A 72,089-nucleotide genomic window follows, 5' to 3' on the forward strand; every position below is an offset into this window, starting at 1 on the left:
ATGGTCAGGGCCCCAAATAATTTAGTTGAGCTCAGAAAGGAGTCAGGAATGTGTCCCCAAGAAGCTGCCTAGAATCTACCAGGAAGCACTTTTTTTTTTTCTTTTTCTTAAGCAGCCCAGAGCACTTGGAAGATCTTCCAACAGCCTGGCCCGTTGTTCTAAGGAACTGGTAAGAATGTGAGCCGATTTCAGAGGGAAATACCAGGGAGATTAAGTACGATCCTGAGAACTATTGGATGAGTTTTAGGATGACCCAGTTCATGAGGGTGGGGGTGTAAGTGCCGCCTGTTCCCGATACATGCCTGAGAGATTTACGGAGTTAGGGTTTGGGAAGCACAGGGAGATAAGGCACATTACAAACAAAGCTGTCACCTATATAGTATTTCTGCCAAAAGGGTTTAATTTGTGGCTAAACATGAGTAAACCAATAGATAAGCAACCAAAATCAATTTTTAAAAGTCAAAAACAGCCCGAAAAACCTGCGAGATTAAAAGAGACTGAAAAGACATGACGATTAAATGCAAAACATGAACCTTGATTGGACCCTGGATTAACACAACAAATAAACAAACCCAAAAAAGCTAACAGTTCCAGAGAACAGTATTGGGACATGCGGAGAACACTGGGTATGATGTATGCTAGTTAATAACATAAAATTAATATTAGATGTTCTCATGTGGTCATCCTAGAATGGATATTCAGAAATTTCTTTTTTCTAAAGGATAGATACTGAAGTATTTAGGTATAAAGTATCATTATGCCTGCAGATAACTTTCAAATGTGTGATCAAAAACAACAGAAATGGAGTTCCTGTTGTGGCTCAGGGTGTTAAGAACCTGCCATAGTATCCAGGAGGATTTGGGTTTGGTCCGGCGTTGCTGTGAGCTGTGGTGTAGGTCCCATACGCAGCTTGGATCTGATGTTGCTGTCTGTGGTGTAGGCCGGCAGCTGCAGCTCTGATTCAACCCCTAGCCTCAGGTGTGGCCCTAAAAAGAAAAAAAAAAAAAGCTAGAAAGCCCCCTCAAACATACATATAGAAAGAAAAAACTTAATATAGCCAAATGCTCACAGATATATGGGTGTTCACTGTATCATTCCTGCAGTATTTTGCAGTTTCAAATTTACCAATATTAAATAGTACAAAAAGTGTATCAGTGGGTTTGAAGAATTAATTACTTGTTCTTTTATTTCACAAAAAATAAAGCTTAAGGAAAAACAGAAATAAAGTCAATGTTCACACCAGGGTAGGAGATGATCTAATGTGAGAATAACTTCAGGGTCCAGTTTTCCCACTCGTAAAGGGAAGGTAGAAAAAGTTGGTGTGAACCATGGATGCCTTTAGCAGGCCCAGAATGTCCCAGTTTTCTACATTGTTATTATGGGCGACACCTAGGCATGTGTTAACAAAAGAAAGTTCTGGGCCAGAAAGCAAAGAAAAGATGGTAACGAAATTTGTAACTCACATTCAGCTCAGCTCTAAGAGGTTCTGAAGGCGAAGGGCAAATGAGAAAGCATGAGCATAGCTGATCCTTTCTTAAAAGACGGGAGAAAGATTGGAAGGTGCTCGATGCTGAGGCCAGCGCTGCACGAAGTGGTGGGTGCAGACGTGGGTCTTTAGAGTTCGGGCTGGTTTACTAGGCCTTGAGGGTCACAACTTGTGGAAAACTCGACAGCAGCTTCAGTTCTTGAATCTAAGGTGGGTGAGTCTTCGATTCAAAGAACATGAGTGTAGGATGATTGTGGGGGACACAAGTGTCCTGGGGCTAGGAGGCAATGACAGAGGCTGACAGGCTGTAGGACTGAAAAGCCACCTTCCAGGAGGGAGTAGAGGCTACTTAGCTACTTGTTTCTGATGAGGATTGAGCCAAATAAGAAATGTAGGACAGACTGTAAATCAACTGTACTTTAATTAAAAAAAAAATGTATGAAGTGGGTCAGAATTATATGCTGTATAATCAATTCCAAGGTCAGTCTTTAACCAGAGTTGAAAATTCACTTTCTGCTCTATTTTTCTATGTTGGCTGCTCTTATTGTTCAGTGGAGCATGTCATAAATTCATCAATCAGATTAACAACAGTAAGATACTCCAATGGTAAAATGTTCAAAGAGGGTAGGATAGAATAACACTAAGAACAGAAATGTTCCCAATTTGAATTTACACTCTACCTCATTAAAAACAATTTTGAAAAGAAGTGAAACTATAAATGTAACAGTGCTTTGTAAGTTAAAGTCAAAGACCAAAAACAAACAAACAAAAAAGAAATTTAAGACAGATGATGTTTAATTTTTATTTTCTTTGGACTTCAAAGGTGGGATATTAAACTTGCCTTGAAATTTAACTTATAAGGGTATTAGGAATTAATTTGGGGACCTAAAATTTCTCCTTTAGAATTTGCTGAAAGTAGAGCTTTATTTTTAATTTGAGATATCTCTCTGTTAAATGGGTTGATCTTTCATTATCATTTTGCCTTACCTGGTGAAATATATGGGGCAAATAGATTAGAACAGAAACCAGAATTGAGAGAAAATCTTCAACGTTTGAGTAAGTTAGGGCCCAGAGTTCATTCATGCCCTGCTCTGACCAGTTTCAGGGCTGCATGAGCAAACGGTAATGGGCCACTGCTCGTTCCAGCAGCGTACCCTCGTGGGAGCTTGTTGGAATTGGGGGAACAGTTCTCTTTTCCTACACAAAGTCTTGAATATTTAAAAGAAGGAATTGCATGGCTTCATTTCAGCCACTGCCTCAGTGGTGGCACACACCACTCAGGCACGTGAAAGGTGATCGCACAGCTTTTTAACTGGTTAGTCAAAGCAAGGTGGGCACTTTTCCCAAACCTGACTCTGTGTTGGTCCCCAGGGAAGAGGCTTACCTGTGTGAGCACTGCAGCTAAACCCTGCCTCAAGTTCAGGAAAACAAAGTTAGCTGGATTCTTGTGGCCACTTTCACTTCAGAAGGTCCTGTTAATTAACTTGGAGATTTCTGAATGGGCAGGCTGAGGTACCATGCCCTCAGTAAAGCAAAATGACTCTGTGGCACTCTAGATTGACAGTGGGCCATCAGCAGTAAAATAAGTGTCAGTAGCCCCTTCTTACCTGATTATACAGAGGCTCTGGTTCAAAGGTTTTTCCACCTGCTACATTCCTAAAATTGTTTGCTATTGCTTTTCTCTCTCTCTCTCTCTTTTTTTTTTTGGTTGCTGCTTGGTGGTTTTGATATATTTGCTGGGATGCTGTGAGCCAGGGGGGGTCAAGTACATCTTACATGACCTTTGGCTGGATCATGCTTCAGCAGTCTTGAAGTGAGATCCCAGGCCGCCTCTGGTCACGTTTTCCATAATATTTTGTAGAAACCCATAAGCAACATAAACTTTCTGACCATCATTAAATTGGCTTCAGAACTTTCCCTGCATCTGTATATATTTTTGTTTTGTTATTGCTTGCAGTTTGCAAAATTTCACCACATGACCTCTAGTGCTATGAAAATAGCTGCGTGGTAGTGGAAATGAAAACAGCACAAACCCTTAAAAATCAGCATGGTAGAGAAAATGCCACACCATCCTGGGGAGAGGTTTTGTTTTTTTTTTTTTAATGAGAAGTCCTTTTTTTCTCAGTTTTTTTTCCTTCAAAAATAAAATTTTGATACACTCATATCACAGTTAGATAATAAATTTTCATTCTGTCTGGAGGGAGAAAGTAGAGGCAATGGAAAAAACAACAGGGTTCAGATTAATAGGAGATGACAAGGTGACCAAACAGGAGGTGGCAGCCCTGCCAGGTCCATGGCTGCATGGCTGTGACAGGCAATTAGCGATCGCGGCGGGCCAGATGTAGTGGGAGACAGCAGTGATGCACTGAGGACTTCCTGGCTCCTCCGCTGCCTCTATCATTCATAGTGTTTGCAGAGACAAATAAACACTAATACATTTTTCTTAATGAAGTTATATTAGGAAGAAAGAGAGAGACAGAATCAGGAGATCAGAAAAACCCTGGATGCAGCAGAGACAGTCTCCCCAACTCATGCTGCAGTAGAGGAAACGAGCATGGTCAAACTCTTTAATAGCAGGTTTTGATTTTTTTACGTGACCTCACAGAATTTGCAGCAATTTTTAGAAGTCACCTGGCACATGAACCTCGACTCTTTACTAGTTAATGTAAAAAAATGTGATGCTCTTTCTCTGTAGGTAGATGAGCTGGCATTGAAGTTAACACTGTAACCTCCTGCATAGATGTAACTGTACACTGAGTTAATGTTATTTCTGCGTATCACAGTTTGGTCTTCAGTTTCTATGATGCAGTATCTTCAGAGGTACAATTACTCCTCAAAAAATGGGGAATAAAATTAATAATACAGTTAGCAGCCCATCCCCCAGAAAATTTAGTTTTACCCCTACACACATGATGCATCTTTTCCACACACCACATAACACTCTCAAATGCAAACCTTAAGCAACCTTTTTATTCTTTTTTTTTCCCCACTTCCAGGGCAGCGGAAGTTCCTGGGCCAGGGATTGAACCCATGCCACAGCAGCAACCTGAGCTGCTGTAGTGACAATACCAGACCTTTACCCTACTGGACTGCAAGGGAACTCCTAAATAAGATTTTTCAGATTAAATATTGAATGCTTGAATAACCTTCATATATTTAAATATTATGGACATATTAAAATTGGAATATAGCAATGGAAAATACAAGCTGTCAGAGCAGTAGCTGGCATTATCGATGTATCACATGATCACCTGGACTGAAGTATAAGAAAACAAATCTCAATCGTGTTTGCCATTTATGCAACATGGAAGCAGGAAAAATGAAGATGCTAACGTGTTGGAGGTATGACTTCAGAACTGATCCACTAGCTTGCGTTATCATTCCAAGTTTCCGTAACTTTGAAGCAGATGTTTCTGAATTCTCATTTATCTAGACACCATGTATAATGAGATGAAAATATGGAAACATTTGCTTGAATGCACCAATCTGCAAAAATGCACCTTTATGGTAAAGAGACATTTAAATAAATCTACCCCAATCCATTTTACTATTCTCATGAAATTATGAAATTTGGAATTTCAGTCAAAATCAATTTAGGAATGATGCCTTTAAAAAGTCTATTTTACTACTCCACAGTCACACCTATTTTTTAATTAAAGTTCATTTATTTATCACTTTGCTCACTCCTGTCCTTATCAAAATAAGTTCCAAATTATTTTCAAGTATTTCTAACAAATAGAATTTACTTTCAAAGAATGCATATTAAACACTTTTGAAGATATTGAAATGAGTATAGCGTAGTCTTTCAATACTATTTTAAAAGTGAAAATAAAAAAATATTTTTAATCATAACAGTAACATTGGCGTAATGAGCTTTTGAATGTCTTAACACGTTGAGATGTACACATTTCCAAATAAGAGGAGTTCAAGTTTCTTTTTTGTTCTAGAGATGATTCTCCTGAAACAAGACACAAAATATTTTTTTGGGTTTTATCTTTACAACCGCTTCTTTGGTTGACAAGGTAGAGTTGCCTTAGGTTATATGGCGGGTAAGTTAGTCAACCGTTCTCAAACTCATTTTTCTAAACCTTAAAATCAACCTCATAAACATCTTTGAGAGAGGATGGTGTGAATTTAAATACTGTGTATTTACATGTTAGATCCAGCACAATGCCTAAGACAGAGAATGTGCTCTACACGTTTCATGTTATTGTTGTTCATGATTCCTTCATCTGCAGCACATCAGCATCTTCTAAACTCGATGGCCTGCACGTGTGCCTGCGTGTGTAAAGGATACTTGAATTTTGATCATTTATTTTATGGTGTAAGGAGAGTTTGAGTTCCTTGCCATGAAGACTTCCCAGATCCTTGGTGCAGCAAGGCTGCCACACCTGATAATGACTTGCATTGTGTTCTGTCGTTTCCTCATGAGGTGAACATTTCCTTTAGTGAAGAGGGAGGCGTGTGTCGAATTCTTCCCTACCACTCTGTGGACACAGATATCAGGAGGTTTACAGTGGCGCTTTGGTCCCTGAGTCAAACGGATGCGTTTCAGCTCTCCTTGTACATGTATTTATCCATCGTATTGGTGGCTGTGGGTCACCTCTTCTTCCTTCTCCTGTTTTCTTTCTGCCCTCTCTGAGAATTGGAGAGGCCATCTACCTCCTCAGATTTTGCAGTCTTCTTTGCTCTTGCCCATTTGCTGAGCATCTGACAAAACTAGTCTTGGTCAAGACTTTGTCCTAGGCCCCCCTTTCCTGTGATTTTACAAACCTCCTTGGACAATCCAGCTTCAAAAATTGTGTCAAATAACTAAAAATATATATATACCACCAGAACAATAGCCTTGGAGTGTTAAACCAGGATAATTCTTGTTCTTAAAATTCCTTGTTCACAGGTCCACTGCTTTTTCTGTGTCAAGAGCTACATCTTCCAGACTCATGTCATAAGGTGGCATGAATCGGTTCTCACCCCTGGTGCAATGGGTGCTCATCAGAAAGTCATACCTTGTGCATTAAGATGCACAATGTCAGCGTAGCTTCTTTGAAATCCATCATTTCTGGGAGTTCCTGTTGTGGCTCACCAGTAATGAACTGGACTAGTGTCCATGATGGCGCTGGTTCAATCCCTGGCCTTGCTCAATGGGTTAAGGATCCTGTGTTGCTGTGAGCTGTGGTGCAGGTCGAAGATGTGGCTTGGATACTGCATTGCTGAGGCTGTGGTGCAGGCTGGCAGCTGCATTTCCAATTTGACCCCTAGCCTGGGAACCTCACTATGCCACAGGTGTGGCCTTAAAAAATAAAATAAAATAAAAATCTGTCACTTGTTATCATCTCATAGCTGCAATTAATTATTTAAAATGTGTATTTTAGGTGGATATGGAGACGAGTTGAAAAATTTAAACTTGACTTACAGTTATCTTAGTCATTTTTGTTTTACATTTTCTTTCTTGGAGGTCTCAGTTTATTTTGGCAAATACTCTTGTTATTTTTTTCTTTGGATTTTTACTCTGCAAGGCATTTTGTGCATGGGCTTATTGAACTCTTGATTATGGGGAGTAAGGCAGCCTGAGATGCATTTACTGTCCTTAAGATCTATGCTGTTCTCTTTGGGGCAGTAGCCTTTCTGGTCTGCCCTTGTGATTATTGAGGTATGACTCGATATAAGAAGATCTGGGGCACTAAGCTGGCATCATACCTGGATTTCATGGCCTGAAATATCTGTAGGAGACCACACAGTCAGAAACAGGGCTTCTTTACCGTGTTTGGGGGCTTTTATGATCCTCTGGTTTTCCAGGCACCTCTGCAGTCCCTTAGAGAAGCATGTAAGGGACTTTACAGTTCAACTTTATCAAAATATAGTTGATTTACAGTGTTGTGTCAATTTTTGCTGTGCAGCATAGTGATCCAGTCATATCTCTAGGTATGATATGAGTGGATCTATGCAGATTATAGTTCCCTGTGCCGTACAGTAGGACATCCTTGCTTATCCATTCTAAATGTAATAGTTAGGATCTACCAACCCCAAACTCCCCATCCATCCCCTCCCTCCTCCCATCCCCCTTGGCAACCACAAGTCTGTTTTCTATGTCTATAAATCTGTTTCTGTTTTGTAGATAGGTTCATTTGTGCCATATTTTAGATTCCACATGTAAGTGATATCATATGGTATTTGTCTTTCTCTTTCTGACTTACTTCACTTAGTATGAGAATCTCTAGTTCCATCCATATTGCTGCAAGTGGCATTTTTCTGTTATGGCTGAGTAGTATTCCATTGCATGTATGTACCACATCTTCTTAATCCATTCATCTGTTGATGGACATTTAGGTTGTTTCCATGTCTTGGCTATTGTGAATAATACTTCAATGACTATACAGGTACATGCATCTTTTGGAATTATAGTTTTGTCTGGATATAGTGTTGTCTGTATACACTAGACGTGTATACAGTGCCCCGTCCAGCTTCCCAGGGGGGGTGTTTCTATTATGAGGATGCACAGGTCTTGCCTCAGCCCTGATTCTGTGTTTTTATTGTTCTCACTATGTCCTGGAGTGGGAAGGCAGATTTTTCACTCTTTCTCTTTGCTACAAACACCCTATCCCCTTCCTCCCTGAAACTGCATGTTGGGATTCTACTGGCAGAATGTCAGCTTTTTTCTCCTGGGGTTGAGTCTGTCCACTGTTACGCTAACTTGGGGTGCTGCAGCTGGGAATGTAAAAATTGCATTTGAGACTTTAGATTGCTTTAAGAGAGCAGTGGAGACTGGAACACAGGTGTAGAGAGGGAGAAGAAACTTCTTTCCTCTTTCTAGCTGTTCTGCTCAGTGTGGCCCCAGCAGCAGCATTTACCCCAAGCAGTTGTTTCTGGTCTCCAGCTTCTTTTGATTTTCCCAGAACAAGCCCCACTTCGCCTCTTCAGAAGCACCAACACCACCCAGGTAACGCACTTTGCTCACACAGACCTCAGCCCTTTGGATCCCTCTTCCAAAGTCATAAATTTCGGTACTTGAATATTTTTCTCGCCCCACCCCCAGCCAACTGCAAGCACTGAAGTCAGTGTCTCCTTGCTGTAGATCCTGTCTCCAGGTTCTTTCATGTCCCCTTTCTGCTCTCTAAGCTCCCCACTCCTGTGTAAATCCTTCCCATATGAACTTGCCCCTGTTGAAGTGTCCACTGTGGTTTCTCTTTTCCTGATTGGACTTCAACTGATTTTTTAAAAGCCACGTTATTGGTAGAATAATGCCTCTCCAAATGTCCGTGTCATAATCCCCAGAACCTGGGATTCTGTTAGGTTACATGCCAAAGGGGAGTTAAGATTCTAGATGGAAATAAGGTTGCTAATCATGCAATGTTAAAATAAGGAAAGGACCCTGGAATATCCAGGTGTGCCCACAGAAATCACGGAGATTATTTTTTTTTTACCTTGACAACAACCTCTTTATTCGTTTATTTTAATTAAAGTATAGTTGTTTTTCAAAATTGTGCCAATTTCTGCTGCACAGCAAATTTCCTGAGAAAACTAAAAGTAGAAATTCCAATCATAGGTCAGTGAGTTAAGAATGCAACTACTTTTTGTGAGGATGCAGATTTGATCTCTGGCCTCGCTCAGTGGGTTAAGGAGCTGGCATTGCCACAAGCTGTGGGGTGGGTTGCAGATACTGCTAGGATCTCATGTTGCTGTGGCTGTGGCGCAGGCCTACAGCTGCAGCTCCTATTTGACTCCTAGCTGGGAACTTCCATATGTCTTGGGTGTAGCCCTAAAAAGATAAACAAAATAAATTTAAAAAGTCTAAAGACATGCAGATTGCTGGCTACGAAGATTGAGGAAGGGGCCATGAGCCAAGAAATAAGGACAGCACCTAGAAGCTAGAAAAGGCCAGGAGAATCTCATATTGTATGCAGTTAAACTAACTCTTGACATGGAGAGGACAGCCTTTGTCATTGTATCAATAAGTAATGGTGCCTGCATGCCTATGCAAAGCTGAACAGTAAACTTGCCATTCAACCTGTGATGATTTAAAGACAGATGAGATCGTCCGTTGACACTTAATTGGCAGTCATTTCTAATGTTCATTAGCAGGGGTACAGGCTATATTTATAAATGAACATTATATTATCAATAAAATCAATTGCAATCCCAAATACTACTTAGATTCTACTCTAAAAAATCTACTCTAAAAAAAAAAAAAAAACGGCAATGAACTATGTCCTAGGATTGCACTAATGAAGGAAATAGAATTGCTAAGTAAGCAATTGAAAATGGCTCTACATTCTTAGCGCATGCAATTGTCCCAGTTTCTTTAGGGCTGCCATGACAAGGGACCACCAGGTGGGTGGCTTAAGAAAACATGTACTGACTCGCTAATAGCCGAGAAAGCCAGATGTCTGAAATTAAGGTGCTGGCGAGGTGGGTTTTTTCAGGAGTTTCTGAGGAGGAAACATCCCATTGCCATCTCCCAGCCTCCGCGGGTTACAGTTGCTTCTTGGCCATCCTTTGTTTATAGCTCTGTCACTTCAGTCTCTGCCTCCATCTTCGCATCTTCTTTTCTCTGTCTCTTGGTGCCCTTTCCTCTTCTCATAGGGACACCAGTCATTGGGGTTAGGGCCCTCTCTAAATCCAGAAGCCTTTCATTTATGGGTTTGTAATAGATTACATCTGCAAAGACTCTTTTTCCACGTAAGGTCACATTCTGATGTTCCAGGTGGGGTTGAATTTTGAGGAGAAAATATTAAGCTCTCTGTAGCAAAAACTTCCAATTGTCATAACTTCCCATTTCTTATATATGAAATTTCTGAAAATCCTCAAGTGCTCTCAAATTATATATATGTATATGCTTTAGTGGATATAAGAGTGAAAACATTTTTTTTTCTAAAATAAATTATTTTGTGGATTATCATTTCATATTTTTATTAACATTTTCATGCCATAGGAAAAATACCACATGCAAAGCCTGTAAGTACAAATAATGCAATTAAATAAAAAGTGTGGGGAGTTCCCATTGTGGTTCAGTGGTTAACGAATCCAACTAGGAACCATGGGGTTTCGGGTTCGATCCCTGGCCTTGCTCAGTGGGTTAAGGATCGGCATTGCCTTGAGCTGTGGTGTAGGTCACAGATGAGGCTCAGATCTGGCGTTGCTGTGGCTGTGGTGTGGGCTGGAGGCTACATCTCCGATTAAGACCGCTAGCCTGGAAACCTCCCCATGCCGCAGGTGTGGCCCTAGAAAAGACAAAAAAGACAAAAAAAAATTTTTTAAATAAATAAATAAAAAGTGTGGATTAGCAATTAGAGCAACAGTTTCACATTCAAGTTGAATGCAAGAGCCTTTTAAATATAACATCAGAATCATCACTGACATGAAAATTAACATCATTTATTCACATTTACTAATAACAGTCTTTTATGTTGACTTAGATGTTTAGTCATGTGTGAACTACACCTCTACTTTCAAAAGGGTAAATAGAAAAGCATCAATTTTTAAAACAATACCAGTACAGGAGTTTTCTTATAGCTCAGTGGGTAAAGGATCCAGTGTTGTCACTGCAGTGGCTCAGGTCACTGGCCTGGGAGCTTGTGCATGCCACAGATGTGGCCACAACAAACAAAAAACCAAAAACTGTACCAGTGTAGAGGGTATAAAATAATATATTTCCGAATACATGTTCGTCTGTGCAAGTTTGGATATAGTGGTAAACTCAGATGCTGCTTCTCACCATGAGTGGAAGATAACACAAATTTTAAGTGATTTCTTCTAGAAATTACAAATCTGAGAGATAATTTATTTCTGTCTTTGACTACATTACACTACTTCTGCTATTGATCTCACATCTCACATGTGTGTATTTGTAAAAACCATTGAGCATGTTTTCGTATTTATACTCTTTGGAATGAAGTGTTGGAAAGTGTTTTCTCCAATATTTTCAGCAGAGTCTTTTTCACATTACATCACTTAAGAAAACTGACTTAACTGACTTTTAGCACTAATAACAATAACAACAACAAATTGGGACAGCCAGAAAAAAAAGGAGGGAACAGTTTCTTTTGATTTATAGATGTCCTGCTATGTCTGTTCGAATATTACAAAATGTAACACTAATGTGATAAATAGTACCTGATATTCACAAGGTATTTAAATTAATTAAAATAATTTAAATTTAATTAACAAATTAAGTATTTTACATTTTCTTATTTTACTGCTAATGGAATATAATTCTTATGAATAGGATATGGTTTAATACTGAAAACAATGGTAAAATCAAATACAAATTTGGAAGTGAACTTGACTTTCTAGAACACATCTCCTGTGTCATTATCTTCTTGAACAACGTAGACACAAGGCTGGGATCCAATACAAGAAATGTCCCTTCAGTGGAGTTTATTTAATCATTTTCTAAGCAAGGCCACAAAAATAAGTACAGAATTTTTTCCTTTGGACATCGTGGTTTTGACCTTAATAAATTTGAAAGCATTGAGATCATACAAAGTATGTTCTCTAACTACAGTGAAATAAAATTAGAAATCAATAACAGGAGGAAATTTGAGAAATTCACAGGTAGGTGGAGTTTAAATAATACACTCCTAAGAAACCAAAGGGTCAGGAAGGAAAAATAAGAAACATTAGGAAGGACATTGAAATGAATGAAGCACATAATACAGTTTGTATTTGGACCAAGGATGAGTCCTTTCTGTAGATGGACCCAGTCACTTTAAAGTTGAAGCAACTATGCGATTGCTGTGGATTTCTCAGATCCTGGGGGGAAATTGTGAATTTGTGAGGATGGTCAACAACTCTGGAGACAAATAGCAAAGGAGAGAATGTGTCTGGCGTGGCAGGGGCGGGGGTGGATTACTAGAGCAAAGTGACGTTGTGTATTTCAACCAGCCCTGAGTTTTGGAACTAGACCTGTACTCTAAGACTGCTTGGTTGGTTTTCTTCACTTTTTTTGTTTGTCTGTTTGTTTTTTCACCCTTTCAGGCTCCTTGAACAACAAAGTCTTGTCTCATCCCAAAGGGACACAGTGCTCCTGCTGAGAAACCCTGCTGTAAGTAATAATAGTCCTATTCACCTGAACTACAACAATGTATCTTATAAATATGAACTGAAAGTGAAAACAAAAAAACCAGCAATATGAGAGAGAGGAAAAGATAGAGCTTTACCAAACCACAGACACAGAGGATCGTGTGTTCTTATGTTTAGCAGAATTGAAAGTCTGAAATTTTTATCCTAAGCTAATGTAGAGGGATCCAGGCAGAGAAGTAACCAGAATTGCAAAGAAAACAGAGACAAATATATGGCTAGAAAACATACCACGTTTGATCCTTCTTGTTCAGGAGAAAAAGATAAGCAGATATATGTAATAGATTTTGATAGTAAGTTTAAGTGATTATGGCTTCTGGGTACTGGTAATATAATATTTTTTTCTTCTTTCAGTCCTCTGTATCTTTTTTATTTTAACTTATTATGATTATTTTTTGTCTTTTTAGGGCCATACCCACAGCATATGGAGGTTTCCAGGCTAGGGATCGAATCGGCATACACCACAGCCTCAGCAACATGGGATCTGAGCCACGTCTGCAACCTACACTGCAGCTCATGGCAATGCCAGATGTTTAACTCTCTGAGCAAGGTCAGGGATTGAACCCACATCCTCATGGATACTAGTTGGGTTCATTAACTGCTGAGCCACAACAGGAACTCCTAGTCCTCTGTATCTTAATGTTTACAAAGATGAGATGTAGAAAGAGGTTTAAATAAATTTAAAAATAACGTGGAGTCAGAAGACAGAATAATTATGCCAATAAAAACTCATTTACAACTTCTAAGATAGGTTGTAAATGGAAATGGACAAAAAAAAATTGCTGGCATTTAACAATCAAGAGGCAGGACGTACATGATGGAAATTATGAAATTTAGTCAGGGACACAAAATCACAGTTCCTGAATGGAGAGAAATTCCACATTTCCAAATTAAAACTTGGAAACTGTCAATCCTCCCCAAATTTATTTTAAATTAAATGTAGGTGTTATTCAGAATCTCAATAGAATTTCAGAAAGTGTTAGACTTTAACGTTCCTATCTGCTCAGTCTTTCTTTGTTTGGATATTGTATTTACTGTGGCGTTGCTGTCACAAATGACCACAAACTTGGTGGTTTATAGCAACAGAAATGTATTCTCTCATCGTTCCAGAGGTCAGAAGTCCAAAATCAAAGTGACTTCGGGCCTGTGGTCCCTCTGAAGGCCCTAGGGGAGATTTTTCCTGGCCTCCCTTAGATTCCTGAGGCTCTAGGCATTCCTTGGCTTGCTTCTAGGAAACACCCATCTCTGTTGGGTTTCCACATGGCCTTCCCTGTACATCTGTGTCTCCTTCTCTTACTTGACATTGGACTTGGGATCCACACAGATCATTCATTCCAGCATGATGTCATCTTGTTGTCCTTAACTTAACTACACCTGTACAGATTCTTCGTCCACATGACATCATGCACAGATTCTGAGGCTCGGACATAGCTTTGGAAGTGCGATGCCATTCAACTCACTGCAGATAGCAGCTCTGCCTCCATCTTATAGTAACCATGTCCAGTCTGTTTGTTTACGTGCACCTGACGAGACCAACAGCGTTATGTAAGCCAGGAATGGGCCACCTATATGATTCTACCCTTCTGGCCACAGCGATTGGTTCCTTGGTTTAAATTGGTATATATTTAGGGCTGTATTTCTTTTTTTTTTTTTTTGTCTTTTTGTTGTTGTTGTTGTTGTTGTTGTTGCTATCTCTTGGGCCGCTCCCACGGCATATGGAGGTTCCCAGGCCAGGGGCTGAATTGGAGCTGTAGCCACTGGCCTACGCCAGAGCTACAGCAACGCAGGATCCGAGCCGCGTCTGCAACCTACACCACAGCTCACGGCAACGCTGGATCCTTAACCCACTGAGCAAGGGCAGGGACCAAACCCGCAACCTCATGGTTCCTAGTCAGATTCGTTAACCACTGCGCCACGACGGGAACTCCCTAGGGCTGTATTTCTATGTCATAAATAGCAAAAGAAGCTAATGTGTAAAAGGGTAAAAAAAAAAAAAAAAGCTCAAAAAATCAAAGTCAATCAACTATTCTCAGTGTACAGGCCTAGTTTCAAAACTCATTGTTGGTTTAAATGAACAACTTTGCTTTGCCAATACTTTTTCTTCTTTTTTTTAGGTTTTATAACACAGACATGATCAGTTTTACCTGTTATTATAACTAGCGTATGAAATATTCACATCTGTACTTTATATAGAAATTGGTATTATCATATTTGAAAATTTATAAATTGTTCCTTGCTTTAAGCACTATCCTTCGTTAAAATAAATACATTTAGTTATTTAAATATAGGAACAACTAGAAAAAAATAGCATTTGATTAAACAAAGGGGAAAATTAAACTAAAGCAATGTTGCTGCTGTAAAATGATCTGTGGTATCTGATTCAACTAAAACCGTGGCATTTAACTTCACATTAGTATTCATATAAGTACAATTAAAGATAGGGCAGAGCAGTAGATTATATAATAAGCAATAAAACAAAATAAGTCTATTTGCCTCGAAGGTTTACATGTAACTTATAGATTGAAACACATTGGATTTAGGGTCGGGGGGAAATCCCCATCTAGGTAGATGAAAAATTGTCTGAATGTTTAGTAGAATTAAAACATATCTGAAGCCTAAAGAAATGTCACTGAATGAAATACCAGTAGGTGCCTGGGGAAGAGAGCCTGTTTCACACTGGGTGGATTTTCCGGAAGCGTCCTCTCATCATTTCAAGAGGAGTTAGCAGGCAAGGGAAAGAATGGAAGACGCCGGGTATCATGCCCAGTTACATCACCGTTCCTTCCCGTCTCCCGTCAAGGAAAGTTAGCTGTCACTGCAGTGGGAGCGTGGATTAATGTCTGACTTACTGCAGCCTGACGTCCTCATCTATCTTCAGCCGTCCTCCTCGCACGAGGCATGCTGAATGGAAGATGGCTTAGAAATGATGCGACCCACTCAGGCCACAAAGAACTTCTTACCCACACAGCATTTGGCCAAAGCCCCGGGGCTCTTTTGGATTCAAGATGGGGGGAAAAAATTAAATAAACTGGAGGATGATGGAGTGGAAGGCATGAAAATTACAGCCTGTATTTGATTTTGTGAGCCTTCCTTGGCGTTTCCTTTTGGACATGAAGTAATGTTTCCTGGAGTCCTGTTGACATTTGCCACTGCACCCTTTGCCATGTCTTAAAGAGGAAAAGTAACTGACAAGAATAAAACTTAGATCTGGAAAGGAATTCATTTTTTAAAATCTTTTTTTTCCTTCTTCTTCTGTATTTATTTGTTGTTTTCCTTTCTAGCTGGGAAAGTATATGATTGATTTGCATTAGCACTGACTCCATGCCCTGGGAAGAGGGAACTGATGAACAGAAACTGCTCCATACAACTGTCTCTGCGTGAGCGGAGAGCTGTCATGTGTGGGGAAGACGAGACCCACCCCGAGCACCTCTAAGGTTCAGAAGCGGGACAGAAGCAGAAGTTACAGGAAGACAGAATTGACAGAATTTACTTTTGTGTGAGGACGTGCTCTGTAGCCCTGAGGCTACTCCAAGAAGGCCTTTCCTGGGTCTGGAGAGACTGGGTTCAGGAGAAGAATTCGAGCCGAGTCAGCCTGACCCTCTGCTCGGCTTTGGCAGAACAGACACTGCGGTCGGTAGGGGGTTATGGTGTTTACTTGTGCAGGGTGATTCTTCAGCCTAGGAGTCCATGGTTATCAGCAGTTTGGTTTCACCGTTGTTGCTTTTCTCAAAATCGAAACATCTCTCTTTGAGTCAATAGACAAGATCAAATTAAATGTTTGCTGTATTATTCTTGGAATGAGTATTAGTATTAAAATATACAAAGGGAGTTCCTGCTTCGCTGCAACAAGATTGGTAGCATCCCTGGAGCGCTGGGACATGGATTCAGCCCCCAGCTAGGCACAGTGGATTAAGGATTAAGGCGTAGGTTGCAGCTGCAGTGTATGTTGCAACTGTGGCTCGGAGCTGATCTATGGCCTTGGAACTCCATGTGCCGTGGGGCAACCAAAAAATAAAAAATAAAAATAAAATAAAACAAACAACAAATACTATCAATGTAAAAAGGCTGAGGTAGCCAAGACTCCAAAAAAAAAAAAAAAAGCAATATACTGAAGTCTTCTAGGAGTAACTTGAATTAATTGGAGAAGAATAAAGTATATTTTTCTTATGCTGTTGAAATGCCTAGTAGAATTCATTCAGTGTGTAGTGTAGAAAGATCATGAAACATTTCAGTCTGTATAAGTGCATGCACGAGTCAAATTTTAACTAGTCTAATAGTTAAAAAATTGTCACTGGGCAAATATCCAGACAAAGCTTTCATTGAAAAAGATACATGCACTCCTGTGTTCATTGCTACACTATTCATAATAGCTGGGGTTGAAAGATAGGCTGAAACCTTTTTTGTTCATATTTGATTCACAGTTTTTCATCTTTTCTTGAAGATACTAGAGGTTTTGGATTTTGTCTTGGAAATAGCAGGAGGCGGATGTCTACATCAGCATCTTGCAGCAGACACTTCTCATGGTAGATATGTATCTCTGGACGAGCTTTCTAACTTATATGGCACTGTCCAGCTGCGTAAGTGCCTTGGGCTTCTGATCTTTGGGTGTTTCAGAGTCCAAAGTGGCCATGGAGTTTCTGTGACACTAGGAAATTCAGCACACAACTGCACTAAGCACTCGTGTTGCTAGATGGATCATTCCCAGGAAAATTCTCAATGCAGTCAGGTTATTCCACAAGCATTTACTTAATTAAAACTGTGTTTATTATGTGTACCAGACATGGTGGGAACAACAAAAACTAAATAAACAAAAAGCAGCACATAATGGACCTGCTTTTGAGAAGCTCAGAACTGCTTGGCCTTATAGAATTTAGGGCACAGGCCAGAGACTTTGAGGTCGTCTCCTTCAACGTATTTATCTTATAGATGAGACAACTGAGTTTGGAAGATATCAAAGCAGGTGCCCAGAACCCCATTCTAGATGTGCGAAGAGGAGAAAAGTCAGTGCCTGCACCTCTTCAGGCCTCCTTACCCTGCTTCATGGACAGCAGAGGAGGAGCCAGAGCAGAAGTGAGGGGAGGAAAAGGCAAGGATCTAGAAGCATAAATTACACATATTCACCTTGGGGAGACGCTGGAGCTGACAGCCAGGTAGCAAGTGGATACTTAACTCACAGTATGAGATACTCATAGACTTTGTACAGGAATGGAGACAAAAACAATGTATTAGTGAAGAGATGTGTATGACTATAGCAAGAGTTTAACCTCAACACGTGAGAGGAGTTGATAATGGAGAGGAAGCAGTGCAGGCTGTACTCAAAAGCCCTTGGAAGTTAACTGGAGACATATATTAATAATACAGTTTGATACATTGAAATAAACATAAATACCAGGAAGAGCTCTTAAACTAATAAAATTCACTCTACTTTTTGGAAGCCAGTTAAATATAGGAATGCTTTTGGGTTAACATCATTACATGTAAGACATGGATAAATGGATGATGTCTTTTCGGTAAGTATGCTGCCATCACATACACAATGTTTGCTTTGTATTTTAAAACTGGGTAGTAAAGTTGCAGTCCAACGTTTTCTTGCATTTATGCCTATTCTCTCTGCCAATTTACTACTGGCTAAGGCGGGTTGGCGTGCTTCTGTGCCTGTCATGTAGCACCCACACAATTTAAACATCATTTAAAGGAAAACGTATAAAATGTTTTGACATTTAAAATTTTTCCAGCCGATTTCTATACAGTATTGGTATTTATTCCTATTGACAATTCTTGGAAGATTCAATATGGTCATAGGATGTTGGGCAAAATAGGCAATGATTATTCGTGGGTTTTGAAATTGCTTTGAATGAGGAGTGCTTATAGAGTAAAAATAACTTAGAATGACAACAGTGTATGTGCGGGTACTCATTAATTGAATGTTAAAATAAACAAAGACTAAAAGGTGTAGCATTTTAATACCTTACATTCAGGAGTGCACGGATTTTTAAACAAAGGATGTGTGGATTTGGAAAAAAACATTCTCTTATGTTAAAATTTCCAAATATAGATTGAATCATAGCACAATTCATCTTTTAGGTTATATAATAGTTAAACTGAAGAATGTGCTCATAAATTATTGGTAAAGATTCCATTTTGTTTCATTTCGCACAAATCTAACTTTACAACACAAAGCCATGGGTTTTTACTCACTGAAATTCTGGTAAAATAGAGAAATTTTTTTCTTTACTTCAGGTTTTACTGCAAATCCCCAAGTTAGTCTTTCCCCCTTTAAAAAGAATTGCAGTAAATTGCTAAAAGTGACCAAAATGTTTTCCCCCATATTTTTCTTTAAATAAGGAGATAATTTTTAAATCATAGCTTTTATATTGCCAGACCTAATGTAAAACCAGCGCTGGACATAAAATACAGGAGACTATTACATGAACACAGAAAAGCAGATCTATGCTTGAGATTGCCAAAAAAACAAAAAGCAAAAACAGTGATTCCCTTAAATGGTTTATACCTAGCATTGCCTAGAAAAAGAGAAATAGGCAAAATGCAGTTTGAAAGTCAGTTTAATCCTTTTCAATCTAAAATTGGGTATTTGTCTTTTAAATTTTCTTAGTAAGTGAAGGCATAATGACACTGGTGGTGGACAGAAAATCACACTTCCTTTGAGCACAGGAGTAATTTTTTAATATTTATTAAAGACCCAGATTTGAAAGAGTGTGGGCAAGCAGGGTGTAACAGTTGAGGTGTAAAACCTTTACATGAGTCTTACTGCTGTCTTTTATCATTTATATTACATTTGGCTACACAGAACACAATATTTGGTACTAATAGGCCAAGCCAACAAACATATTTGGTACTTTCATATTTGATACAATAGGCCAAGCCAGCAAACATCTTTGGTACTGCTTATTAAGCTAGCTGTTAACTGTAAAAAGGGGTGCATGGTCAAGTCAATGATTTTTATCTACAGCGATAAACTTTCCCCTCAGAAGGTTCTCTTTTCCTTCTTAACTACATAAATCCCCTTTCTGCTCTAGAACTCTGACTTTGCCATTAATTTCCTTGTCCAGAATATTCTACCATCGTCTCCCTTCTCCAGTCTTTAATCCTGTGTCATTTTTAAAAGTGGAGCCTTATTCATTCATTTGTAAAACCCTTCAGTCCTGACATGTGTAACCTCTTCTGGAAACCTATTCCCACTAACAGTTCTCCCCACAGCCTACAGTTGACACCGACACCCAGAACTCTGCGTTATTTTTGCTTCCGTATTTATAACATTAGTGGGAAAATCCTTTTTTATGACTTTCACTCTCATGATCTTTGAACGAATGTAAATTTTGTGCTTTTTTTCCGCCAGAGATATTTCCCCAGATGTTTATAGAGCTTTATCTGATATCACATATGAAATATGTAAAGCCATTTTTGCTTACATATCCCACAACTACTTTTCATGCTTATAGACCTTCATAAGTAGGTCATGTGAGGAAAAGGGCAATGCTTTTAATGTATATATAATACATACAAACATACGTTTATATAGACACTCACATACACACAGAAAGTGAGACTCATGTTTTAAAGAGTGGGAGCAAGCAGGATAGAGCATTTGAAATGAAACATCTTTACATAGTACTTATCGAGGGGGGCAGGCATGGAGAAAATTTGCTATATCTTCCCTTTAAATAGCACCTAAAGCAAAAGTGATTTTTTTTTTTTCCTCACAGTTGAAAATGTGGCATTCAGCAAAATGTTTGTTATTTTTGTTGCATTGTTCCAAGTGGGAGACTTATGGGAGCTTAAATACTAAGGAAGCCAGGAAATCAGAACTTCAATCCCCGATGAACTAGATGAGCATGGTGTCAGAACAAGCTTATTTTTGCCCATTAAAAAAAAAAAAAAAAAAATGGACCCTTTGGATTCAGGTTGTTGATGGAGCCACCTGCTGGTTCTCTACAGTATTCTCAGATAAAGTCTTGAGGCTTTATCAGAATTATTATGAGATGCTTTGCAAATATGGGTCTGGAATGAGCAAGTGGAATTCCTTAACTATGAAGATGGGTGTTGATGACAAATACAGTCTCCAGTCTAGCCCAGCGATTTCCCCTAGGTCCGTATTCCTCCTGAAGAAACTGAGAACTGTATGTGCAATTAAGGATAAAAGCCCAAGTAGGAGGCCTCAGTGATGTCCTTAGAGGGGCATACGCCTTTCATGTGGCACTTAAATCTTCATTTCATACACACGCCATTTGTTTATACAACACAACTTTGAGTAAATGGAATCAACAGTTGCTAAACAAAGACACTGTGCCCCCACATCAGATTCATGCATCCAAACGTACTTAGAAATGTCCTCCAAAAATGGAATTCAAGAGAGATTTTGTGTATAGATTTTGATTGGATGAGGGTGTTTCTTAAAAGATCACTGAGATATAATATGTAGAAGTAATGTGGCTAATGCTAGGTTAGGCAAATATTTTTGCAACATAGTAAAATCATTTATGACATGTTTTTGCTTTACCATGAAATTTCAATTTTGAAATTATCATGAGACATTGTATCCAGGTTGCTTTATTCTGCAGTTCTTCAACTTATTTAACTTGTGAGGGCCTTGATTGCCGCTATTCATTTATTCTCTCCAATATCCTATCAAAGAATGAATTGTGGCAGAAGAGGAGGATGTAATTGTATTCATGCTAATGGAGTAATGATGTCTGTTATTTTCAGAGACGTGGCACAAAGAGTCCCTACTGTGGACCGTAATTACTCTCATCTCTTGACCTATTCTAGTACAGAAGCAGAAATATAAAAGCAACATTTTCATATTTTATAGAACAGTATCCCTACCACCGGGGCACTCTGACTCCCTCCATTCTATCACTGGCATCGACTGCAGTGTTTCTAGGCTGAGCACAAAGGTAACTGTAACTTCATACCAGTACATCATACAAGCAGTACAGGGGCCCAGAGTCATTCTCCTGGTGACATGAATCTATAAAGAAGTACTTTCCTATGGGGACGGTGGGATCAATGCATTACATAAAAACAGAGTTTGAGTAGCATTATGGAGGAAAGAAACCTTTGTTAACTTTACTACCAGCATTCATATTTTTCTAGAGATCAAGATAGAAACCCATATACCATCCTTTACCTAGGAATTTGTTTTAGAGCCATCATTTTAAAAAAGTCACCATATATGTAAAATGGTAAAATTTTAATATTCCTTTTGTAGAATATACATTTAAAAATTTTATTGTATTAAATATATTGAGAAACTATCTCTCAGAAAGCATGTTTATTTACAAAATAAATTACTTAGCACAATAAATAACCACATTTTCAGATATTTGAAAATTTAACAACCAAGAAAATATAAGCCAAGTTATTGTGTCTAAAAATTAAACACTTTGTTGTTTACAAACTACTTTTGCCTTCTACTATTAGGAGCATTTCATTTCTGACCTAAGTGACTACTGGCTGCTAATTTTTATAGTTAAAATAATTGAGAATATAAAATTTTCCCAATTAATATTTTAAATTATGAAAATATATTAACTATTAATTTCCCCTTTGAAAGGAGCATGAGCCCCATACTTTCAGTCTTTAAATTTCTGTTTTTTTCTTTCTAATAAATGATAAAGTTCTGTTATATTATTAGGATTTTCATTGCTCAATATTTCTCTTTATCTACTGGTATATAAATTATTTCATAAAAATTAGGTAATCTTTTAACATTGATATGAATAACTTTTGTTATTCATGCTTTGGAGAAACTTGCTTCATTATTTTTCTCAGTGTTTCAAATATGTTATGAAAATTTTTCCAACTCTGGATGTTTTCATTAAGTAAGAAAATATTGCAAGAGTGGCTGATCTCATCAAATAGGGCTATTTCAATATAATCCCCAAGTGAATGTTCAGTGTAATATATATTAGATTCTTGGGCTTATGTGTTCACTGTCTTAAATTTTAGTAGTTATGATGAAAAATGTAACTAAGTATTTTTTATTAGATCATCAAAATTCAAATGACTCAGGATGTTTATAATGTATGATAGAGTTGTTAGTGTAGTAATTAAGAAAGATAATTTATCTATGTTAATACCTACTATGAAGCAAATTTATTATTTACAATTTTAGAGAAAGCGAATAGGTAAAGCAGAAATGCGTCAGATGTAGTTAGATGTACACTTAGGATTATAGTTCATACTTTGAATATTTAAATTTTTGCTGAATCTTTGAAAATTCTACTTGTCTCTAAATTTTATAAAAAATAAAAATGAGGAGTTCCCATCGTGGCTCAGTGGTTAACGAATCCGACTAGGAACCATGAGGTTGCAGGTTCGGTCCCTGGCCTTGCACAGTGGGTTAAAGATCCGGCGTAGGCCACAGCTCCAATTCAACCCCTAGCCTGGGAACCTCCATATGCCTTTGGAGTGGCCCTAGAAATGGCAAAAAGACCAAAAAAAAAAAAATTAGAAAAAAAAGAGTATCAATTAGGTATAGTAATATAATAATCATACTTTTAAAATCGCTTTCCTTGATATACTCTGCTGCAATCATTCTGTAACAACCTCTCTATTTGGATAAGTAGAATACTGTATCATAGAGTGAAAGATGGACCTACACTATATGGCAGTCACCCTCTTTTCTAGATATTTTGAACAACCATCCCCCTCTTTTCTAGACCTTAGGCATTTGAGTAAATTACCAATGACAGGAAACATGTTACAATGTAAGTTTTCCTGTGTGTAGGAAATCACTTTGGTGTGGTGATATTCTCCAAATACTCTACCAGCAAAATTACCCCAGAAATTTGAACAGAAACACTCTAAATGAATACGCTCAAATCACATGGCATTTTAAATCCATTTCAAATCAAGTCAAAAGTGACTTAAAAGAGAGAAGTTAAGATTTAGGAAGGGGCAGAAGCAGTTTGAGAGACCACACTACCGAATCTGAGTTACATCATTCTGAGTTTGATGAGTACATCGGCCTTTTCCCACACTAGTCATATCAGGAGGACTAGAGTTGATATTGGCCCAGGTAGGTGGAATGTGTCTTGGGCTCATGAAACATCTTGCTCTATAGGCAAGAGATGGGGACATGCCTGGCCAAAGAGGCACCTTTCTAATAAGCTACTGAAAAGCTGTAGGTTTTCTTTGTGTGTCTTGGGGAAGTACATGTAAAGCCAGAATAAATATGTGATGTTTCTCAAGAGCGTTGGACCTAAAGATGACCGAGCTGTGTCAGCCCAGAGGTTGCGTGACCATGACTTCATCTCTATCCTTCTTTTCAATCTTTAAGTCATGTTCTTACTTACTAGATCTTATTTTCTCTTGATTCTAACTAACTTTATCATGTGTAATTCATTATTATCTTACCATTAATATTTACTGCTGATTATGAATTATGTCAAGTAACAGGCTAACTCATTGCACATGCTTAACAGTCCCGGTGATTCTCACATTTATCTGAAGAACTTGTGATTTCTTTGTTGTTTAGGCTTAGTGTTTCTTATGAATTTTATCTATCCCATTCGTTTGCTCATCTTTTATAGCAAAATTGACTATTCTCAAATCAGTAAACTTTTGTTATTGGTTTTCGAATATATCTTTCACATATAAGGAATGGATATCTTGGGAGTTCCCTGATGGCCTAGTGGGTTAAGAATCCAGCTTTGTCACTGTTATAGCTCAGATTCTGGTGTGATACAGGTTCAATCCCTGGCCTGGTGGCTTCTGTGTGCTGCAGGTATGGCCAAAACATAAAATTAAATTAAAAAAATAAACAATGATATCTATCTAGCCGATTTCTCTCTCTCTCTCCTATTGAGTTTTCATGTTAACTGGGGAAATTTAAAAGCTGTTTGTAGAAAGTGAACAAGAGTAGGGCTGCAGGTGTTAATATAGAGCAGAGAGTGAGATAAGCCTTCAATCATCATTTGCTTATTCTTTTAGCTCAGTATCTGACACTTAATGTGCACTCAATAAATATTGGTTGAATAAGTAAGATTGAATTTGTGAAGCAAAGGTAATTATTAGATCGGAAGGGTTTTAATTTCATTATCTGAACAAATCTATTTTGTGGTTGGTAAATACTATCCCAAGTCCTGCAGAGATGTATAGATGTGATTATTGAGCTTTATTTCTTCTTGAGGGATCATGGAAAATGTAATATTCATGAAAGAAAATAAAAGCACATACATCATAATGGAGTATATTTGCTAATAATTTAATTTTTAAAATTCAGAGAATGGATTAAAGTAATTGTATTTGAGGGCTTAGAAACAAAAAGCAATCTTTTGGGGCCAGAACCTTTTTTTTTTTTTTTTTGTCTTTTGTCTTTGTTGTTGTTGTTGCTATTTCTTGGGCCGCTCCTGCAGCATATGGAGGTTCCCAGGCTGGGGGTCTAATCGGGAGCTGTAGCCACTGGCCTACGCCAGAGCCACAGCAATGCGGGATCCGAGCCGCGTCTGCAACCTATACCACAGCTCATGGCAACGCCGGATCCTTAACCCACTGAGCAAGGGCAGGGACCGAACCCGCAACCTCATGGTTCCTAGTCGGATTCGTTAACCACTGCGCCACGACGGGAACTCCTGTTTTTGTTTTTTTTTTTTTAACTTATTATTTTGCCTTTTTAGGGCCGCACCCTTGGCCTATGGAGGTTCCCAGGCTAGGGGTCTAGTTGGAGCTACAGCTGCCAGCCTACACCACAGCCACAGTAACACCAGATCCAAGCTGTGTATGGGACCTACACCAGAGCCACAGCAACACCAGATCCAAGCTGCGTATGGGACCTACACCACAGCTCACGGCAATGCCGGATCCTCAAACCACTGAACGAGGCCAGGGACCAAACCCACAACCTCATGGTTCCTCGTCGGATTCATTAACCACTGAGCCATGATTTGAACTCCCCAGAACTTTTTAACTAAAACCAATTTATGTCCCTTTCACAGCATTTCATAATTACTAGAATAATATGTCAAGAAGTGGGCAACAACAGTAATATAATCTGCTTAGATTTCAAGAAGTTATTTGATTAAATGTTCCCTGGTATTCTATGCACTAGAAGGAAAATTACATACAATATATGTCCTACAGATTATAGTATACTTTGGTTGGTTTGTGATATAGAATGGCCACTCACAAAAAATATTGATAGAAAGCAGTCTGGGGGCTGTCGAAATCCAGCAATTTTATTATATCACTTCAACAGTATAGAGAATATATATCATATTTGCAGAAAGCATAAGCTCAGTGAGTTAGTTGCCCAGGCCAAATGACAACACAATGTTCACAACTGGTCATTAGTTTAGAGGAAGGACTTTGAAATGTGTGAATCAATAGGATGAGAACCCAGAACAATTAACGTATCTGTCCTTCAAGTCGCTGAAGTGGGTAAGAGGGAAGAGCAAATACTGTGAGATTACCTTTAACCCTGGTCTTGGTTTTTTTTTTTTTTTTTTCTCACACTGTACGTTTCACACCCATGACATTTGGTTTGTGACTGGAAGGCTGTACCTCTTAATCTGATCTTGGTGTGCATCCTTTCTGCAATCTCAGTCTTGTAATCCAATATTTAGACCGTTGACATTGATAGTGATTATGGGTACAGTGGCATCAGTTGTCTTTGTTAACTGTTTTTAATTCATTGCATTTACTCAATGTTTCTTTATGTTCTCTTTTCTTTTCTCTTTTCCTTTTCCCCTTCCTTCTCTGCCTTTCTGGTTTTAATTGACCATTTAATATAATTTCCTTCTATCTTTTCACTTAGTACATAATTTATACTTCTGTTAAAGCATATTTAGTGTTGTCCCTAGAGTTTACAACATTTAAATAATTGTTGTATTTTAAAATAATCTAAGTTCACTTAGAAATAACATTATACTGCTTCACTTATAGTACATGCTCCTCATAATAGTATACCCCATTCCTACCTTCTGATATTTCTGTTATTCATTTCATTAATCATAAATGAATCTCCTGTAATCACCTGATACATTGCCACTATCTTTGTTTTACTTAAGGTGTTATCTTTTAAATCAATTAAAATAAGAAAAATACAGACTGTTATTTTACCTTCATTTATTCCTTTTCCTGTGTCCTTCTTTATGCAGATTCAAGTTTCTGATCTATAATATCGTATTCTACTTGAAGAACTATCTTTATCTGTTTGGCATAGTATGATTCCTAGCAATTAATCCCCTCAGTTTTGGTTTGTTCTCACTTTTCAAGGATACTTTCACTGGATATAGAATTCCAGACTGATGGAATTTTTCTTTCAATGCTTAAAAAAATTTTACTCTATTCACTACTTGGTTTCTAATGAGAAATTCACTGTAATTATTATGCTTGTTCCTTTTTAGATAATTTTTTTTCTCTCTCCATTTAACAGAAACTTAAATTTATTCAGTTTGAGTATGATAATATACCTAAGTGTAGGGTTTTTTAAATTTTTTTTTTTTTTTAATTTATACTGCTTGCTGTTCTCTGAGTTTCCTGGATTAGGGATTTTCTGTGTCATTACTTTTGGAAAGTTCTCAGCCATAATAACTTCAAGTGCTTCTTGCACTCCATTCTCCCTTCCTTCCTGTCGGATATTCCAGTTACACTTATGCAGTAAATTTATTGCCATTTGGCAGGTTTTATTAAACTTATTTTCAAGTTTATTGGTTCTTTCCTAAGCAATGCTGAGTCTACTGATGATTCCAATAAAGGCATTTATCATTTATGTTACTGTGCCTTTTTTATTTTTAGCATTTTACTTTGTGCATTCTTTCTTAGAGTTTCCATTTCTCTGCATAGTTAACCCATTTGTTCTTGCCTGTTGTCTACTTTTTTCATTAGAAGATTTAATATTAACCATCATTATTTTAAACTCCGTATTTGATACTTCTAAAATATGAATCTTTTCAGAGTTTCATTTTGATGATTGCTTTGCTTTTCCCAGGTTGGTATGTATGTATGAATGTATGTCTTTTGGCATGCCTTGACTTTTTTGTGTTGAAAGCCAGACGTGTTGTTTTGGATAATTGATATTGAAGGAAATAGGCATTTTGCATGAGCATTTTTGTTAATATGTCTAGCAGTTGGGCTGTATTCAATGTTTACTGTAACTCAGTATCAGAAGCTTCGTGTTTCTCTAGCATCCTTGATTTTGTCTGCCCTCAAGGCTTTGAGGCTTTCCTGTCTACCACTCCTCAAACAGACATGAGTCTCATAGCTCTTTCAGCTGTAATTCGTTGTTATTAATCTAGAGCCTTGTTGGATGTGGGAGTAGGATATGAGACAGGGAACATTCTGTGATATTCTCATTAAGTCTCAGTCTTCTAGCGGGCCTGGATCTGAGGACTGGCCTTTACAAGTATTTCTTTTTCTTTACCACTGAAATAGATTTTGCCCTCTTATGCTTTCCCTTGCTGTGTAGCCATTGCAGTTTATTCCTATGAGGTCCCATTCCCTTTTGACTGTGTAGTTTTAGGTCTTCACATTTTCCCTCTTGCTTGATAAAGGATGACTGAAAGGGAGAATGCAAGTCCTTTAGCTGAGGTAAGATTTCTCAGTTGTTTGCTGGTGAAGTCCTTACCCTGGAGAGTAGGCCTTTGTGATGCAAAGTCTCTGGCTTTACTGTGTTGATTTTACCCTTTCGCTGTTTCTTCCCCTTTGATATTCCAATTACAGATTTGCAACTTCTGGTCCTAAGAAAATCTTGGTTGCTGTATCTCTCAACAAGGAGCATTGATTATTTTGGAATGAAATCTTGAGAAATAAGTGACTCCCAAATTGCTCATTGCAGCCAAAATGTATTCAACTTAATTAAACACCCCTTAAATGCTGAACTTGCCCATTATTCATCTTTATATTGCCCAAAACACTTCATACTGAGTTTCGAACTTAGTAAACTTTCAATATATTTGATTGATTTGCTTGTTGAAATCAGTCATTGAAGACAACCAATATTCCTGTTTAAACGGGGCCTGTATGGTCACACAGACAAGTTTAAATAATAACTAGTATCATTTTTTCATGATGGTTTACTGCTTATAGAACTCTTTCACAACTCTTAAATCAGTTTATTTTTACAATCTCAGTACTAGGTGGGCAAGGATTATTAGTTTCAGTTAATTGATGAATTAGGCAGGAATTTGCACCTCAGTTTTTACTAAGGTGCAAATTAAATGTTATTAAATGTATTAAGAATGAATTGCCTGTTTTAACACATCTATCAATTAGGAAAACTTACGATAAAGAGACCAAAGTTATTTCAACTAAGCTCAACCCTGGACACACATACACAAGCATTCACAATAATGTCTGATTAATTACAAGTGGTTTATGTCATCTTATTTCTATAATTTTATTTCTGTGACTAACTGTTGCCTTATACATATTTGAAAATGAGAATACATCTAATGAACCAATTTTGTCTGCTTCTAATTTGATGACTTCTGAGGCAATCTCTTACAGTCACATTTAAAGCATATTTTTAAGAAAGAAACTTAGCTGAGTGCTTACAGAGGATAAACTGGAACAGGTAGTGGCTTCTTACTCTCTGTCAAGAAGCTTTTAACGGGTTACCCTAAAGAACAGGTTTTTAGAAGAGATTAGCAGCTGTTATTATAGGAAATATTACATAATTCATGGCATAGTCATGTGAACTCTAAGGCATTTTACACAAATTCTAAGATGTCACCCTATTTTATTTTATATTGTCAATAATAGTATTAAGTAATCTCCAATATATGCTGCAGTAAAATTTTAAATAGACTCCAAGCAAAAACACATTTTTTTTTTTACTTTTTCTGTTCTGTGAAATTATAAGTGGTTATCCTTAAGCAGTACTTTGGTGCTTTTTTTTGCAATTTATTTCAGCAATTTTTTCAATTTATATTAAAATATTAAATATCTTTAAAATATTTTAAATATTTGTAATTTAGTCATGGGAAAGAAAGGCAAGCATAAATATTAAAAATTCACTGGGGTTTGTTTAATTGAAGTTTTCTACCATTTTATTATATAACTGCCATTATAATGAGAGAAATCTACAGATTTATCATAATCCAGGTGTTTACTTACAAATTAATAATAGGAGTATATCATTACATTTTGATTTGTCTTCAATTTCTTTTTTCTTTTTTTTTTTTTTTTTTTTTGCCATTTCTTGGGCCGCTCCCGCGGCATATGGAGATTCCCAGGCTAGGGGTTGAATTGGAGCTGTAGCCACCGGCCTACACCAGAGCCACAGCAACGCGGGATGGGGATCCGAGCCGCGTCTCCAACCTCCACCACAGCTCACGGCAACACCGGATCGTTAACCCACTGAGCAAGGGCAGGGACTGAACCCGCAACCTCATGGTTCCTAGTCAGATGCGTTAACCACTGCGCCACGACGGGAACTCCTGTCTTCAATTTCTGTAGTTGAAATGGTGTTCATAATTCATTTGTTAAGGTTGTGTGTTAAAAAGGAACCAGAAATCTCACTTGTGGTATTTGCATTTTGAAAGACAAAATAAAAGCAAAAGAACATAGCCGTACCCAAATATTTTCCAGTTATAATTTGATTTTGCAGATGACATAAAGCATTGTATTCTATAGGCTAATTTAAGATGATTCAAATTTTATGTTGAACTTGAATTATTTTGATCATATACTCAAGTGCAAATGTGATGTCTAACCATCTCTACACCATTGAGGCATTCCAGTTACACAAATGATTTCTTTTTTATGTGATGAAGTATTGTGCTCAGGTTAATTAAATTTCATGTCAGTCGACCAAGTTTCCTTATATATTTATAATGTGATGTTAATTCATAGAGGTTGCTCCATAAATTGTTTTTCTTTCCCACTATTTACAGTTTCACAGGAATACATCACCAGGAATACAGTTTGGGTGTAAACCTAACTATTTCATCTGAATAAACAGTTTTATCTTTAAAGTGAAAACTTAATGTTGATAAGTAGGCCAAACAAATAAACTATGAGGAGGAAAGCATATCATGAAAGCAAAATAGTTTTAAAGGAATTCATACCCTGGGTTCATTTTGCCCTATTTGAAATGTTTCAAAATATTTAAATGAGGAAAAGTATAATATTTCTTACCTCAATTCATTGATAACAGTGTATTTTGGCAATGGATGCAAAGACCTTTTAACTTCTTCAACATAAGGAATTAAATAAGATGAAATATTATTGTTATCATTCTTCTTAGTGTTTCCTTTTACATTACATGTCACTTATAAAGTACAGAGCAGCAGGAATTAGGAATTGTCAGTGATATTTTTATAAAATTTTTTACTTTAAACCTCTCCCTGGAGGAGATCCTACATTGAATTTCAGATGAGCTGTTGTCATACATACACTGTCTTGAGAGAGGATTATGAGGAGATTAGAGTACATAAACTGTCGTGGTCCATGTGCAGGTTGCAAAAAGAATTTGCAGACTCAGAGTGGGGTGAAAGAAAGATAAGTTTATTGAGATAAGGAATGATGCTAGTGCAGTGGGCTGACTTCCTGGTAATCAGGGAGAGCCAACCTGAGCACGTGGTCACGTCTGTTTTGATAGCCAAGGAACAAAGGAGAGATGAGAGGTCTTATGATACACTTGGAGTTGGTTGGGGGCATATAATGCCCCATAGGGGCAGAATGAGAAGTGGGCTAAATACCTTTCCTAGTAGCAGCAGGAAGGAGTAGGCCAGGTTGCTCAGGAAGAGCTACAGGACTCTGTAACAACTATAATGGGATGGAAGAGTGATAAGGGTCTGGTAATTTTTATCCTGTCAACGCTGACATCCTGAGACTGAGTTTAACTCCTTGAAGAGGCCTTGGAGTTCCACAGTATCCACTAAACATAACTTGAAATTATTTCAAAACCTCTTAAAAAAAAACCCTGTTTGCACTCCCCAACTTCTGTTATGTTAAATTTACCCTTGAAAATGGAAAGAAAATAACATTGTAAAGATGACCTCAAAGCCTTTCCCAGAGTTTCCATTGTGACTCAATGGGTTAAGAACCAGACTAGTATCCAGGAGGATGTGGGTTTGATCCCTAATGTTGCTCAGTGGGTTAAGGAGCCAGCATGGCTGTGACCTGTGGTGCAGGTCACAGATGTGGCTTGGATCCTGCATTGCTGTGGGTGTGGCATAGGCTGGCAGCTGCAGCTCCAATTCAGCCCCTACCCTGGGAACTTCCATATGCCACAGGTGCAGCCCTAAAAAAAGCCTTTTTCATGTAGGGGCTGAGTTCAGGGCCCACTGAGTGTGAGATTCCACAGCTGCCATTGGAGGCATCAGTCACACTTCATCAGCACTGAGATCCATTCAACACACTTTCACATCTAGCATTGACACCAGTCTCAGAAAGGAAATAGAAAACCCAAATATTTGTGCAGTAAAGATTATATATTTTTGGAAATCAAAGTTGTCTAATATGTTATTTCAATAAATGGATTTTTAAATAATGATTCTTTATATACAGGATGAAAATAATTTAAGGAGAAATTGGGGGTATAACTTTTAAATAAAACTGAAAGCTATGAAGAATCCCAAAGGTAGAGTAGATTTATCTGCACATTTAAATATTATTTTAAAAATAGTTAACAAAAATCATTGAAATCTGCATGTTCCCCTTACACTTGCATGATGTCTGAGATTCCCATTTTAACAATCTTATGATAAAATCTCCCTAAATAATTAACAAAAATATTTATTTTTGTTTTTATTTGTGGGTACATTAATACCAAAAGTATACACAAGAATATCGATATTGTTATGGTGCATGAATAACTATATTATATATATTTTTAATCTAGTTTGTTTCTAATACATTATGTGTTAGGTATATATATTTTATGTATTACATGTGCACATAATACATAAATATAAATTTTTATTTTGTTATTCCTAATTCTTAATTTGGAGCATGCAAAGAGGAAATGTAATAAGTCTACCAGACTTAAAACATTTTAGTAAATTATGGATTTTCATATATGATCTAGGAAGTTATCAGCTTTGTAAGAAGTACTAGGTTCTGCAAAATACATAAGTAGCAATATAGTGGGAATTGTTTTTCAGGCTAAGGGACTAGCGTGGATAAGGGCACCAAGAAAAGTAACACCTCTGAGTATGTAAGGAAAATATGCAGTCTGTCTCCCTTTTCCATAAATTACTCTCTGCGTGGTGGCCTGAACTGAGGCTGAAGAAGATGACAGAGGCATTTGCGTGTTGTCCAAGTTCTATGTTACAAAAGATAGAAGTGATCTGGGGCTTTTGAAAAGGTGAGGATTAAAGTCTGGTTTACATTTGAAAGACGGGACCCCAACAGGAAAGAATGCTCAGAGTTGGGGAAGCCAGTTTTCAGGCTGGAGCAATTGTGCAGGTCAGAAATGATGAAGCCTTGCCTTCAAGCAGCAGTAGTGATAACAGGAGAAATGGGCAACTTTTGAGGATCAATGGGTAAAATCATTGAAACTGGTGATTAATGCATGTGGATGGATTCAGTAACTGGTGAACAGATCATAAATGAATTTGGGGACAGTGTAGAAGAGGAATAAATAATATGATGAATTGATATTCTGAGAGAAATATGATGAATTCAGTTTTTGGCATAAGTTTTAGATGTCCACTGGATAATCCAAGTGAAAGTGTTTGGAGAGCAGTTTTATTATACATGCACCTGAATCTTTGACATAGCTCAGAGATCATGGCTGGGAAATTTTAATGTAATAAAAATAAAAGAATGGCTACAACTGCCTAAATCAAAATACGTGTAGATTGGGAGTTGCCATTGTGATTAGTGGGTTATGAACCCAACTAGTATCCATGAGGATGGAGGTTCAGTCCCTAGCCTTGCTCAGTGGGTTAAGCATCCAGTTGTTGCAGTGAGCTGTGTGGTACGTCTAAGATGCAGCTGGGATCCTGCATTGCTGTGCATGTTGCTGTGGCCGGCAGCTGCAGCTCCAATTCAACCGTTACCCTGGGAGCTTCCATATGCCATAGGTGTATCCTTGAAAAGAAAAAAACAAACAATCAAAAACAAACAGACAAAAACCCCAAACAAAATACACATAAATAAAGAGAGCAGAGGGAAAATGAAATGCAACCAAAGAATTCCAGTGCTCATTGTGAGGAGAAGAAAGAATTTCGGAAAAGTGAACTGTAATGAAAGTCAAATGTTTTGAAATTTTCATTATGCAGAGAAGAATAAAACAAGTAATTTCACTAAAATAAAAATTTATAGATCCCGAGGACATGGATGATTTTGCTTCTGATGGTTTCAGTGGCTTAAAATGAGTAGATGTCATGAGGCAAACAAGGAAAGGTCTGGACAGTGGTTCAGACTTGAGGGAATTCTTAGAGTCAGTGGAGTCGATTCTGTCAAGAATCATAGCTGAGAAAAGAAAAGGAGATGGGATGGTATTGCTGGAGAGAGACTTAATCAAGGATTTCCCCCTCTTGTCTTCTTCTGTCATGGGGAAGACGTAAAGAGAGTAATGAGGAGTGCTCAGTAAGAAAAGAGATTTTAAGAACAGGAAGCAGGAATTCCCTGGTGACCTGATGGTTAAGAACTCGGTGTTGTCATGACTGTGGCTTGGGTTACTACTGTAGTCAGCTTCGATCCCTGGCCCAGGAACTTCTGCATACCGTGGGCATGGCCAAAAATAAATAATCGATAAAAAATAAAAACAGGAGGCAAACTCCGCCGAAGAGGAAGAAATGGCCACACGGGAAAGATGATACTAACTGGAATGAGAGCCACTGCAGCCTCTGGATGCGAAGAAACAGAGGGGGGATGTGGTTTCTGATGGGAAGTGGTGGGAAGTGGAGACAGTTCCTATCTTGAGTGCTTCAGTCTCTCTATAAAGGTGGAAGTGAGGTCCTCTAAGCAGATAAGAGATGCTAGTGAAACAGAGTAGTCACTGAGGATCCATGGAAATTTAACTGAAAAAAAAAAAAAAAGACAAATAAGGAGTTCCCATCATGGCTCAGCAGTTAACATACCCAACTAGTATCCACGAGGATGCAGGTTTGATCTCTGACCTTGATCAGTGGGTTAAGGATCCGGCGTTGCCATGAGCTGTGGCTCAGATCTTGTGTGACTGTGGCTGTGGTGTAGGCCAGCAGCTGTAGCTCTGATTCGACCCCTGGTCTGGGAACCTCCATATGCCGAGAGGGCCACTCTAAAAAAACAAACAAAAAAAGACAAGAGAATTGCTTGTGAGTTTGGGGATGAAACTAGTTACCTCACCAGGGACTGCATTGTGGGGACCACTTGGTAATTTAACTATTAGAAAGAGAGAAAGTAAACTACACAATGGGTTCCGGGAGGGGTTTTGTAAGAACGGATGTGTCAGGATTTGATTGAAATGCATGTAGCAGGAACCTCGAGTAACAGTGACAAAGCTTAAAATTTCCAGGACTGGGTGACCTGAAGTTTCTAACTGGAACTCGGATGCCAATACCGTCCCCAGAGACTCAGCTTCATGCATGTGGAAGAGGCTTTTCCCCAGCAGCTCCTTCTTCATTGGGGTTCTTGGAAATGTGGTGGGTAAAAATAATCCCCATCTTCCATGGACAAGACATTCAAAAATGTGAGGTCACTGCCAGAAAAATGCATGCTGTCTTAGCCTACACCTATTGGGATTGAGTCCATGAAAAAGAAAATGTCATCAATCTCGGACTTGGCAGGACCTTGTCAAAGAGTTTTGTACTCTTTCCTAGTTACCTCGTTTTGAAACGGGACATTGGCTGATCAGGATATATCCAAACAAGAATGGCTGTAATGAGAAAAGTTTTGGAAAGGAAATGCTAGGGCTGTTGAGTACATAAAAGAGGAAAATGATTAGTTACTTTTAGATGTGGAACTGATAACACATGCGCTTGATTAGATCTATTCTCTGTAGTTCCAAAGGTAGGATTCAGATCCACTGGATGGAAATTATGTTGATTCAGGCTTAAGCATAAAGGCAAAACTTCTAGCAGTAGTACAGCTCCCATATTGAATGGGTTCATTTATGAAATTGTGAGTTTATTAGCACAGGAATAGTGCAAACAGAGCCTTATAGATATCCATTAGTGATGTAGTGTGCAGTCAAAAAATTCCTGGTGTGGATAGAAAATTAAACTACAAGTCTTTTAAAAGTGTTTTATAACTCTCTCTGAGATCCTAAGAGATACCATCATTCTCAACAAAAAGCTCTTGAGAATTAGGTGTAGCTTTTAATGTCTCTACATATGTACTATTGAAATATTATAGACCGAAGAGCCAGAGATGTCAGTTTTAGTGCTGACTTGACTTAATAAACTAGATCTTTGAGTAAATTATTTAAACTTCTTGCCTCTCCTTTCTCTTTACTCTTGTACCTTGATATCCTTGGTAAAGAATACTAATATCCAAAATCTCTTCTATCCCTATGACTCTATATTAGTAAGTAAAAAGAATCATTCTAACAAATTGCTTCTTTATATGATACTGATGCAATTTAATATCAAAGCAAAATTATACGCATACTTGTGCACACACATATACACATGTATACATATAATTTATTTGTATGACTATTAGATCCGAAGGAATTGGGAAGGGACTTACTTATATTTTGTTTTAATAGTGTTTACCACAGTGTCTTACCAAGCTCACACATAACCACAATGGAAGATGTTTGCTAGCTACTCTGAGGTCAAAGAGTACATGGTGTTCCAAGTGCATGCCTGTCTTGTGCTTCACCCTGTACCCTGATTTCTGCACTAGAACACGAGAGGATGCTTTCTTCTTTTTCGTCATTCCCGGAGGACAGAGTCGAATGCTGGAAGGAGCATTGCGATTAGAATGAGATAATCTTAGATCCCATCCTGGATTCCTTATTTACCAACTATGTGATTAAACACACACACACACACACACACAGAGCTACTGAATTCTGTAGAACTCAGTTTCCTTGTCTATTTAAGCGATATGCCCTCCCTAGAATTTTCCCTAGAGTAAAACGAGACAGTGTATGTGAAACCATCAAGGTCCGTATCTGGCATATGGCATATACCCATGCCACTGAGCGACAGTGGAAGAAAGGATCAATTAACTCACATATTTTAAGATTCAAGTATGAGTCCCATGCCTCTGCCTTCAGAAGAACCCAGGATGCTGTGCAAACAGCTTAAAATATAGGTATATTTTGGAATATAAACCAGTATTTATTATTTCTTCCCTCTCTTCCTGTAATACATGTGAATGTTTTTCTAGTTTTATTTAACAGTTGGCTCTGATTTTTGCAATAGAGAGTACATTTTCCCTTGAGGTCTTCACTGCGAAAAGTGTTAAAAAATCATTATAGTCAGTTTATCCTTCACTTTTTAGTGTCTTAATGCATTTTTTGTATAGAGTTGGGTTATCTATTTTAGAAATTATTTAAACATTTTCTTGTACATAGTTTTTTTTCAAATCTACTTTAATTCTCAATGGCAAGTTTACTTAGAATATTTTCATTTCAAATATATGTTTAAAATAAAGTCTTTTGAGAAATTTCGCCTTTTCTTTGTCTTTTTTTCTTTTAATGCTTCTTTTTAATGCTTCTTTTTTATATATTTTTTTTAACTTTTTAAAAAAATTTCCCCACTACATTATTTTTTTCTATACTGCAGCATGGTGACCCAGTTACACATACATGAATACATTCTATTTTCTCACATTATCATGTCCATTATAAGTGACTAGACATAGTTCCCAGTGCTACACAGCAGGATCTCATTGGTAGTCCATTTCAAGGCAATAGTCTGCATCTATTGACTTGAAGCTCCCAATCCATCCCACTCCCTCCTCCTCCCCCTTGGCAACCACAAGTCTGTTCTCCAAGTCTATGATTTTCTTTTCTGTGGAAAGGTTTCTTTGTGACGTATATTAGATTCCAGACATAGGTGATATCATATGGTATTTGTTTTTCTCTTTCTAACTTACTTCACTCAGTATGAGTCTCTCGTTCCATCCATATTGCTGCAGATGGCATTATTTTGTTCTTTTTTATGGCTGAGTAGTATTCCATGTGTATATATGTCACATGTTCCTAATCCATCATCTGTCGATGGACATTTGGGTTGTTTCCATGCCTTGGCTATTGTGAATAGTGCTGCAATGAACATGTGGGTGCATGGGTCTTTTTTTTTTTTTTTAAATATGGAACGCTTCATGAATTTGCATGTCATCCTTGCACAGGGGCCATGCTAATCTTCTCTGTATCGTTCCAATTTTAGTATATGTGCTGCCAAAGCGAGCACCATGGGTCTTTTTTAAGGAAAGTTTTGTCTGGATATATGCCCAAGAGTGGGATTGCTGGGTCATATTGTAGTTCTGTGTATAGTTTTCTAAGGTACCTCCATACTGTTCTCTATAGTGGTTGTACCAACTTGCATTCCCACCAGCAGTGCAGGAGGGTTCCTTTTATACCCTCACACCATGCACAAAAATAAACTCAAAATTGCTTAAAGACATAAATATAAGAAAAAACACCATCAAACTCCTAGAAGAGAACATAGGCAAAACATTCTCTGACATCAGCCTTAACAAATCTTTTCTCAGGTCAGTCTCCCAAAGCAACAGAAATAAAAGCAAAAATAAACCAATGGGACCTAAACAAATTGACAGGCTTTTGCGCACAGCAAAGGAAACCAATAAGCAAACAAAAAGACAACTTACAGAATAGGAGAAAATAATTTTAAGTGATGCAACTGACAAGGGCTTAATCTCTAGAATATACAAACAGCTTATACAACTCAACAGCAAAAAAGCCAACAATCCAATTGAAAAATGGGCAAAAGACCTGAATAGACATTTCTCCAAGGAAGATATACAGATGGCCAATAAGCACATGAAAAAATGCTCAACATCCCTGATTACTAGAGAAATGCAAATCAAAACTACCACAAGATACCACCTCACACTAGTCAGAATGGCCATCATTAAGAAGTCCACAAATAAGAAATGCTGGAGGGGGTGTGGAGAAAAGGGAACCCGCCTTATTTTTCTATTTGGCTGTACCCATGGCAGTCATATGGAAGTTTGTGAGCCAGGGATTGAATCTGAGCCACAGCTGAGACCTTTGCTACAACTGTGGCAGTGCTGGATCTTTAACCCACTGCCACAGTAGGATCTACAAATTTGGCCATTTCTGACCTCTCCAACAACGTTTTTCTATTTGGGTTATGAATGTTAAATGTCACTGTCATTTACTTGCCATAATATGTCATGCTTTACAAATTCATTCTCAAAATGTTCATGGTGTGATTTTCTCTAGGGCAGGTGGTGTAATTTTCACAAATCTATCTCACACTTCAAGACACTACATAACCACCCCTTCTTCTCCATCGGTGAATATGCTTCACTGTCCCCCCACCCCCTTTCCACTGTATCAGGCAACAAAGTGAACAGAAGGAAAATTTGACCTGTATTTCTTGTAGAAACAAAATGACATTTCTAAGGCTTGGAGAAATGAATATTCTCCTTTATGAACTAAATGCTCCAAGTATTTCTTCTATCTGGAATAAAATTTTGACATTTCTGTCAAAATTTTCACATCTGCCAGTTTGATATGCGTAAAATAAAACAGATTTGCCAAATTAAACAATTTATCTGAAAATTTCATGAAGTGCTGATGAGAGTTGTTCAAATGATCACCTGTTTCTGCATCAAGCTACTGATTATTTATTCAACCACAACTTTTTATTTCCATATTTTTGAAAAACTACTTTTTTGTACAGGATTTATTAGTTTAACACTCAAAGGTTAATATATTTGATTCAGGCTAGATTTCACACATATGAAATAATCTCAACTATGCAATAAACTAACTTTTTTTTTTTTGTCTTTTTGCCATTTCTTGGGCCGCTCCTGCGGCATATGGAAGTTCCCAGGCTAGAGGTCTAATCGGAGCTGAAGCCGCTGGCCTACACCAGGGCCACAGCAATGCTGGATCCGAGCCGCATCTGCAACCTACACCACAGCTCACGGCAACGCCAGAACGCCGGATCGTTAACCCACTGAGCAAGGGCAGGGATCGAACCCGCAACCTCATGGTTCCTAGTCGGATTCGTTAACCACTGCGCCATGACGGGAGCTCCTAAACTAACATTTTTAAATTCCATAGTCTTGAACTCCTATCTTAATTAATGCCTCACAATTTCTATCCATAGAATAAACACTTTCCCTATGTAGCAATATAGAACATGGGTGGAATTTACAATGCTAATTTAACCATATTTCTCTACTTTAAAAGTACGTGCTAATCAATCCTAAAAAAAATTCTCTTTAGAGTTTTCCAAATATCATGCATTAATCTTCTCAAATTGTTTCCTTCCTGTCTACCAACAGTAGCTGAGAGCCTACCTGATTATATTTAATTAATTTAAAACTCTTTGTTCATTCTCTACCTAATTATTTCCATAAACATTTCTTAATCTACATTCAGAAGATGAGAGAGGAATATGATTTTCATAGGCTTGATGTCCTGCATTTGATTTGGGGAGAAACAATGAAATTCATTCTCCACTAATTTTTCAAGCACGTTTCTCCAGCTGGGATTATTTCAGAAGAGGACAGTGTTTTCAAGGAAGTGTCAGGCAGACCACAGCTGTATGCTGCTCTTCAAACAGATTTAAGCTGATGTTGAACAACCATGTAGTAGTAAAATGAGGGCGTAACATCTACCCCACCGAGTTATTCTGGTAGTTAAATAAGAAAATGTGTGTGAAATGCCTGTGTGCTCAGGAATATAATATTTATTGAACAGCCACCTTACTGTTCTGTAGACCACTTGTATACATTAGAAGAGAGAGTTTTGTTTGTTTCTTTTTATTTTTGTTTTGTTTTTTTTGCTTTTTTGCTTTTTAGGGCTACACCAGCAGGATATGGAAGTTCCCAGGCTCGGGGTCGAACTGGAGCTCCAGCTGCAGGCCTGCGCCACAGCCACAGCAAAGCAGGATCTGAGCCGCATGTGTGACGTACACCACAGCTCACAGCAACGCTATTTCCTTAACCCACTGAGCGAGGCCAGAGATTGAACCCGCATCCTCATGGAGACTAGTGGGATTTGTTTCCACTGTGGTACAGCAGGAACTCCAAGAGAGAGATATTTAAGTCTTCAGTGAACTTGGGAAATCCTCTAACTGACCTAGGAACACCAGTGAAACCCACTAAGTATGAAGAAACCAGAACACTGAATAAAATACAGAAAATTATTTTGTGGGGCTGCATAATGGCCCCAAAGACATCTGGTCCCTAATCCCCAGAACCTGCGAATATGTGAGTGTGTGTATCCTGAAAGGGATTTTGCAGATGCGAGGATCTTGAAATGTAGAGATGAGCTTGGATTATCCAGGTGGGCCTGATGTAATCAGAAAAGCCCCAGTAGGAGGCAAACAGAATGATCAGAGTTGGTGACAGGCGATGTGATGGTGGAGGGAGAAAGTTGGAGCAAAACGTGGGGAAGGGCTCCTGCCTGGGTAGATGCAGCAGCCTGCAGAATCCGCAGAGAGCAGGAAAACGGATTCTCTTCCTTCAACCCGGAACCTCCAGAAGGAACCTGCCCTGCCGGCACCTTGGCTCTAGTCCAATCAAGACTGATTTTTGTCTTCCACCCATTGAAACTGTCTGATAATAAATCTGTGTTGTATAAAGCCACTAGGTTTGTGGTAAGAGAAAATGAATCCAGCTCTTTAAAAGTACCTTCTCATGACAGTAGAGGAGGACTAGGACGAATTTTTAAAAGGAGTGAAACACACAATTTTTATTTCAACATTTGTTTACTGATATCCTAACAACTCCTGGCTTCTTGTACACACACTCATGCACACACACACCCACACACACACACACACACACACGAATCTAGGTGCCTCTCAGTTCCCTCTGGTTGGTGGATCAGCAAGAGTGTTCTTACAGATGAACATCTGTGATTCGTTTGCTTACTGGGATCATTGATTTATAACCCCAGCTAAGTGAAATGTCATCACCCCAAAAGTGGAGTCTAAAAGAAGTAAAAGCATTTCATTAACTATTTCCTACTGACCACATATATGTGCCTAATACATGCCAGTCACTGTGCGTGATATTAGGGATAAAAGAATGAGGAAGAGAGATGATCCCACTCCTTGTGGAGCATGTAATCCAGGGTGATTGACAAGGAAACATAGAACGATTATCAAGTGCGCTAATTGCCATTGTTGGGACACTCTGAGTGGCTTGAAGGTATATTACTCAGAGATAGAAGAGCAGGGTGCCTGCAAAGAGTGCGAAGCTGGGCAGGTCTCAGTTATCAGGCTATGAAGGGTCCTGCAGACAGCAGTAGGCAATCACAGCAGTATAGAGCAAGGGATAGATAACTGAAGACGTGGTTATGTTTGTCATTTAGTTCGGCCCTTTTGATGAAAATATGAAGAGATTTTAAGGGAATAACCCTGGAAAGAGGGAAATTTGGGGATTTTTGCAATACTACACACTGAAGTTGCAAAAGGTCTGATTGGGGAATTGGCAGTGGCACTTGCTCAGCCATCCTGCTGTCAATCAGCTTCATTCCCGTTGATGCATGCAACTATTTGTTTCCTCCACCCAAACTCAGCTCCTCTCCCAACTCACATTTTTCTTTCTTTGTTCTGCCTAATCTAACTAATTGGCTCTGCTCATCCTGTTTCTTATTTCTGTAATATGGTTCCTGCTAATTCTACTTGTTAAAATGTGACAAAATTGATAAAACACAATTCATATCCTCTCTCAGTCATGGTACATTTCTGATCCCCAAAGTGGAGGCTATCACGTCCTTTAGGGAACCGTCATTGCAGCTTGGACCTATTTTAGCGCATGTAGTGCATTCTCACATATACGTTATTGCCCTAGGTACTGGTCCTGTTTATTGTCCCTTAACATTAATCTTATAAAAGAGCAGCACATGTTTCATTGTATGTTTGAATTTATCCCAGCACATGTGATATGGGTACAGCCTATTCTCGGGCCTTTGCTATTACCTTTGAAAGTAATTAATTAGTATATATTGAAACTATATTGTTAAATGGGTTAAAAAAAAAAGAAAATCATGGCATTAAGCAAATTATTTCTTACCTGATAACTTCTCAAAGACCTTTAGAATAATGGCAGCTGTATGTGTCTAGAACCTAGAAATTTGAACTGTACTATAACTATTGTCTTAATAGATGTTTACAAGGAGAGATTTATAAAACTTAAAAATAATGAAAGTTTTTATGCTTTGTTTTTCGATCACCACAAGTTCAATGTAAAAGCCGCTTGTAGGATTGGCAGGGAGTGAGCTCCTGCAAAGGGAGTCAGTTGGAAGGAATTTGAACTTTGTTCCCTAACATAGTGGCCAAACTTAAAAAGAATCTATGATGTCCAGGTGATGGTTCTTCCCTGTTGTCTTACATAAAATCACAAGCAATTGCAAATAAAAAGGGAGTCTGACAGTAGCTATTTCTTCCTTGATCGATTTTCCAAATAAAGCTAAAATGAGCATTGTGGATCAAAGTTATGGGCCTACATTTAATTCTGGTTCTTGATTTAGAATAAAGCTGAATTTCCTTGGAGAGTTTTTATTTCTCAGCTGAGGAGAAATCATAACCTTTTCCTTGATTTGTGTCTGTTTTTATTTTTCTGAGAGCAAATTAATATTTAATATATGCACAATATTATCTGTCAATATTACCGTTTGAAGCTTAACTTTTTTTTATAATTTACTATTTTAGCACAACTATAGTGAAATAACAAATAAAAAAGATAAAATTTTATATTTCTGCAAGTAGACAAAACTATATTATAAAAAATCTAATGATAGAAGAAGCTTATGCCATAGTAATTGAATTTTTCATATTTGAAAACATAAACTCATCAAATACTGGGGCTTTATCACATCTCATATGAAGGTTAATATTTTTCATAGATGCCACGCAATAAAATACATTTAAAAATTAAAGAGGAGTTCCCGTCGTGGCGCAGTGGTTAACAAATCCGACTAGGAACCATGAGGTTGCGGGTTCGGTCCCTGGCCTTGCTCAGTGGGTTAACGATCCGGCGTTGCCGTGAGCTGTGGTGTAGGTTGCAGACGAGGCTCGGATCCCGCGTTGCTGTGGCTCTGGCATAGGCTGGCAGCTACAGCTCCGATTCGACCCCTAGCCTGGGAGCCTCCATATGCCGCGGGAGCGGCCCAAGAAATAGCAACAACAACAACAACAAAAAAGACAAAAAGACCAAAAAAATAAAAAATAAAAAAAAAAATTAAAGAAAAGTTTGTGTTTTGTCATCATATCTTATTTCATGGAAAATCATAATTAAAAAAACCCCTGCACATTCTAGTTTAAGTCTGTTACTAATCAGTAAAATTAGTTTTCAAAATCTAGAATTAATTATATTTGTTTTGAATTTCCCCAAATAATAAAAAATATTTTGCTTGAGAATTTTTGAAAAGACTATAGGGCTGTATCAAATATTGATTCTGACATTGCTTTTTTTTTTTTCTTTTTGGTCTTTTTTTGTCTTTCTTTTAGTGCCACACCCGAGGCATATGGAGGTTCCCAGGCTACGGGTCTTATTGGAGCAGTAGCCACCAGCCTACACCACAGCCACAGCAATGCAGGATCCAAGCCATGTCTGTGACCTACACCACATCTCAAGGCAATGCCGGATCCTTAACCCACTGAGCAAGGCCAGGGATCGAACTGGCAACCTCATGATTCCTAGTCGGATTTGTTAACCACTGAACCACAACGGGAACTCCCACATTTCTTTCTTAATAAAAGCAGATAGATAATGTTGTTAAAATAAAAATAAAATTCAAATTAAATTTATAAGTGGAAATTGAAAAGATTTTCATAGAATCAGGAAATGATAGTAATTTAGTAGTATATTATTGGACTTTAAAAGGGAACTTTTAGATTCTAAGCAAGAACATAACTGCAATATGAAGAATAAAGAATAATATTGACTGTTTTTTATTATTATCTAAATAAAAAAAAATCCTGTTGTTAATTGTTATTTGAGACCAATAGAGTTTTGGAGTTTACAAGCTGGGACTTTGCCACCTTGTGCTGTGGGTATCATGTGGACTTTTTAATGTGTGTTTTAGAAACATGTTTGGTGTATCTTCCTCCTCTCATGCTAAAAGCTTAGCCTCTTAGAGACTCCTACCACCCCACTTCTATGTTACGGAAATTATTCCATAATGTGCAGTGTTTTTAGAAAATCCAAATATATTTTCGGGGCCACAAGACTCCTTGAAGAAGAAACTATACACTTCTAGTGTTTGCGATTAATCATATGAACAGGGGTGGTGCTGATGTGTGCCTGGGTCAGGGCATGTGAGTAAAATGGATTAGTGTGGGAATTAAAAGTAAATTTCATGTCTCTATTAATGTGCAGTTAGAGTGTTCTTAGAAGACCTAATGTGAATATGCAAATACACATTTGGTTTTGCCTTTCTATTTCCAGATTCGAAGAAGCTATTTGTAGGGCAAATTGGCGTATCGATGTCTGTAGGTGGATGATTACTATCTCTGTAGCTTTTAGACAATGGATAGGGGAATGTGATGGGTTTAACTAGAAAGGATTTATCATTGTAAGAAAACTATGGACATTTCGTAACCTAGAAGAAATTTTATGGCCAAATAGGTTTGAAATAAGATTTACAAGATTAATTTGCAAAATAATGAGTTGATACAATGCAGTTGTTATCCTCTAATACAATTCATATGTTACATGTTTGTTTCACATTAGCTCTTCAAATGTATGTTTGTGGGGAGCTGTTGGGCATTGAGATATTTTGTAACTGACAAGATAATAGAAATTAAAGGGCTATTGCAGAATATTAAAGTGGTGTTTAGATATTGAAGTGGACAATTTCTGGTTTCTTGGTATATAGAAAGCGGGAAAGACCAGAGTCCCATCCTTACAATGAAATAGACATCAAATTCATGATTTAAAAAAATCTATTGGAGAGCTGAAACTGCAAAGAAAACAGGATGAAAGACAAAATGCCTTGAGGAAGAGGGGAGACTTGAAAAGGTGTTCACCTACTGTAGATACAAGAGGATGCCAATGAGAGGAGCTCAGCTACAATAGCTGACCAATTAGCAAAGGCTGAACATGGCTGGGAGAACAGCACAAAATCCTTGGGGCACTGGAAATCTGGGGAGTTTACACACTCAGGCAGACTCTCTCTCCATGAGCTGTACCAGGCTCTCAGGGATAAGATCAAAGAGCCATGAGAAGTTCTTTATGCTGCAGTTCTGGCCAGGGAAAGGGAGCCGCGTGTGAGAAACAGGATACCCCACCCAAGTGGATCCTCCCCTTCTTCTCGGATATCCAGTGTGGACAAAAGCCTTCATTGGTGGAGGGTGGGGGAAAGGGCCAAACAGCTTACCCCTGAGCAATGGTGAATAGTCATTGCAGTTGGGAAAGAAGAACAGGGAACTCCCTCCTGGGAGAGGAGGAGGCTGCAGAGAGCCTGCAGAAGCAGCCTGGAGAGGAGGAGGAGAACGGCAGAGGCCGCATGCCCCTGGTCAGTGCACACCTACAGCAGAGCCTCCATCAGAGCAGAGGCTGCACCCCACAGGCTGAGAAGATTCACGGGACCTGTCATGGTGGAATGCTGCTGGAAGGAGGGTGGGAGAGGGCCTCGTGCTTGCAGAGACCCACTCTGAATCAGCACCAAGGGAGGTCTTTAAACTCAGAATCGAAAAGAAGTTCTTCTGTCAAACCATTCTCCACCCTTGACTTAGCCATGTCACTCTCCTGGAACTTGAAGCCTTTCCTCCATTGATAGTAACCATAGCAACGATGAATCACAAGCACAGCCCAACTCCTAACCTTATTAACACCAACCCCTGCCTAAAAGTTCTAGCAGAGGGAAAGGCATGCCCATTTCCTTGCATATTCAGTTATCATTTAAGTACTGAGAAGGGTGAAATTTCCTTATGGAATTACCAATAATGAACTTGATTTTGTTCTGTGTGCTTAAACATAGAAATGGTGTGCCATGATATAAAACAGTGTCTTCGCATGTTATTTAATAACATGTTTCTTCTAAAGAAAATAATTTTCATTGTAAAGATCTATAACACTCTCCATCATGGAATGCTCTTGAGAGGGGGTAGTTTCCTAACATAGTTGAAAATGAGCCACTACATTAGTAAGTTTGGTACATTTATTCTTACCAACAATGGGGTTAACTTTCCTGGAGACCTTTGCCTTGGCTGCCAGTAATAGTAAATCATGATTTTTTTTTAATTGACAGTATAGACATTATTAATGCCCTGCTGTGTCTTCTCAGCTCCACCTGGAGGCCACTTGCAGCTTTGTTATGCAGCTTCTTCCTTCAGTGTCCCGGCTTCCTTCCTCAAGCAGGCCGCCTACCTGCTTAGGGCATCAGTATAGACCTGAAATGCCAATGAGTCAATGCCTCAGGTATCAACCGTCATCCAGTGAGGGAGGGACAGGAATGCATGAATGAAGAGCCAACTTTCTTACCTCTTTCTGGTCCAATATAGAGAAGGGTTTCATATACTCTGTCAAAGGGTGGCCAGTGCCTGCAGCAGCAATCTGTTCATTCAACTCCAATTTTTCTAATTCCTCCATCTTCTGTTTTACTTCCCACTCACCATAGGCTCCAAGGGATCATCTCTCAAATAACCTGCTTGCACCAAAATCTTTCAGTGTCAGCTTTAGGGGGAACCCAAAGGAAGACACATCAGTGATACAAATGTGTGTGTGTGTTGATACGTTTCATTTATAAATACTTAATAAGTGGAGTAGAAGGAAACGAGAGCATGTTTGCGCATATATTCATTTCCTAGGGTAACAAACTATTGATAACTTGGTGGCTTAAAAGAGCAAAAATTTGTTCTCAGGGTTCTGGCGGTTAGAAGTCTGAGATCAAGATGACTGCAGGACCAGGATCCCCTGAAGGCTCTGGAGGAGGCTCCTTTCCTGCCTCTTCTAGCTGCTGGTGGTTGTCTTGGCAGCCCTTGGCTTTCCTTGGCTGGTAGATACAGTACTCCAGGCTCTGCCTCCCTCATCCTGTGGTGCCATCCCTGTGTGTCTCTGTCTCTGTATTTCTACATGGCTTTTTTAGAAAGATCCCAGTCACTGAATTCAGGGGCCCACTCTAATCCAGTCTGACCTTATTTTAACTAATTTCATGTGGAAATTAGTTAATTAGTTAAATTATTTTAACTAATTTCATGTGGAAAAAGAACTATTTTAACTAATTTCATGTGGAAAAAGAACTATTTCCTAACGAGGTCACATTCACAGGTAGTGGGGGTTCAGATTTTATATATCTTTTTGGAGGACATGATTCAACCCACAAAAGTATGCTGGGGATATTTTATCATTATAATATTTAATACTTTCTATGTCATATAAGATGATGATGAATAACCCACTGCCCGGAGAGTGACTGCAGGCTACCTAGCCTCGAGTACACGCCATGTTCTAATTTCTAAAAAAATTAGTAGTCTCCTCCTGTTGCTACTAACCAAATCTGTTGTAGATTTTGTAGACAACAGAACTTTCCCAGGCTGAAATTCCATGACCTAATTTTCAAAACTGTACACTTAATTCAGCACTTGTACGACTCCTCATAATCTGAGCCCCTGTGGGAAGTTCCATCACCACCTTTCATAGGCCTCGTCTTGCACACTCTGCTCTTGTCACACTCCGGTGTGCCATGCTCTTCCTCACTCCGTGATGTGGCCCAGGATGCCTCATCCCACAGGACAGCAGACTCCCTTCTGGTCACCCTCCCATTTGCACACGAGGATCTTTTCCTCAAGGACTTTTCTCTGATGCCCACGAGCCCAGCCTCTACCTGTGCCTGACCCTCCTTCCGTGAACTCATATGCTCCTTTAATCCCCTGTGCTTACCCCTGAAAATCACATTTTTTGCTAAATAACTTGACATTTACTTGTCAGTTTACTCTTCAAAGCTGTTGGCTAATGCTAATTAATGGCAGGAACTCTGATTGTTATTATGGCTCCTAGAATGGTGCAAAATGTCAGATAAGCAGCAAAGTGACAATGAATGGACAGCTATTAAAGTGTCTCAAGTGGAAAAGCTGCCGAGTGGTATTTAATTGGTCAATACTATTCTTTAAATCTGATTTTAAAAGTAAGTCAAATTCATCCTAATTTTTTCAGGATAGTTCCTAAAGTGAACTGTGAACATTTCACCTTATCAGATTTATTAGGATGATGGGTTAGTGATGATTTTATCAAGCTTTTAATAGATATTAGATACATTTAATTTAGTGCTTATTATATGACAAGTAGACATTCTAAGTGCCATCCTTAAAGAAAATACTTTTCCCCTATAAGAACCTTTTGAGGTGAGTACTGATATTATGCCCATTTTTGCGATGGGGAAACTAAGGTACAGAGAGGTTACACACATTGCACACGTAACTAGTAAGTGGCAGAACCATGATCTGAGTTCAGTGATTGTGGCTCCAAATTCACGGTTCCAACAAGAAAGCTGCAGTGTTTTATGTGGACCTTAACTAGCACAGTCCACGTCCACTCCCTCTTGTTTGCCACTATGGACGTGCTTTCCTTTCCAGAAATAAGCAACATCAGGCCATAGCCATGCTGTGTTGGACAGAAATCTTTTGTAGGGTCTGTTGAATAAATTATCACTATTTTTCATAAATGTGTCACACAAAATTTGAACCTAGAATTCCAGATGTGGCTGAGAGAAACAAATGAAGTGGGACCATCGTGTTCCCTGATTTAGATTGTTAGTCTCCTAATAAAGAAACCTAATGAGTATTTTAATGGACTATCTACCCTTCATTAATTTATAAAGTCCCCATTTCCCAGACTATAGCTTAAAAACACTGCTATCCGTGTGAGTTTTCGGGAACAGTATTCTCACAGACTGGGTGTCACATTTGCAAACATCGCCTCCTTTTGCCTACTTAGTTTTTCTTCCCAGATGGCCATCAAAATACCTGTAGCAGAATCTTGAGTGGTCCTCATTAAATAGGAGAGGTCAGTCCTTCTTCTACTTAGAATTTCTGCGAGTGGTACCCAAAATGTGTATTTTAACCACCACCCAGTGCATCTGCACAGTAAAGTCCAAGAATCATCCGTCTGGATTATAAACTGTCACCTATTGTTGATCATCAATACATCGTATCTGGGACTGAATTATTTCTGTGTCCTGCAGAGTTGTTTTAAGTAAACTGAGCTGAATAAATATCCTTTACCTTGCTTTCAAGTTTGTGGGAAAGAATTGCCTTCTGGAGTCCTCTGGTTAAGGATCCAATGTTGTCTCTCTGCAGTGGCTGGGGTTGCTGCTATGGCATGGGTTCGATCCCTGGCCCGGGAACTTCCATATGCTGAGCATGTGGCTGAAAAAATCACCTTCCAATTTTAAGGGACTTTGGGGGATATTGTTGAGAATGTCACAAATTTTCATCACTTACTGTCCCATTAAGAAGGCCAGAGGATTAGTGTGTCCCAGAGCTGAGCACTGGGGAGGCCTCAGTTGCCCCAAGTCAGTACTGTGTGTGTATGTGTGTTTGCATCTGTATGCACGCTTTTGCATATTCTCATTTGTATATACATCATTATACACATTATAATGGATGTGCATGAAAGCTTGTGGTCTCTGCTGCTTAATTTTAGTATTTGTCAAATTTTTTTTGACAAGGCCACACCTATGGCATATGGAAGTTCCCAGGCTAGGGGTTGAATTGGAGCTGCAACTGCTGGCCTCACCCCAGCCATAGCAACGCAGGATCCAAGTGGCATCTGTGACCTACACTGCAGCTTATGGCAATGCTGGATCCTTAACACACTGGGTGAGGCCAGGGATTGAAACCACATCCTCATGGACACTATGATGGGTTCTTAACCTGCATTGCTACAGTGGGAACTCCAGTATTTGTCCGTTTTATCTGCCTTTGGGATTTTTGCTGTTTGTCTTATTATATTGCATATATTTCTATAATTCACTGTGAAGCCTTTTTGAAATGAGGCAGAATAGAGGTTAAAAGAACGAGCAAATAAAAAGAATGAATCAAATAACAAGTCGGAAAGTACTTGAACATCACATGCTACTATTAAACTTGTGAGCTTATAAAATAGATATGAATAATTTATCTGCATTTACAAACTGACTCATCTCCAGTGGAAAATAGTACCTTTTGTCAGGAGGAGAAATGCTAATATTAGGGTTAGAGATTTTTTAAATTTCTTGTTAAAAATAGCAAGGTTATTGAACATATTAACAGTTATCCACTCATGTTGTTTTAGTTGAGAGAGGCAATCTCCATTTCAATCAGGGAGAGAAAAGTGGTCTCTTTGTGAGACCAACTACTCCAGTCATCTGAAAGGTCAATGGCATCTGACCTTTGGCAAACCACTTATAAGCATGCGAGACATAGCATCTGTGGGCTTATCTTCCTTGTCTTTCTATAAATAAATCATCTTATTAACAGGCACAGAAAGCAAGGAGTTTTATGTCAGCAAACCAAAAATGACTTCGAACCCTGTGAAAAAGCAAAGAGGGCCATTTCTGATGTGACTTGAGTAGTTGGGTAGTCCAAATGAGGTAGAGTCAGAAATATTACTGAACTTAAATTTTCAAAAATGTCATATTCAAAAAGGTTTTTTTTTTTCATTTATTTTCACCACTATGATACAGAAAATGTTTCATCAAGTCATCATTCACTCAGAATGCTAGGGACCTTTTCATGTTACTTGAATAATTTTGGATAGATGATGCATTGTTATTTGATAGTAGATATAATTACAGATGGTTTTAAAAATGGGAACTTTATATAACCTAGATTCTTTTCATTTAAAGAAAACCCAGGTGTTATGAGAATAGAGGCCATGTAAAAATAGCTTGCCTATAAATTTAGGGTCCCAAGTTTGCTTAGGAAGTGGTATAGAGTTGTTTAAAAAATCTGTATTGTGAAAAAAGTTAAAAGGAATGTTTCTAGATTTCTTGTGACACATAATGTTATGTCATGTTACAATCTAACAATACACTCAGCTACAACTGGAGAGCAGAGTACTTTCATATAACACACAGACACACATGTATAAATCTTGGCTTACATTTCTTCCAAATCATGTTATCTCGAATAAGAACCTATTTTTTGTGTGTGCTTTTTTTCTTACTGTGAATACATCCAAATTTATTAGAAGTTAAGGTTGCATTAGGATTTTATAAACACCCTATAAATGTCCTTACTTTCATAGATGAGTGATACAGAGTTACCTTTCTTTGTTGTTATCATAAATTGGATCTGGTGATAGCCTATCAAAATATGGGTATGAAGAGCTTTCACTGAGTGCTCAAAGTATTCATTCTGTGTATAACAGATATTCGGTAATTGTTATTACTTGTGAATACGACATTATAAATGTAGCACTGCTGAGATATTTCTTAAGAGTTACAAACTGAGACTCTCATCTGTGAAGGGAAACTTTATGATAACATCAGCAGGAAAATAAAGTAACAGCGAATGTACTCATTAAAGAACAGAGCTCACATTTATTCAATTTTAATCTGTGAGGGATCTTCTTTTCATCATTTCAGTGGTGTGTGTGTGTGTGTAAAGAAAAAGCTTTTATTTTTGTATATCATGTCAATTCTGTGAAGAGTCTACATTCTTTCCATGATAGCAATTGCATTTAAGATGAAATTTATACAAACCTGGAGGCAAACAAACATTTTCAGCATATCCACAAGTTAATTTTCTAGGTTGCTGTGATGTTGTGCTGTTCTACTGACACTGTCGTAGAAGGAACAGTCTCCCATTTATGTGAAAGAGGAAGAATCTATTTCACAAGCAGCACACCAGGAAATACTGCAGAAAATTCCTCTCCTGGTCAGAAGCCACTAGATTTATAAAGGGATATAATCTTTGACCTTTGAACTTGGCTATTCTTTGGGGGATTCTATGCAATGGCACCTGTTAACTTGGAATTCCACAGAGACTGTAGGTCTCCTTTCATTGGCTGTCAATTGGACATCAGATTGTAGCAATTTTTTTGCTACTATTAACTGAGTCTGGATTCAAATGGTTGACCTGTAGGTCAGGGGCCCATTACTAATCCCTGGAGCAATTCGGTCTCCTAGTTATTATGTGTCATTTAGGAGGCTTGATTCATGGGCACGTCTCTTAGCAACATCAATAGAAATTCTGTGTGGGGATCAAGAGTGATGAAGGGCCGAGATTTTATTGAAAAAATACAATAGAAAAGCTGGATTAGTTTTGTGATTTTGAGATGTGACATCTCATTGACTCTGAAGAGGGATCTGTGTATGCGTAAAAACCAATGTGGCCATATCACAAATTACACATGAGACAAATACAGGATTATAGAACGTGGGTAATTTTCTTGCTCTCTGATGTAATCACTGTGTATATGTAAGTGATCTATGCCGCTTATAATTCTCATTTTCTAGAAAAATCTCTTTTAATAGGCTTTTTGCTAAACATGATTTTTACAGGAATTGCTTTTGCAGCAAAGGCATTATTTATTCAGGTAAATTAATGCAGTCCATTACAAAACATTGAGACAGTATTTTTGAGCAATAAGCATTAGTAGTTATATGGTTAGTTTGGGGGAAATGCATTCCATTAGATTAGTTTTATGCAAGAGGAAGAAAGCCATAGAGTTTATTAAAAAGTAGAAATAAACTAGTTAGGAGGCTTAGAGAGTAGATTAATTTATATTCAGGGCTGTATTAGCGAGCAGTGTGAGCAATCATGTTCCATTTTTATAAACGATACGTAGTGTAAGTGTGGTAAAAAGAGCAGTTAGGTGTAAGGTAGAATGTGTTAAAGGAAAATATAGTTAAACGCCAACTAGTAAATAATAGCAATAAGAACAGCCAGCCTTTATTGAGGACATTGACTATGAGTTAGGTATTATTCAAAACACTTAGTGTGCATTAACCTGTTTGGGACCAAAAAGCACAAGAAAATAAACACGAAGCAGGTGCTATTATTTTCCCCAGTGTTAAGGCAGAGGCAGATGAGACACACAAAATCGTTTGCCCAGAGTTATGTTGCAGGTACGTCGTGGAATCCACGTTTGAATGCAGTCAGCCTCCAGAGCCTATGCTCTTAACCATTGTAACAGAGAGTTACCATAAAATCAGTCCCATCATTTTCCCAGATTTCCTATATCCCATCTCCTTATTTCTATTACTGGTAATAATATAATTCCCCTTATTCCACAAGTTTGATTCTCAGACATCTCTGAGTCCTTCTTGTCCTCCATGCCCTGCATTTAACCATTCAGAAAGGCCTGTGCCTGACACCTGGTATGGATATTCCTTCCCTCATTTCTGCCTGCTGCTCCTCCAGGCTTGATCTTCAATGCGTTTTCCCTGGAAGATTGCAAAATGTTCTTAGGTTATCTCCTCTCCTGACCCAAGATGAATCATTTTAAGGCACAATTATCTTTGTGTCACTTCTCTCCTTAAAAACCTCCAAAAATCCTCTGTTGTCAGAATAAAGGATAAACCAGTGGCTTAGCCCGAAGTGAAGTATCCTCGGTGAACTTCCAGACTCATCTCTCTGGTCTTCTGCATGATCTGAGATGCATTTTTTAAAAATCAAACTGGATTATTTACACTTTTAGAATGTGTTCCAGTAATTCTACCTCCTCTCTTCCACCCGAGCCCTTCCTTCATGGGGAAGGCAGTTGACCTCAGTGGAACGTGCTCCCATGCCCTTTCCAATCTCAGTGATTGTATGTGACCTTTCTATTCTTTGACCTTCAAACGTGCAGTTTATAATCCTCTTACACGCTTATCTTTTTTTTTTCCTTGTTGTTCATGGTCTTTTAGTAGAACATGACTACTAGAAGAGAATTTATGGACTATTAAATACTTTTCCCAGAATAACCTGTGCACTTAACTAAAATTTCAGACTGTACCACCCAACATCGAATGAATGAGAATGATCCTGGCAGGTCTGCATCCTTCCCCAAATTGGTACCTGCCCCCAGTTCACACAGGGGACAGCAGCCACCATGCCAACGCCTCACTATTTCACTTGGCAGTTGTTCGGTGTCCCTCCCTACCCTTTGATTCTAAATGTGGTTCACTGATCTAATCACAGCTGGTGACAGGATGGGTAATAAAACCAGGCGGGCTGTGTTTCCACTATATTCTGTAATTTACTGCATGACATATCACAGAGCATCTAATGGGTTTTCTACTTGAAGAGTGTAGTTAATAAGTCACAGTTTATTTTCCTACAGCATCCCCACCTCCAAAATGTCCTTATTAGTAAGATAACATTTAGAATCCAGACAAAAAAGTAGACCCAGAAAAAAATCCTCTTCCCACGCAAGCCCAAGGAACGTGTTCCTACTCATGGTTAGGATTTCGTATTTAACCTCTCACTCACAGACCCCCAGTCCTGATGTTTCTCATGGTTTCCATAGAGAGAGTTGGCCTTGAGGCAAAGGGTTTCTAGGGTTCTTATTTGGGGAGTCTTCAATTGCCAAGTTCTAATTTAAGAAAGCAGAGAGTTAGGTAGCATGGCTTATGGAGGGGCTGAGTCTTGGACCTTCTCGTATGGGCACACAAGTCACGGGCCTAATCTTTGCCTGGCCCAAAGCAAAAGACTTGCTGCCCAGTGAATGTGCATGGGCAGCATCTCACAGCTTTTGGTGAAGTGCACTTCATCCTTTTCCTCTCCTGACAATGGAGAAGGAAAAATGTTTATTCTAGTTTCTTCTACTGGAACATCCCATAAGGCCTCATGTGCTCTGCTCTGCCTCCCTATAACTCCCTGAGAACAACGAAGAGAGATTATTGGGTAGAGGGCTTCCTAGCGGTTAAGTAAACAGATAATGAGAACTGGCTTGGCATGTACTGCTGCAGAAAGGCAGAAAGACAGATAGTGATTTCAGCAGTGGTTACTTCAGAGCTGTCTTCTGACAGGTAAGACTACCTTTTATGCAATTAATTGCATCTTATGTTTTGAGTTTTTTTAGGCTAGAAGTTTATTAAAATATATTTACTGTTGATTGTATACACTTCCTATGTACTACTGGCTTTATTTGGAAACCACAAACAGTTTCATCCAAAATGCTTTCACAGAGAACAAATTTTCTAGCCGACAGCGGACATGCCAGAAATACAGGATCTTTCAGTGATGATGATTATTAGAAGGACCATTAGCACTCAAAAAAGAAGTTAGCATGTTTACATCATTACTCGTGTCAGTCTAATGGAAATTTAACAGTGAGGGCAGAGGAGTGAAAGATACTTGCCCCTCCCATGTCCTCAGTCACAGCATAAGTGAACGCAGGCCATCAGCTACACTAGGTAATACGAGTGCTTGACAAGTTAAAACTTTATTTGCACAGTGGCATTTTATACAACCAAAGAGGAATAAAAGGCACTTTCCCTCGAGCATTATCACTGAAAGTAAATATTCATTTTGTATTATCAGGCTGGGATTTTGGGAGAACGCTTTCATTACGTTTCTTTCTATCTCATAGATTAAACTTTTGTTCAGTTGGATTTATTCATACTTTAGTTTCCATTTTGACTTAATTTCTAAAATATGATAAATTTTAGTAGTACGCTGTGATGGTAATGCCTCCCTATGAATGTAATAGCAGAGGTACAGTGTTTTGTCAGAAGCAATAGTGCTGTCTCTGCTAAGAAGCACTAAGTATGTTTGCTTATAGATGGGTTTTGCATATATTATTGCTTTAGTTTATTCTAATATGCCAAAGCAAGCAGTGTGCTATTTTTCTTTGTACAGTTTTTGTCCTCTACTTCATGTAGAAGTTTCAACTTTTCCAAGCCATTATTTCTTTTGTCTTCATGCTGTTAAAAAAAAAAACACATCCACTAATTAAACTTTTCACTCTTCTTTTTTATACTAACTAGACTTTTATCTTATCCATATTCCTTGTTATTTAATAAATAACAGCACAGAACATTCTCTGCATAGCCTCAGGGTGTAAATAAGTATACAAAAATATAATGATTATTGATAGGACAGAACAGGAACATCAGCAAATGGCAATAACTAAAAAAACGAATAGCTTCTATCACAATTTAAGAACAAAGGAAAAGTTTCATCCATCATAACAAAAAATTCAAAATATGTATCATTCTTTTACTTAAGGAATAACATTTATTAAAGTTATATATTATGTAACTATTGCCTGTATGTTCAGTAGTTCCACCTGTTAGTAAACCATTCAGTTAACAAAATGCGAAGTGTTAGGTTGAGAATGACATTGATATATCATGAGCTTCATAGTAAAAGGTAATTCTCACATTATGTAATTTGATTTAATTCTATTCATTTTATTTTTAATTTTTTTCTAAGTTGTAAGTTTTATGTTCTTCTGAACAGCCAAGTTTTTTTCACTTGTCATCCCAATGCAGTGTCATCACAAATGAAAGTATCACTAATACATTGATTATAATACGAAGGCACACAAATATTGAAATGGACTATAATAATGAGCCAAAATATTTCAAATTGAGTAATGCAAAATGTAAAATTGTGCATTTGAAATAAAAAGTCAACTGCAAGGTCAATGTAGTATGATTGCCTATGACCTGATTTAATAGCACTACATATTTTAAATAAAAAGTTAAAGGACTTAAGAGATTGTTTTTTACTCTAGTTACACTATAAACTAACAATATGTAATGTTATCAACAAACTAACGGTAGTTAAATCCATATTGATAGAAGTAAAGCATATAGATCAAAGAGAAAACCAGCCATGTTCTCTACTGCCGAGACCATTTAAAAGACTTGAAAACCTTGTGAGAAGAAAATGAATTTGTGAATAATAAATAATTTTTTAGAATTTTAAAAACGGCTTTATCGAGCTACAATTGATATATATGAAACGACACCTGTTTAAACTATAAAGGCTGGAGTTCTCGTCGTGGTGCAGTGGTTAACGAATCCGACTAGGAGCCATGAGGTTGCGGGTTCGATCCCTGCCCTTGCTCAGTGGGTTAAGGATCTGGCATTGCCATGAGCTGTAGTGTAGGCTGCAGATGTGGCTTAGATCCCGTGTTGCTGTGGCTCTGGCATAGGTTGGTGGCTGCGGCTCCGATTGGACCCCCTAGCCTGGGAACCTCCATATGCCACGGGAGTGGCCCAAGAAATGGCAAAAAGACAAAATAAATAAATAAAAGTAAACTGTAAAGTCTGATAGGCTTTGATGTATGTGTACAACTGCGACACCATCCCCGCTGTCAGGCCCAGTCTTCTCATTCCCGTGTGTAAGCCTTCCTTCCCTGCCCGTCGTCCTTATCCCTCCCACTCCTCCCTGCAGCCTTCCCCAGGCAGCTACTCCTCTGCTTTCTGCCACTCTAGATTGGTTTCCATTTTCTAAAATTTTACCTAAGTGGAATCCAACAGTCTGTGTGTGTGTGTGTGTGTGTGTGTGTAAATTTGGGGTGGGTGGGGCTCTGGCTTCTTCACTCACGCAGCGCAGTTCTTTCAAGATCCAGCCATGCTTTGCCTTCGGATAGTCCTTTCCTTCTCACTGCCGAGCGGCTGTCCTTCACAAGGCTCTTATCTCCTTTTCTTCGTCCACTCGACCTCCTGGTGGACACCTGAGATGCGACCGGCTTTTTGTCACCACAGATAAAGCTGATTTGAACATTCACAGGCAGGTCTCCATATGGACATATGTTCATTTCATGAGTAGAAGAGCTGGCTTCAATGGTCAATGTATGACTTACTTTTTTTCTCTTCTTTTAGCAGTTGGTTTTGAAATATTTTAAACACATGGTGGAGTTGAAACTATTTTCACAGTGGCCACCTGCATTACCCACCATAAATTTTCATCGTTAACACTGTGTATGTATGTGTGTGACTGGGTCACTATACTCTACAGCAGAAATTGGCACAACACTGTAAATCAACTAGACTGTAATAAAAAATATTGTGCTTGTGTGATCAGATATCTACTAAAGCAGCCATCCTTCTGGTCACCCATCAATCTATCTTAATTAAATAACACATTACAAAGTAAATTGTGGGCATCGGTACAATTCACACTAAATATTTTAGTAAGTGTATCATTAGCTAGCGTTTAGTATTTACACTTTTGTGTGTGTGATATAAATTTTACATTCAATGAAATGTACACAAAAGTATACATGCGCTAACTTTTGACCAGTATGTGCATGTGTGCATCCAAAATCCATATGAAGATGTGTCCTTTCCAGAGCCCCAGAAGGATGCTCAAGATTGTGCTCAGCCAGTCCCTGCCTCTGCTGCACCCAGACCCTGAAGTGTCAGGCTTGCTGGTGAAGATGTAAAAGAGTGCCGCTGCTTTGGGCAAAGTTCTGGCAGTACCTCACGATAGGACACGTACGCTTACCTTCTGATGTACTAAGACTTGCCTGTGAATATCCACAGCTGTATTCATGCTAGACCCAAGCTGCAAGGACCCAGGGCATCCATCCAAAGAGACTGGACAAACTGTGACAACAGGGGATTTAGAAGCAAGCGTCAGTGGGGGACTTCTGAGGAAAGCAGGGTGTGGAAGCTCCCACAGGAAAGATCAGGGGAGTATGCTCATTGTTCTAAAAGGTGTGTGTGTGTGTGTGTGTGTGTGTGTGTGTGTGTGTTAGATAAAGAAGACCATGCTTACTCAGTGCAGATGTTAAAGCTAAACGCAAAAACAAAAATTACATGAAGACAGATTTTCATTGTTCCACCTAAGAACTTCATTACAATGAGTCATAGAATGGGGATTTCTTGAGGGGCTGAGCTTCTGATTTCTCAATGGACCAAGAGTCTTAGATACTTCACATGAGGTGATTTTTTTTTTTTTTGGTTTGTTTAATTCTGGTGTGTGTGTTTTTTTAATGGGTGGAGAAAGCTAGAGTTGACTTTCAAAATAACTTCAATTCTGATTACTTGTGACCCACATTTGCTTTCCTTTATCTTTCTGTTTATTCTTTGTTGTTGCTGTTTTATGCACAGTAATCTCAGGAGATGGCCAGGCAGGTGACCGGAGGAGCTAAGAGAGGAATAATGGTGTGAAGTCACTTCAGTAATTTCTTACTTTAGATCCTTTACTCTTTGTAGATTATTCTTATTCTTTCAACTATGCCCCATATTGTTGTGATAAGAATAATTCTCATTTGGGTAGTGCCTTCACCTTGGCTTGCTGAATATGGATCTATAATTAACCTGTTTTATTTATTTATTTGTTTATTTATTTATTTATTTATTGTCTTTTTGTCTTTTTGCCATTTCTTGGGCCGCTCCCTCGGCATATGGAGGTTCCCAGGCTGGGGGTCTAATCGGAGCTGTAGCCACCAGCCTAGGCCAGAGCCACAGCAACGCGGGATCCGAGCCGCGTCTGCAACCTCCACCACAGCTCACGGCAACGCCGGATCGTTAACCCACTGAGCGAGGGCAGGGACCGAACCCGCAACCTCATGGTTCCTAGTTGGATTCGTTAACCACTGCGCCACGGTGGGAACTCCTAACCTGTTTTTTTTTTTTTTTTTTTTTTAACTGCTCCACCAGCCCCCTTGAATAGACTAGAAAACTTAAAATCAACTTGACCTTTTTCTTTTTCTCACACTGCCCTTCTAATTGCTCAGCAAGTCCTGCAAGCTTTACCTGTGCAATATATCCAGGCCATGACCACTTTCACCACCTTCTGCTAACAACAGGTTTCTGTTTCCTCACACGTCCCGCCAATCAAGATTCACCACTGATTTTTAACTTCAGTAGTTCCCCTTCTCCTTCCAAGCAAAAGCCAAGGTTCTTGTGATGACGTCCAAGGCACCTGCCTGTCTGAATCCCCGTGGCCTCTCTGCTTTCTCCTCCTGAATCAGTCCTCACCACTTCCACTGACCTCACTGAGTTCCTCACCCGTTCCATCCACATTCCCGCCTCTGCCTTTCTTCTGCCCTCCTCTCTCCCCTCAGTTCCCTTTACCCAGATGTCTACGTGGGAAGCGACCTCCAGCACTGGACGTCTTGGTTCGTGCACAGTTCACCTTCCAGCAGTGCCCACCCTGGCCCCTGTTTAAATGTCAGCCCAGCCCTCCTCTGCTTCCCTGACCAGCACTCCTGATTCCTTTCGCCTTCCTGTGCCTTTTTCCTTTTCCCTAGCATTTATTGCCTTCTACTACTGTGCTGTAAAGATCCTTATTCTTTCTTTTATTTTTTCTCCTCTCTGCCGCTCTTCTACTCTCCATTGCTGAAATGTCGGCACTGAACATTTTCTCATTGGCTCACTGATGTATCGTAAGTGCTCCAGGCAATTTCTATCACTTAAAAGGCATCCAGTAAATATTTGTTGAACAAATTGTTATTTTTTATATTTGTGAAAAAGCTTTTGTCCCTAGGGCTTAAGATTTTTCAACTATGTTGTCAGTTTTTTCCATGCATAATGTATTGAAGGTATACTTTATGTGGAGTGAAATATACAGATCTAATTATATACCCCAAGAAGTTTTGACAAATTCCGTGTAACCCACCACTCTCTTAAGTTGTAAAACAATGCAATACTGACTTGATTTCCATCACTGTTGGTTAGTTTAGCCTGTTCCAGGACTTCATATAGTCACACAGTAAAACTGTATAGTCCGTCCCTTTTCATCTCCTTTCACTCAGTCTCATGTCTTTGGATCTCATCCTTGCTAGTTTTTTCTTGGTGTAATTTATACATTTTCTTATTTTCATGCTGTCCTATAAGTGGTAGCTTGTAAATTGGATTTCTCCCTTTTAGAGTTTTCAAAAGGATTCATTTATCTTTTACGGCTGGCCCTGTAGATGTTCGTCATTTAGCATTTTTGGTCCAAGCAGCATGCTCACTTGAGAGGCCCACAAACAGTGTTTGAGATGAGGGCAGTGGAGAGATTGGAAAGTTTGCTTCTGTGATTACCAGCTTCTCTTCTTGTTTATGTGTGCTCCATTTCTCAAAGGGATGATGGATGAAAATGTGCTCGGATTTATCTCATATGTCCCAGTACTTTATATCCTTGATTGTCTTAAAAGCTCCTGGTGAGATTTGCTCTCCGAGTGTCATCTCGTCCACTTCCTCTGTTCCTAAGCCTCCTGCCGTTCTTCATTTGATTTAACAAATGTCATTGCTGACGCTCATATTTCCCGAAGCCCTGGCGGTTTTATCCTAAAGACACCCACATAGTTTCAGCAACAAGACTTAAAGTGATCCTTAAAATTAATTTTCCATGCAACTTTTGCCATTTGCGTTAAAGCGATTTTAGGCTGAGCTGATTTTTATCAAAATGCTGAACCCAGTGCTGGCCTCATCCCCTTAATTGCAGCCAGATACCAGTGGAGCAGATGCCAGGGGTAGAGCTGTCAAATGGTAAAACATTATATGACGGTGACAAGATAGCAAATCCCATAAATATTTCCTTTTCTACTTTCAAAGAAAATTTTTTCACACTTAATCAATTCAAACACATCTTATTTGTAAACAGGTCACCACATCCTGACTAGCACCATCATGATTCAAGTAAGTACACTATTGAAATGTAAATTAGCTGGCATTATTTTATTTTATTTTTATGGCTGTACTGGCAGTATATGGAAGCTCCCAGGCTAGGGCTCAAATCAGAGCTGCAGCTGCAGGCCTACACCACAACTACAGCAATGCTGGATCTGAGCCCATCTGCAAACTACACCTCAGCTTGAAGCAATGCTGGATTCTTAACCCACTGGGCAAGGCCAGAGATTAAACCTACATCCTCACAGACACTATGTCTTGTTATTAACCTGCTGAGCCACAGTAAGAATTCCTGGCATTGTTTTAAATAGTTAAATCTAACCGTGGGAGTTGATCTTTGGTCCTGTAATATCAAAAACAGTTCTTTCTTGAAGTTTGAAAAAAATAAATCATAAAGATAATAGATTTGGGGACGGTTTATATTTTCCCCATGACAAGTTTGAAGAAATTGCTCATCAGATTGTCTTTTTTCCCCTTCTTAGTTGATTGCACAAACACAGGATACTCTCAGGGCCAATTTTTGGAGTAGCAAATGTGAAATATTTCACAAGTAATAGGAAGAGGAATTCAATGGAGAAAAGCACTTCTGTTGTTAAGCAGAATTGACAAAATTATGCATTTCTGTTGACTTAAGACCAGAAAAGAGAAAGGGTTGGACCATAGGACATTCCACCCTTTGGAGCAAATGTGCCAAATCAAAGGGTTCCTGGAAGAGTGTCTCAGAGCCCGTGTCCTACAAGTTCATTACCAGAAGGACTGTGTGAAGCAACTGCCAAGTGGGAAAAGAGTCCAGTAATAAACTTGAGAATGATGTAGAAAATGAGAAAGCTAGGGACGGTTACTCACTGGGAATACAAAACTGGAAGAACCAAAGTTGTGGGAGTTGAGAGAATTATTAGCAGGCAATAAGAGGAGGCGAGGAAATTGTGAGCAGGGCAAGGGTCAGTTACCAAATTCTGAGGGCTTGCCATATAGCCTTTCTGAAACTTTCTATATCACACCACTCAATACACACATTCTTGAATCCCCCCCACACAGGTGCTTGGATTTGTAAGGATAGTAAAGGGCCTCTTTCTTGGCTGGTTCAAAAACGGACTTCCTGCTTCCTCCATCCCCAAAGCTATTTCGAGATGCATTTTGCAGCCATTCAAGCCGTTCCGATCTCATTTTCATCTTGGTTGTCTTTTACATCCGTTCATTCCCAAAACAGTGATTCTGGGTGGCTCAGGTCATGTTTAATCAGTTTAGGGGGAATTTCTGCTGTGGCCAGTTATCCCAACATACACAGTTCTATTGTGAGGTTAACTTCGTATGTCAATACGCAATGCGAAGGAGAGAAGCTATACATAAGTTCCAACCCTAGAGTCTCTCCCAGACTCCAGTATTCAGGTTCACATGAAGTACCATACAGATGAGAGCAGGCTGTGTGGCTGGTTTGTGTGCTTTGTAGTAACCGAAGAAATTGGAAAATAGTGTAGAGGGACTGTTTTTTTTCCTTCTTGATAACATCCTTTTTATACTTTTAAGCTCAGAGCTGACAGTATATTTCAACAAAGTTGCCCTTTTTTTAATAATAAAAAGTAAAGGTAGAGAGAAGCTACTTTTTGATACCAGCATAAATATGAACTTGATGCTGGTAAACAGGTACTCCATTCCATCTTGTGTTCCACAAAGGCAAGGGGGAGGAGGCGGAAGGATTTTATAGTGCTAATAGCTGCATCAAATGTATTCATTTCTCTCTTTGTCGGTCTTAGTAACTGGATACCTGTTATGAGAAATGATGAACACATTTTTTTTTATTTTTATTTTCCCATTGTAGAGCAAGGGGGTCAGGTTATCCTTACATGTATACATTACAATTACATTTTTCCCCCAGCCTTTCTTCTGTTGCAACATGAGTATCTAGACAAAGTTCTCAATGCTATTCAGTAGGATCTCCTTGTAAATCTATTCTAAGTTGTGTCTGATAAGCCCAAGCTCCCGATCCCTCCCACTCCCTCCCCCTCCCATCAGGCAGCCACAAGTCTCTTCTCCAAGTCCATGATTTTCTTTTCTGAGGAGATGTTCATTTGTGCTGGATATTAGATTCCAGTTATAAGTGATATCATATGGTATTTGTCTTTGTCATTCTGGCTCATTTCACTCAGTATGAGAGTCTCTAGCTCCATCCATGTTGCTGCAAATGGCATATGTCATTCTTTTTTATGGCTGAGTAGTATTCCATTGTGTATATAGACCACATCTTCCGAATCCAATCATCTGTCGATGGACATTTGGGTTGTTTCCATGTCTTGGCTATTGTGAATAGTGGTGCAGTGAACATGGGGGTGCATGTGTCTCTTTTAAGTAGAGTTTGGTCTGGATAGATGCCAAGAGTGGGATTGCAGGGTCATATGGAAGTTCTATGTATAGATTTCTAAGGTATCTCCAAACTGTTCTCCATAGTGGCTGTACCAGTTTACATTCCCACCAACAGTGTAGGAGGGCTCCCTTTTCTCCACACCCCCTCCAGCACTTGTTATTTGTGGATTTATTAATGATGGCCATTCTGACTGGTGTGAGGTGATATCTCATGGTAGTTTTGATTTGCATTTCTCTTATAACCAGCGATGTTGAGCATTTATTCATGTGTTTGTTGGCCATCTGTATATCTTCCTTGGAGAAATGTCTATTTAGGTCTTTTGCCCATTTTTCCATTGATTGATTGGCTTTTTTGCTGCTGGGTTGTATAAGTTGTTTGTATATTCTAGAGATTAATCCCTTGTCGGTTGCATCATTTGAAACTGTTTTCTCCCATTCTGTAAGTTGTGTTTTTGTTTTCTTTTTGGTTTCCTTTGCTGCGCAAAAGCCTGTCAATTTGTTTAGGTCCCATGGGTTTATTTTTGCTCTAATTTCTATTGCTTTGGGGGACTGACCTGAGAAAATATTCATGATGTTGATGTCAGAGAGTGTTTTGCCTATGTTTTCTTCTAGGAGTTTGATGGTGTCCTGTCGTATATTTAAGTCTTTCAGCCATTTGGAGTTTATTTTTGTGCATGGTGTGAGGGTGTGTTCTAGTTTCATTGCTTTGCATGCAGCTGTCCAGGTTGATGAACACATTTTAAAGTTGCGTGTGTGTGTGTGTGTGTGTGTGTGTGTGTGTGCCATAAAGGACAGTCACGTATAAAAATCTTAGTCTCTTTTATTTACAGTAAATTCATTTAAAAAGCATGCTAGCAAAACCAGAAATAACAGTTACACTTCTTTTTATAAATGAGCAAGAAGATATTAGTTCAAAAAGGACACTAGCTTTGAGATTTATAAATATTCTCTCCCTTCCCAATCAAAACATGTCACTTTTAAAAGTCAAGTTTACATTTTGTTATCTGTGTCTGTTTTCACAGCATCATGTTGGCAAGTCATCTGTAGGAAGGATATACTTGACGGTTTTGACTTGGTGACAGATTTCATTAAAAATGAAGAGAATCCTTTCAGAAAAAGAGCAAAATGGGGGAGGGGAGGATGGGACAAGTGAAGTAAACAGCCTCTTTTGAAATTCAGGAAACTTCTAATAACTCAGTTTTCCTGGTGAGACACAGGCCGTTTGTTTGCTTTGTAAAGACCCCGTGTTTCAAATGCAGTGGCCTCACGGAATCGCTCTGCTCCCGAGTATCCGTGGCCATGAATAGCAATACACGCATGTGCGGAGAAGTAAATGGTGTTCACAGAATGGCCTTTTAAATCACTGCCTGGAGTTAGTGTGAAATATTGACTTTCTTGCAACAATAAATCCACTTTTTGGGTCCTCAGCCACCATCTGAATCCCAATGGGATGGAAATGGAGACGTGGCACTGGTGATTGGCATTCTCCCCCTTGCTGCCAGCCGCTTGCTGGGTACCCACACATAGAATGGCATCGATTCGTATGCAGTGCTCAATCATTCATTCTGTCCACCAGCTGGCTCCACGGCAGAGGAATTCGACCACAGCCTCTGACGGCGTTCAGTGAGTCATTTCGTGTTGAATGGGTCACTCAAACGCTTGACTTTTTGACTCCGTTTGCTAAACGCTCTGCTGTCAAAACTACCCAGAGTCATTCTTTTTCTCAATTCTCCATTGTGATCTCTTCAGGCGAGTTACGCACATTTGGTGTTTCTTCTCTAAGAGACATGTGTTTGATGTTTAAAGTTTTTTTTTGGTTAGACAGGAGCACAAAGATGAGTTCCATTTTTTAAAAACTACCATCCTTCCTGTTGTTTAGAGCTTCTACAGTTTATGAAGATCATCTTGATTTTACCTACACACCGACAGTAAAAAAAAAAAAGGACAGCGAGCGCCCTTTGTGGCTCAGCAGTTAACGAACCTGACTAGGATCCATGAGGATGTGGGTTCAATGCTTGGCCTCGCTCAGTGGGTTAAGGATCCCGTGTTGCTGTGAGCTGTGGTGTAGGTTGCAGACGTAGCTCGGATCCCACATGTAACTGTGACTGTGGTGCAGGCCAGAGGCTGTAGCTCTGATTTGACCCCTAGCCTGGGAACTTCCATATGCTGCAGGTGTGGCCCTAAAAAAAAAAAATAAGAAAAATTTTAAAAAGGACAGATATTACAACTTATCTTTAACCTTTATGCAAGATTTTCAGCACATAGTCATGAGAAAAACTATAGTATGGGAATAAGAAAGATACATAGATAACGGAGTTATGGTCTTTAATTACTGAAGACTGTGAGAATAGTCCATGTAATAGTGAAAGCAATAGCCAAATGCTGGAGATGGTCTTTCTCTAGGATGCACTGAAGCTGTTTGTGGCTTACTTGTAATTATTCCTTTGAAAAGTTTACAGAAATCCAGACTGGCTCACTCACACCAATGAGTTTCTCTTAATTGATCAGCATTTACAATTATGCGTAGATGTTTCTTTACTAAAAGATACATTCCCAGCAAAACTAGAACCTAGTTGTGCCCAGGTTATTTCCTGGATGAAAGCCTCGTAAGGATGCTTTAAAGGCATTTATGCCAAACTCTCTTTTGACATCACATTTGCGGGAGAACATGTGCTGATGCATTTCTAAGAGGCTGTGACATAGCCGCGACTCCTTGAAAGGAGAATCTAAACTCTAATAGCGTCTTAGGTTTTCATAGAATGGCAGGCACTGTAGGAGCATCGGTGATGAACAAATAGCCAATATAGGTTAATGACTAAAGAAATGCCTCTTGGTTGCCTCTTGTTGTTTTCAGTCTTTCTTGTAAATACAGTTAGTTGTATTCTCAATTTTGAAAACGTAGAAGAGTAATTCATATACTGCTTCACCTATTGGTACTGCAATGCATTAGGCTTGCATGTCTCACACCAATATTAATGTCTATTGAAAATTACATAACTAGTTTCTGTAGTGTATTTGGGTACTCTTATGTTATGTAAGGTGGATTTTTATCACATATTGTAGTGGGAAGGGGCCGTGTCCTCCTAGATCAAAGGGAAGGAGCTGAGCAGCACTGTCAGTGTCTGTACACACATGCGTAGTTCTGTAGCAATGGAGCATAACCTATATCCTTGAGCGCAGGCGCATCTATAGTTGTCTGCCTAAAATTTGTAGTATACTTGGTAAAGGGGACAAAGAAACTTAGATGTAGCGGGAAAACAAGCGGGTTACATAAGGCGGTGCCCCGTTTTTTGTTCGGGGCTCAGCGTCTGGATACTAATCTGCTGAGCCAGTGCCAGCATGAATAAACAGCTGCTTCCTGGTGAAAAGCCTTGGTGTCTCGCGTTTCTCTGTACATAAGTCCCGCTTACAACATAACTGAGTACTTCCTATAAATGAGTTAATATGTTGAAAGTTCTTAGCAGCACATCTGGGACATAGTAACACTATCTAACTATTAGCTGTTATTATCTTGGCTGTTACTACTACTTTCTAATAACTAATGCTAACGTTTAGGCTTTTTAATGTATTTATCCATATCTTCTTTTGTTAAATGTCCATTGAAATATTTTGTTTATTTTTTAATAGGTTGTATGTCTTATTAAGTTGTAAGAGTTCTTTATGTGTTATGGACATAATCAGTTCTATATTAATGTGTAGTTTGCTTATTTAATTTTATATCTTGCCTTTCAAAGAACATTCTAGTGAATTTCAGCTTATTGATATAGGCTTCTAGAATTTGTGATTTTTGAGTTCTAGCTAAGGAATAGTTTGCAAATATGTTGTTTTCTGTTTTCTTCTAGAAACTTGATAGTTTTTGTTTTTTGCCTTTAGGTCTGACTCCGTTTTGAATTTATTTTTTGTGTAGGATGTTAATAAAGTTGATCATTAATTCCCCCCATGCAGATATCCAGTCTTCCAGCATGGTTTGTTAAAATAGCTTCTCTTTCCCATTGCAGTCAAAATCAGTTGACTGAATATGCAAAGGATCTATTACTGTGCTTCTATTATGTTCCTTTTACATACTTGTTTACCTTTATTCCAATATTACACTGTGTTTATTATAGCCTTTGGGTAATTTTGAAATCAGGTAGTATAAAACCCTCCAATTTTGGTGTTTTTAAAACTTTGCTGTGATTATTCTATACCTTCCTAATTTCCATGTACATTTTAGAATCAATTTACAACATCTACAAAACATCTCTCAGAGATTTTGATGGAAACTGAAGTTCATCCATATTAATTAGGTCAGGTCAAGGGAAACATACCTAGTAAAAATATTAAAACTTTCAGTCTAAGGACAAATGTATATCTATGCTTTTTAATTATTTTTATTTTGTTCTTTTTTATGGCTGAGTAGTATTCCACTGTGTATATATACAACATTTTCCAAATCCGATCATCTGTCAATAGACATTTGGGTTGTTTCCATGTCTTGGCTATTGTGAATAGTGCTGCAATGAACATGTGGGTGCATGGGTCTTTTTTAAGGAAAGTGTTGTCTGAATATATGCCCAAGAGTGGGATTGCTGGGTCATATGGTAGTTCCATGTATAGTTTTCTAAGGTACCTCCATACTGTTCTCCATAGTGGTTGTACCAGCTTACATTCCCACCAGCAGTGCAGGAGGGTTCCTTTGTTTCCACACCCCTTCAGCATTTGTTATTTGTGGACTTATCAATGATGGCCATTCTGACTGGTGTGAGGTGGTATCTCGCGGTAGTTTTGATTTGCATTTCTCTAATAATGAGGGATGGTGAGCATTTTTTTCATGTGCTTATTGGCCACCTGTATCTCTTCCCTGGAAAAATGTCTATTCGGGTCTTTTGCCCATTTTTCAATGGGTTGTTGGCTCTTTTGCCGTTGAGTTGTATAAGTTGCTTGTGTATTCTAGAGATTAAGCCCTTGTCAGTTGCATCATTTGAAACTATTTTCTCCCATTCTGTAGGTTGTCTTTTTGTTTTCTTTTTGGTTTCCTTTGCTGTGCAAAAGCTTGTCAGTTTGGTGAGGTCCCATTGGTTTATTTTTGCTTTTATTTCTGTTGCTTTGGGAGACTGACCTGAGAAAAGATTTGTAAGGTTGATGTCAGAGAATGTTTTGCCTATGTTCTCTTCCAGGAGTTTGATGGTGTCTTGTCTTATGTTCAAGTCTTTAAGCCATTACATAATTATAAAATAATCAATTCATCAAGAAAACAAAACCATTATACATGTAGAGTTCTCTGATAATAGAGCCTCATAATGTATGAATCAAAAATTGTTAAAATTAAAGGGTGAAAACATAGGTTTACAATCGTAATAGACTTTAACATCCCTCTCTAAGCAGTTTATGGAAGACCTAGAAATAATACTAAAAACGTACAAGATTTAATTGATATTTACAGAACACTGCACTCAACAACTATGGAATAAACATTCTTTTCAAATGCACATTATTATATTCACCAATATAGACTATGTATTGGGCCATTAAACAAGTCTCATTTTTTTTTCTAGTCTAGATCATTTCTAAGAAGAATTACACAGGAGTGTATCTGTCCAGTTTTCCCAGTACCATTTATTGAAGAGATTCCATTGTATATTCTTGCCTTCTTGGTTGTAGATTAATTGTCCATTTGTGTATGGGTTTATTTGTGGGCTTTCTATCCTGTCCCATTGAGCTATATTTCTGTTTTTGTGCCATTACCATATTGTTTTGATAACTGTAGCTTTGTAGGATAGTCTGAAGTCAGGGAGCCTGATTCCTTCAACTCTGTTTGACCTTTAAATGATGATTCTTTTGTAGATAGTGTTATTTTCTTTGGCTACTTTCCGAATATTCCTTTTGTTTTTGCTTTTCATAAGTTTGACTTTGGAGTGGGTTTCTTCACATTTGTGTTTGGGTTTCACTGAGCTTCTTGAATCTGTAAATTTATGTCTGAAACTCCATTGTGAAAGTTTTCAACCACCTCCTTTCCAAAGACTTTTTGCTTACCAGTTCTCACTCCTCTCTATCCTGAAATCACCAGTTCTTTAAATCTCTTGGCATTAGGAATCATGTTCTTGAGGCCCTGAATATTTTTATTCAGTGTCTTTTCTCTTTAGATCATTTATATTAATCTGGTTTCAAATTTCCTGGCTGTATCCTCCATTATCTTTATCATTTTCTTGATTCAGTGATTTCTATATTTTATATATTTTCTGTGAATTTCAGGTGATGCTATCTCAACCAATAGATATGAAGTGGGGGGAGCATGTGATCTTGATGGAGCCAATCAATGTACTCACCTTCCAACCCCTTCCATGGACCCACTGATTAGTTTAGAAAGGTGTAGATGACATATGTCAGGTATTCAGTGACAACGAACTCACTTCCTGGAATTTACGTTGAGCTCTCCATGATAAGGAGAGCTTCAGAGTTTTGAACATGATCCTGAACCTTGAAAGTAATGCTCCTTTTAAAGTGTTGATCAGTCTTCCAGTCTCTGCTCTAAAACCCTCTGGTAGTTTCAGGTCTCATTTAGAGTAAAAGCAAACATTCTTATTATGACCTAAATGTCTCTAGGTTACTTTGTCACCTGAGTTACCTTTCTAATATCACTGCCTCCCGTCCATTCTCCCCTTGCTCTTTCTACTCTAATTGCACTGACTTCTTTAGTTTTCTTCAGTCACATTAAGCACATATAAGATTCAGAATCCTTTCCTTGGTTTCCTGTGGCTTGGAAGCCTCTTCAGAGAGACATCCTCCTTTCTTGACCATTTCGGTCTTAGCCTAAACCCCTTCTTATGAGAGGTCCTGTTCCTTGACAGCCTTCCCTGGCAACTATCAAAAAATACTTTTACTCATCACCTTCTGCCCCTTACCCTGAATTCTTTTTCACATTTTTCACTAAATAGACACACACACACACACACACACACACACTGCTATACAAGAATCATTCAAAAGATATTTGTTGAATTAAGCAAATGGAAGTTACAGTTTGAAATCTGAACTGAAAGCCAGTTGGAGAATACAGAGATGACAATCAGTGATGTTATTTAAGACCTCAATCAAGCTACATCTATGGCTAGACCTGAGTCTTTTTTCAGTCTTTGAGCCTATATATTTCTTATAAAATCCTTAAATTTTTTTTTTTGCTTAAATGAGATTAGTTTGGATTTTCTGTCACTTCCAGAAATATTCTCAACAACAATTTTTATTGTTATTGTAGTTGATATCATTTTCAATTTTTATTCTATTCTTGGAAGGATTTTATTCTATTCTTTATTTTATTTGCATTCTCTATATTATGAATGTAACAGGTGAGACAGTATCAGGAGGATCACTTTTTAAAATCATCATCTCCTACAATTGGTATTTGAAGTTGTCAAAAAATTATTATGTCTACTGAGTAATTAAGTAAAAAAGAAATGCCATACGGTAAATAAGTGTGGTTTTTTTTTTCTTTCTAAGTCTCTAGTTAAATGGTTAGGAAAGTGAAACAGTTATATCACCTTATTTGTATAATTGCGTGTAGTTTGTTCCCTTAGTGCAAAGATTTTTTTGTGCTTCATTGGACAGAGTGGGAGGAAGCATGTGGAAAAACCAAAAGAAACATCTTTACAAAGTTTCAGATTGGAGCACCATAACTTAGCT

The 72,089-nt window shown here is 38.5% G+C and overlaps 1 non-coding gene across 1 annotated transcript; it reads right to left on the reverse strand.

Moving 5' to 3' along the window:
- Nucleotides 1–37,720: 37,720 nt before the first annotated feature.
- Nucleotides 37,721–37,827, reverse strand: LOC125113665 (U6 spliceosomal RNA). The gene has a single exon (XR_007131532.1). It is a non-coding gene; the product is annotated as a U6 spliceosomal RNA (small nuclear RNA).
- Nucleotides 37,828–72,089: the final 34,262 nt, after the last annotated feature.

This window comes from Phacochoerus africanus, chromosome 13 (assembly GCF_016906955.1).
Source record: "Phacochoerus africanus isolate WHEZ1 chromosome 13, ROS_Pafr_v1, whole genome shotgun sequence".
Lineage (NCBI taxonomy): Eukaryota > Metazoa > Chordata > Mammalia > Artiodactyla > Suidae > Phacochoerus > Phacochoerus africanus.